We start from the raw sequence: 53,762 nt of genomic DNA, 5'->3' as shown, positions 1-53,762 counted from the left end.
AATATTGGAGGCAAAGCATAGAAAGGCAACCGAAGATCTGCTCGAAGAGTCTCCTCATATAGAGCAACTTGACCCTTCCGAGCATTCAAAACACGACCTTTCCGACTCGGAACTTCAAACCAAAAAGCAGAATGAATGAAATACTGAGATTGAAACCTTCTAAGATCGACCTTAATAATGGTCAACTTCTCACTCACGGGTCAAAGAAGTCCCCGAATCTCCGCACGGGTCTACCCGACCCATGCGATTTAGAGCCTTAGCACCCAGACAAGGAGGCGACCTTAATAGTGGTCCGAGGATTTGCCTCGGACCCGATTCGGGGAGGAGTTTGCTTCGAATCCCGATCGCCTCGACGATTTTCACCCCCACCCTCTCTACCAAAAGACATTTTGAAGTAAAAGAAAATCGAAAAGAATGAATGAAAGAAAGTGACTGAAACTATGAAAATTAGAGGCAAAGAAACCAATCGAAAAAGGAGTTTCGGATGGAGAAAGCCCCCCGAAGAACGAAAAAACTTGCCGGAATCGACGAAAGAGATAGAACGCATGGCGACAGGAAAAAACATCTGACAGACTGAAAGCTGGAGCATTGGAAACAACTGACAGCCTAAAGAATGAAAAGGGAGAGGATAGGCCTATATATACTACCCGTCAATGGTCCAAATCGGACCCTCGTGCCATCGAATGTCACCCATGTGTCTCAGATCAGGGCTGCTCCATCAGGCGACTCTTCAACGCACCACTACTCTGATTCACCCATGCAGGCCGATCCGCATGAAATATCGTCAGGCCAATCGATATCAGACATTTGGCAATTTCTGATTAGCTGACCTGTAGCGCCGGTTTCCGACTTTTGAAGCCGAAATAATGATCTGCCTTGAGCCGCCCATTCATCATAAATATGTCGGGATTTGCGAAGTGCTGAATCTTTTCAAATAATTAAGGTGCAATTTACGAAGCAACTCATCACATCGACATCGGAATTCATGAAATGATGCAACGATTCAACTTCGTAAAAATGAAGCGATGCAGCGGTCCATCTGAAAACCCCAACAGCTTGGATTCGTCACCTCAGATAAGTACCAAAGACTATTTTCGAAAACTACTACTTCCTTCGTCTGAGACAAATGTCCCGAGCTTGGAAGTAGAGGGTAAGTGTTACGAGGTCATACCACCACCTCGGACATTATCCTCGATTTTCATCCTCAGACAGTAGGAATAATTATATTTATCGGACTTTACGAAAAATCCTTGGGAACTGCACGACATTCAATCCATCTTCATTGAACTAGACCTCGAACATCCTTATCAGATAATGCCTGAGGATGCAGCCGACCACATTGGACTCTACTTACATTATCCTCGACAATAAGCCTAGGACTACATTGTGCCACATCTAACCACATTGTCGGACTCAAGCCGACAATTTCCAAAGATCTAGGGACACTGAACCATTATAAGGAGAATGTGGGCCGGCCCCACGTCCCTTAAATGTCGAACGATTAAGGCGGCACTCCCGACGGTTACAACCAAATGTGGTGCACAATTTAATGCCATTAATCATCATTATCCATGACACATCGTGGACTATGATTCCCTGAGATGATCACCAGCAATTGAGATAACGTATCTCTCCTCCCCTCTATAAAAGGGGATCACAAAGAATCCTTTGGTAAGTTTTGCTTAAGCTAAAGAGCTTCTACTTGCTATTTTTCTCTCTTCCTATTCCCAAACTCCGACTGACTTAAGCATCGGAGGATCCTCCATCGCAGAATCTTTAGTGATTGAACTTTTTATAGATTCCAAGAAGCACCCAAATTCTTCTCGAATCACCGCCGACCACCTTCGTCCTTGTATCGCCGCCGACCAAGCTACCCCACCTCGGTTTGGAGCATTGCAGCAACACCTTTCAATCTGTTTGACAAAGAGATCATTAAAAATCCTTTCTTTTACAATTTATCACAACCCCACTCAAATCTGTTATATGAGAGCACAGTTCATCATTTCTAACCTTTTCTTGCTCTTGGAGAAAATGAAGTCACCAACAACCCTCATATATATGAAAACTTTCTTCTCAATAAGCTAAACCATGACCTTTTATATAAATCCTTGTCATCTATGTCATTTATAATTATAATACTCTATATCTTTTCGAGAGGGTGAACCTTGGCACAATGGTAAGGCTACTGCATTATGACTTGAAAGTCATGGGTTCAAAACACAAAAAAAACCTTTCCTCATGGGGGGTGAGATTGCGTATATCCAACACTCCCCAGACCTTGCAAATGGCTAGAGCGTTGTGTACTGGGCTGCTGTTTTTTACTCCACATCTATATTAAGAGAAGAGTTCTCTCTCTCTCTGTCTCTCTCTCAACCATAATTGGCATTCTTATTACAATAATGCATGATCACAGCTTCTCACCTTTTTACATCACTAACATGCACTGCACATGCCCTCGCCAATATACATCATTTAAGAAACCACAACTTATGTTCCAGAAACAGGTTTGAAAATAAACATGAAATGACCTTCATTAAAATTTGTGTTCGAATTCTTGAATTACCTAGATTGTGAATGTGCACTTATTTTCATTTATTAGGCCCTTAATCTTAAGTTATAGTGCTATTTTATTTTTCACAGCAGAAAATAGAAGATCTAATATTAACTATAAAGGAATTAGATAAGTTATTAGATTAGTTAATTATGTAGCAACTTAATTTATATTGTCATATCATCAGCTTAAATAAGTTGTTGGTCCTTTACAATGGTTGACCAGTGAGAGTGAAGGAACAAGAAAGAGAAAAGACGGAAGCATGTGCATCTTCTGACCTAGGCATCTATAAGCTCCTCTTCACCTGCCCAATTGCCTTCTTTCCTAGCAAAACTAGGGCTGGTCATTGAGGATGCAGTTTTGTTCTGTTTTTGCTTTGTTCTCCTTTCTCCATTTTTGTTTTGTTAACGTACACTTATTAATGGAGCCTTGCTCCTTGACTGGCACTTGCACTTTAAAGATCCCAAGAATTTAGGGCTTTCTTCTGCTCTCTGATCCTTCAGTGCTTCATCTTCAGCTCTCCTTAAATTTCTTTTGTTCAATTCTCCACATAGTTATCTCCTTTCTTCTCTTTCACATCTCCCATTTACTCCTTTTTTGCAGTTATCGCTGTCTATACAAGAGGAAATTTGGATCAGACCTGATCTGAAATCAATTATGCAATTAAAATTTCTTCTACATCCTCAGAACTAAAAAGCTGCATTAGTTGGTATCAGAACATTTGATCCTGAAGCAAATGCACTTTTCTTGATGACAATCAACCATGTTGTGATTTTTTTTTTAGGGTGATATCAACTTGAAAAGGCATGAAAAAGATACAAGGCATGGAATGACAACTGGGCAACCTGAAGAACAGAAATGCAAATGGTGGAGATAAGCAAGTCTTAATGGGATCTAAAGGTGATTCTCTCATGCATCAAGGATCTGAAAAAGAGTCAAACAGATGTTCCATCTTCCTCCTGATGAAGAAGATAGCCACCTCATGCAAAACACATACACAACAACCTACCCAACAACGTGCAAGCAATGCATATGGATGCATGCATGTATGCATGAATGTATGCACATGTCTTCATGCTAAGTATTTCCCATGTTGAAGTGTTAAAATTAGGACATTTTGACACTTGACAGAAGCGCAGAAGATTGTTTTCTGGATCTCTTCCCCCATTATCAAATAAAAATTATCCACAAGTCACATGATATAGATTATATGGCTGGAATTTTCATCATACATTAGGAAATAACTGCTACTACAATGATTGACTTGAATATATGCTCTTTTGCATAGGAGTTTTATATCTGAAAATTCTAGTTAACATGACAATGCACAGTACTAAATATTGCTCCCCCTCATGCTCACATAATCAATAAGTAGCAAAGAAACTAACCAAAAATTAAAAACCTAAAGATCTCTCTTCATGCTTTGACAGATATGTCGATCAAGCTAGGTTGCCATTTCCACATACAATGTATGAGACGATTAACATAAAAGTGGTTGTCTATGGCAACAGAAGCAATGGTGTAAAATACAGCAAATCTAAAATATCCACAATGCAACAGAACTCCATCTTTTTTAGTTAGAACAGAAATGTGTTGCAGTAATATACATTATATGAAATGTTAACACAATATAAAATAAAATGATGGGATTATTTAACATGAATTGTAATATTAAAAGAAAAAACTTCTGGGGACCTTGAACTGATCTAAACTGTTCTTTAACTATATATGGATTCATGAAGACATTGTGCAATGACTTTGAAACGTCCTACTCTAGCTAAATTGCTTGCATGACAATCTAGTTGGCATACTGATATCATCCAGTTACCTGGCCTGCATTGGTTCCTCATCTTGAAGAAAGCTAACACTCACATTGACTGTTTCTTAAGTGACCATACTATCAAACTTCTCTGACCTGACAGAAAACTTCGTAGTAGAAATATACAGATCTCAATGCTGGCTTTTTGTAGCCACTCCATTCTTCAATATTTTACCTCACATCTGAGATCTCTTTCCATGCTCTTCTATCCATATATTTTGTTTTCCCGATGAATAATGATCCTTATTTTTTTTAAGCCAAGAACTCAAGTCCCAGTGCTGCTGCCAGCAAGTGTCCTAGCCAGCACATGAAATTCTTTTGTGCTGGTGTGGACACATGCTGCACCCTGGCAAAACGAGGCAAAAATTAAAAAAGGCTTTTTTCTCAGCACCAATACATGTCCAGTCATACTGAACCAGCGCAAGTCCGTACGGACTGGCACATTTTAATAGCTTGTGATCCACAACGTATTGTGGCGCACATGCATGCCCAATGCAGGCACCAGCGCAACATAACACGGAACTGTTGGTAAAAACTGGTACTTGAAGCCTTGGTTTTAACTCAGCAAACATTGAATTTATAATTTGCCTCACTTGAGCATATTGATATTGATTATTGTTTAGACATGTAGTTTGGGAATAATAAAAAAGGTCCTTTCCTTGACAATAAGTTAAAGCACAACCAAGAGATACATTATTTTTGCCTTAACTTTCAAACTTCATGTAATTTCATCCAATTTTGTATTTTCAAAAATTCTAAATATCAAAGTAAAATACAGGGAAAAAGAAAACTAATGAAAAGAATATATTGACAACTGATTTCTATACACAATTTAGAACTGGATAGCAACTTCTCATACCACCTCACGGTGACTCAAAAAGTTATAGGAATACTTATAAAGTATTAACCAGTATCAAAGGAAATCACCTCTTGATCGGACCATAAGCACGGCATCCCATAACAAGCAGATCTGCATTCAAGTTGGAAGTCACCTCGCAGATCATCTCCTTCGGATCACCCACCACCACATGGGTTTTCACATTCACCTTTTTTTAACAAAATATCCCAATTCCAATCAACATTAAATGTGAAATATGGATAATGGAAGGCGAACGGATTATCATACAAATAAATCAGCAATATCTCACATTTTTCTCGGCACATATCTTCAGGGCATGTTCCATAATCGCCTCGGTAATCCTTCTCTGATGCGCCTCAATTGCCGCTGCGAAGGCCGGCACCTCCACATGACCTAATACCAAAGAAAATCAAATCAAGAACAATCCAAACGAAACAAAACAGGGGGGAGAAATCGGAAGCAGGATGGGGCTAGAAGGGATGGGGATTTCGGACTGGGGCCACCGAAGGGGATAGATCCGGGGTTGAGGCCGGCGGCGATGGAAGGCGGGGACTGGACGTGGAGAACGACAAAACTACCAGGCTCGTCCTGGGCCTCGCCGGTGGCGGCGGCGGCATCGCCGCCTGCGGAGCGGAGGCAGAGGTTCTGGAGGGCCCAGCGGAGGGCGTTCATGCTCTCCTCGCTGCCGTCGACGGCGACGACCACGCAGCCGAGGTTGCCGGTTGCCATGGCGAAAGCCGGGGAAGAAAGGAGACGGATGGGAGTATTGGCGATTGGAGATCGGAAGAAGCCTCGAGCCCTCGCACCATTCCTATATGTATCTCAATCATTGTAGTGTCGTTTTGTGACGCATTTATTACCGTGGATGCGCATTCATTCCCTGTGCCCTGTCGCGTGGGGTGCGGGTTGTATCTTTCGTGCGAAAGAATGATTCACCATTATTTTGGGATATTCACCGTTGGATCGCGCAATAGCCGCTCGACCATCTGTGCGGGCGGATGAAAAATTAGTTCGGAGTACTTTGCGATCTGCGTGATGTATGATCCGACGGTATGTATCTCATAAATGATCAATCACTCTTTTGTGGGAAAGATACAACCCGAACCCGTCTGGTTCCATTCACGCTATGCGTTGGAGCCTGATGGGTAGGAAGTTTGAATCGTCCACGCAATCTAGGGACGGCGACAGTAGGTTTTGGTCAATGCTTAGCTTGAGCTCAGGAAGGCGACTAATATGCTGAATAGCCCAAGTGTTTTGGTTGTGATAGGCTCGACGATGCAATTGGACATCTGTCTATTTTTTTATGATATTTAGATCTGTTATTGTGACTTCACTACAGTATCTATTAAATATATTTTTTTTAGAGATGAATAATACCATTGATTGAATCGTCTCTCGTACAGCTGAACATATTGATAACTAAATCGCATATCAGAATCAAATTTACCCACAAGTCTTGCAAAACTTTTTTTTTTGATATTTTGGGATGTACTCATTTTAAATAGATGTAAGTATCCATTTGTATCAAAAAAATTATTTTGAAAAAATAAATATTCTTTTTTTAAATTGATTTTGCAGCCAATTGAAAATAGTAAGTTTGGATCATCCCTGGTATTTCAATCTAAGATAAGGTTTGGATAATGCCATAACGGTGTTATTCTATTGCTAATGAGCCAAACAAAATCATTAATAATTGTTATAAAATATATAAAAAAAATTTCTTTATCTCAAAAGTTACTATACTAAATTTTTATATCAAAATAATTATTTAAGAATAGTGAGCAACAATAAAAAGAAATGTGGCACTGTTTTTAAATCATTGTTCATTTCATAAAAGAATAAATTTTCAGTCTTCACAATCTCTTTAGAAAGAAAAATTAATAAAAATATTTTTTTAAAAATATGTTATTATAAAGACAGTACAAATGATAGAGATTGTTATTAACAAAATATTATATTGATAGATATCTCGAGATTTATTAGTTTGCTTCTTCTATTATAATAGGGATCAAGATTTTTTATATTCTCCTTTTTGAGGGTACAAATCCAAGATCATCTAACATATCAATTGAGATGAAAATCTACAGCAGACTCACATGTGAGACTACAAATGGTAATTTATTCCGTCCTATCAGCTATCTAATCCGATCGATCTTAATGGAGTGAATTTTATCTGACTTATTTAGAATCAGTGGTAAGGATGTGTTTTGATTCCAAAACTCATAGTGGATCACTTCACTAATCCTTTCCCCTTCCTTTGTCTTAGTCGCTCTGCTCACTCATCCCATCTCTTGTTTTTTTTATTTTATTTCAAAACTCAATTGCAATGTAACATCCACTCTTCTTCCCAAGATCTTGAGTTGATACCCTAATCACATCGGCTGCTTATCCCCTCCCTTCCCTACAAAATCCTAGCCGCTTCCCGCTCTCCTTCTCCCCAAGAACAGGTTATCCTAGTGGAGTTCTTTTGAGCCTCAATCCCTCATTTCTATTGTCATCATACTTAATCCCAATGCACATGATCTCTCACTCAAGTATGGATCGTCCTCATCATTCTTTTGATGGAAACAATGTTTACTTAAATTTCTTTTTATGTATTTAATTTATATACAAAAATAGATTTTCACAGCTTTACGTGATCCGATCCTATTCAGTATGGCCCATCTAACTCTATCAATCTTATCCAACCCTAAGGTGCAGTTGGGGCAAGTATAGTATTGATGCCAAAATTCTGCTCGATTATGATAATCTAGAGAGCACTGGTAAATTTATGGAGAGACATTGATTTGCACATAAAAAGAAAAAAAAAGCTCGTCGAATTGGCTCTGATTAACCCTTCATTGCTTTAAGTTTGGAAGGACTTTGGAATAACAATAGTTATGAAAAAAATATAAAAAAAGATTAAAGTAGAATATTATCGTATTACGGTAAGTTTGATTATTGTTTGCTTCTTCTTGACCTTCTTAGGTTAGTTGTTTCACCTCAATTTTTTCAAATTAATTTTTTCACCTCGGCTTTTTTAGGTCGGTCGTTTCATCTCAATTTTTCTTACCTCGGCCTAACGAGGCCAATTATTTCATCTTGATCTTTTTATCTTGGCTTTATCATGTCAGCTTTTTTCACCTCGATCTTCTTAAGTTATTCATTTCTCCTCGATCTTTTTAGGTCGGTCTTCTCACTTGATTTTTTTAAGGTTGGCTATAGGAGCTCAATTTTGGACTTCTCACTTTGGTCTTTGACTTAGAAGCTCGATCTCGGCTTTTGTACCTCAATCTCGATCTTTTTATCTTAACATTGGCTTTCACTTCGACCTCGATCATCTTTTTAGCCTTGGCATTTATTTCTACTTTAGCCTCATGTTTCACTTTGATCTCGGTTATCACCTTAGCCTCAGATTTCATTTCAGTCTTAATTTTTATTTTGGCTTCAGCTTTCACCTCAGCCTGGATAGCTCATAGAATTATTGATTTGTAAGAAATAAGAGCAAAATAATGGATAAGTGCTTGGAAACCCCTCTTTGAGATATGCTATTTCCTCTCTTCAAGAGTCTGTCCTTTTAGGATCCTATAACTTTGTTTATATAGATGAGAGAACATAGGTCCATTATTATAGAGGTGAAAATTAAAAATTAAAATATAACTCGAGCCATAACCTCCTTATTTATGAATTATAATTATCTTTTTATTTTTGAATTTCTCTTAATCATAAGTTGGCATTCAAACTCTTTCAAAATTACTTACTGCATATCCATTCATAACAGAAAGATTGATTTTTTGCCGTATGTGCAGGTGTATGCTCCTTCGTAGCATAGAGCATGGGTGACATCTACGTGAGCCACGCCCACCTGGTCACCATCACCGTTGATCAATGTTCGGATCCGAGCCCCTCCATGGTCCCAAAAGGTACAGACGACTTAACGTTACCGCACTCGTTCGACGAGTCAGGTCACCTATACGTGCGCTTTCCACATGCCTCTTTATCTAACGGAACGGCGGTGGTGGCCCATGGGCTTCGGTTCACATGTTCCGCAGGATCAAACTACGCTGACGCTGTCATCAATCCAACCCCTAAGAATAGCTGACTTCCTACAAAGCCACTCTCATCGGACCCTCCGTATCTATTCCGCGCTGCTCCCTTTCGGTGTCTTCGCCTCTTAACGTGTTTCCACCATCCGAAGAGGGTGCATGATTAACGGGCGCATCACTTCGCCACACGTCAGCCAGTGCGAGTACTTATCCTTCTCAAACTCCGTACAGAGATATGTATGCGGACGATCATCATAGAAATTTTTATAGTTAGACTTTGCCGCGAAAGAAGCACACGTGGCGTATAGATGGGAAGCCGCCAGGCGAAGGTCTCAACCGTTGATGTCACCCGGTCTTAATGAACACAAAACAAAACACATAACGGACGGCGGCTGTGATTGGTTTTCCATGGTCATGGTTGGAGCCGTTGGGGCAACGGAACCTGCGAGGCATGACCTCCGATACGGATAAAATTTTTATGCTGGAACCGGTAATGAAAAAAATTACGATCGAACTATCGTCATCAATCACATCTTCAAAATATATTGATATATATTAAAATATTAATTAAATAAAAATAAATAAATTTTAATAAATTATATGATATTTATTAAAATTATTTATATATTTTTAAAATTTATCAATTTTTATTTTTTTAAAATTTATTTAATTCGTAAAAATAATTTTTTTAAAAATAATTTTTAAAAAAATAATTTTTTAAAAAATTACTTTCAAATAGTAAGATTTTGATATATTTGGTTGAATATGAAAAGATGATTTATTATAAAGTAGCTTATATTTGGATGGAACCTATTTTTTTGTGAAAACTGTGCAAAATACCTATTATATCTTTAGTAGATATAAAATTATATATTTTTATTCATAAATTTTATATAAATATAAATATTATATTTATATTAATATAAATATAATATTAATATATTATAATATAACATTAGATTATAATAATTTATTATATTAATATAATATTAATATATTAATATTATATTAATATAATATAAATATTGTAATATAATAAACTTATTAATATAAACATACTATAATATTATATTAATATAAATATTATATTAATATTAATAAAAATATTATATTAATATAAAGAGTAAAATAATACTAAAATATAATAAATATTAATATTATATTTGTATAAATATTAATATAATATTAATATAATATTATATTATTATTCAGTATTTCATCCTAATCATCTATTGATATTTTATTAAATTTTAAAAATAAATTTTAAAAAAATATTAAAAAAAATACCATCACTTTCCATGTAGCTGAAAGTAGCAAAATCCATATTCTTTATAATTTTTTATTTCTCATAAAATATAAAAAATAATTTTTCATAAAAAATATTTTTTTTATTTTTTTAAAATTTTAATTAAATAAAAAAATTCTTTATTTTTTAAAAAATATCATTTTCCCTCTCCACTTTCTGTCAACCAAACGGGTTCTTAGTATTTTAACATGTGCGATGATGATCTGACCATAATGTTTTTGGTCGGTCCGACGAAGTTTTATCCTACCAAGCTCCGCACACTCCGATGTGGAAACGCAAAAGGCTTATGCCATGTGGCACGGGACAATTGGAAAGATGTGGCGGGTGCAGTTTGATTTACCAACCACTTCATAACGCGTGGCAAGGAAAAAGAAACGTTACCGCTACCTTCCGTTTTTGCTCAAAAATTCCTTCCCTCACGTCTCGCTCGGCCGTATGCCGGCCCCAGTTCCACTGCCTTTGCGGAACTCCCAAACCACCCACCTGCTTGCCTAAAATGAGCCCCCAGTCTCTCGTTATGTTTGTCTTATTTTTAGTAGAGGATAATAAAGGAGTTCTTAAGGAGCAAGATGTCTGATTTCAACCCTTTTTGTCCTCCGTAACTTCGGAGACCAGCGTTGCACTCGCTTATTATGCTTCCAGTCTTCTTTTCCCGGCTACTCTATTCTCTCGTATCTTCGGCAATATCGGCACCGCCCAATCGTCTACCGGCACCGGGGCGGAGGGTTCACCACCGTGGGGATATGTTGGACACGATCGTGGGCCATTGGATGCGAAGCCGACGGCGGCGGATCTATGAGGAGTAGGCCGGCGGGTCGGAGGGCGGGGATCGGCAGCTGTGGGCCGGCGGGGGGCGCCGGATAAATGCTCTGCACGGGGGATCTAGGGCTCTCCGTGGCGGCGCTGGTGCTCTTCCTCGTCGTCGGGCCGCTGCTGGCCCTGGTGGCGGGCCAGAGATGGCGGCTCGCGGCAGCGCGGCGGGAGGAGGTCCGGCGCCTGGTGCTCCTCGCGGCGGAGGAGGCTGAGAGGGAGGAGGTGGACGCCGCGCTCGCCTACGTGGTGGAATCAGCCACCGTGGCGGCCACTGAAGGGGCGCGGGGGAGGCCGGAATGTGCGGTTTGCTTCAGCCCCACGAGGACGAGGTGCTCCCGATGCAAGGCCGTCAGATACTGGTCTGTGAGCAAAAAATCTTATAATTTCTCTTGTTTCTTATTTGATCGACTCGAATTCTCAACTAAAACCATCTTGATCCTATTGTGGTTTTGTTGATAACCTATATTGGTATCCATCTTGAATGAAGATACAGTTGAGCTCTGTTTAAGTCAACTTCAATCGAGCACGGTAGAATCAAGCTTGGTTCAAACTTGATCAATGGTTGAATGGATGTCAGCTGCACCAAAGGTCAGCCGTTCAATCAATACTCTACTCAACTAAGCCTTAATCTCAAACTAGCTGGGTCAGTTACATAAATCCTATTCCTCCATTCTGCTTGATTTAGGACCATCCTTTCTCAGATATGTTGAGATATCAAAACCTTTCTTTCTACTTCATCCCATGCGATTTTCGATCTACCTCTTCCTCTTTTTCATTCTACATATATCAAATTATACCTTCTTATTGGGGTATATGCCTCAGCTTACATTGTACATATCCAGACCATTTGTCATCATTCTCTTAATTTGTCCTCAATTAGTGCTATCTCCACCTTCTTAGGAATGACTTCATTTCCTATTCTATCTTTTTTTCTATGACCATACGTCCATAACAACATTCTTATTTCGGCCATACTTATTCTTGTGCGCATGTTGTTTTCTAACTGATCAACATTCTTTATGGTAAAGCTAACATCCTCTTAAATCTTCCCTTCCTTATGAATAATCCATCCTCGAAAATGACCATTTTTGGAAACTTCATGATCCTTAATTTTCTCTCCACCTTCTCTATTACTAATTTTACTATAACTAAATTCCATGTATGATATCTTGCATTTGCTTAATCTAAAACCCTTCAATTTAATGCATTCAATTTCAACTTATGATTAACCCCGATTTTATTTTCACCCATTAAGATTGTATCATTTGCAAGTAGCATGCACTCAAGAATATCATCTTGAATATGCCTAGTAAGCCATAACTAGTCCAAAAATGTAAGGACTTGGTTTAGATCCTCGGTGTAAATCTATTGTGATTGCCAACTCATTAGTATTACCATCTCATACCGGTAATCACTCCATTGTACATGTCCTTAATCACATTTAATATGTCCGTCAGCTACTGAATCAATCCATTAGTTAATTATATGCTATGTAGTATATATTATAATTAGTTTACTGATTTTCCAGCCTTATGGAACCGGAATTTTGGGGTTTGGTTCATTTCAAGCCTATGAATTGGGTCAAGCTTTTCTTAATAACATAAAACTTAGCTTGATTTCAGTTTATTTTGAACAGAGTTCAAGGCAACATTGAACTGCTAAGTCCTACCAATTAACATAGATGTTAGAATTTGAGGAGTCTTTGATGCCAAAATCTTGCTAGGACCATGATGTAAGTGATACACATTCCTTATTAGGTTTAGCAATGATTTTTGTACCAAATAATAGAGAAATGCAACATGATAAGAAAAGAAAATAATTGTGTTAAGTGGATTCTATAGTCAAGGAGATGGGCTGGCTTGGGAGCTGTTGGCATGCCAAAGAAAGATGATTAGAAAAGGATGAATGTTTAATATTATCACATATATATGCCATTGGAAAATGATAATTTTTGTAAATTTTTGAATTAAAAGCTAATGCCAAACTGGGAATTAAAAATGTTCAACATTCAAAATTCCCTTGTTATGATATGTCATGATACACTTTCTGCCTTTCTGCCTGTGTGATATAACTAAATGTGTTCTACAGATCGCCTCTGTGCTACGTATTATCTTATTGTGAAGCTCAAAGTTCAACCTTTCTTCTGTTCATTGTTGCAGTTCTGGCAAATGTCAAATTATTCACTGGAGACAAGGCCACAAGGAAGAATGCCATCCTCCACATGTTGATGATAAGTACAATGACCAAACAAACATTTTAGATCTGAAAGGAGTGCTGGGTGAACAATCCAATGTGTCTGACATCAGTTTGGAATTTGAAGAACAGCCATATGACAAAGCAGTTGAGGCTTATCTGGAGAGATCATCATCTGAATCCAACTGCTCTACTAACATTATTACTGAAGACAAGCCTGAGGACAAGCTCGCCATGGATGCATCTGGAAATGAAAGCACTTCCAATTCTTGTGCCTCGTCAGCACCTAGCTGCTCGACATTTTCTGGCATCATAGAAGCTTCTGATGATGGTTCTACTAGTGAGGAACAACCTCTGTGTCATGGTGCTAATCTAAGTGAATCTTCATCTCATGATATTTCTCCTAGCAGCCTCAGAATAACAGTTGATATGACTAGTATGAATTTTACCAAAATACCTTCTGAACCTGCCAGTGCAACATTTTGTATAACTAGTGTTCCTTACTTGAGTAAATTAAAGCAGAAGGTCTCCACAAGCAAAACTGAAACTGGGGAATGTGAGTCTACTGCTCATTCTGGCATAGCTGTGCATTCTATCGGCACTATTGAAGGTCAAGATACCACTTTTGATATGAATGTAGAACATGGTGCTGGGAAAGATAATTTCCATGCATGTCAGGAGAATGAATGTGCTGAGCTAAATGTTGAATCTTCTTCAGAGCTGTCTCACAAGTTCTCTGTGAAGAATTGTCCCTTTAGTACAAGTTCTAGAAATGAAGATTCTTTGTGTGGAGCTGCTTCATCAGAAGGTACAGCTAAATTTGAGTGTAAGGATATGCAGACTGTGGGCACTGAAAATTCAAGCTGTATTGCCAGCAGGAGGAGCAAAGATGTGTTGTTGCAGAAATCTGCAAGGTCAACATCATTTACATCTGCTTCTTCTGCAGTTCGATTATGTTCTGATGGTGGTGGCCACCCCATTGTAACTCATACATCCTTGAAGGTTCATAATGCACCATCAATTCCTATTAGATCATCTGAGAGTACAGTTTCTATGCCAAATGGCCTGACAACATCTGTGAAGAGAGTTGTTAAGCAGTTTACATCTCCAAAAGTTTCAAGACATTACCCATCAGCATCGGTAAATATATCCTGAAAATAAAACTTGTAGGGTATTAGTTCACATGCTGTATGCCTGTACATACATTTATCAGGTTCAATTGCTTATTCTGGAGTTATGAGATTTTATTGAATGCTTATTTTATTTGATCAGATGCTTTTCCCATATGATCTCTTCATCAAGCTTTACAACTGTGACAAAGTGGAACTGCGCCCTTGTGGTCTTACTAACTGTGGCAACAGGTAAAGGTTATTGCTGCTGTACATAAATTTTTTGAGAATGAACATTTGCTTGTACTGATGCAGATCAGGTCTGGTCTTCTAATGTTCTTACTAGTCTTATATTCCATTTAATTTGAAACTAATCTCATCTAGTCAGCAATACTTATTTGCATACTAATTGGGGTTTTAGTGACTACCTAATTAATCGGTTATTGTTCATAGTCTAATGAATGTAATTTGTTTTGTTATTGCTAGGTTATCCCTTTTCTTTTACCCTCATGTTTTGTCCAACTTGGTTAAACCTAAGGCTTCATGGTTTTGCCTAGAAAGTGGAAGAAAAGAAAGTTTGCTTGGGAAGAATCTTCTCCCCTATTGTTTGGTTGTAAAAAATAAATAAACAAATAAATAAATTCAGGAAGAGAATATCAAAGAGAAAGTATAGGACCAAAATTTTCTCTAACAAGCTTAAAGTTTTCTTCAACAGGTAGTGATTTTGAGAGAAAATTAAATGTAGACAGATGGTTTAAGATAATCATATCTTGACCACTTTCTCAACAACTTTGCAATTTTCTGAGTTCAACCAAACATAAAAAAGATACCTGATTTCCTTTCTTCTTATCTCTTCTCCTTTTCTGTTCTTCTCTCTTACTAAGTTATCTTTCTTGCACATTCTTAATAACCAATAGAGCCTAAAGCTTGTATGCCATCAACTTGTATTCAAATATATTATGTTGTTCTCTTGCATCACTCATTGCACGATTCTTGCATGTCAAAAAATGGTATCTATAAGTAGATGGAGTGATTCTCTTAGGACTCGTTTGGTTGATGGGAAGTGGAGGGGGGGAAGAGGCAGTTCCTAGGAAGTGGAGAGGGGATCTCTTGCTTGGTTGGAGTTTTAAGAGAAGAGAAAGTGAAAAAAGCTCTTTCCATGGGAAGTCATTTCCCACATTTCATGAAAAGTGAAAATCCATGGGCGAGGTGGGTTTTGGCACTTCCCATGGGATGGAAAGTGATAATATTTTTTTCTTTCTCAAAATATCCTTTTATGATCCACGGCTAAGATTTTGCAAAATATCAATGAATAGTTAGGGTGAAATACTGAATAGTGATATAATATTATATTAATATTATCTTAATATTTATATGAATATAATATTAATATTAAATTATAATATTTATTATATTTTAATATTTATACTAATATAATATTTTTATTAATATTAATATAATGTTTATATTAATATATCAATATTTATATTAATTTAATATTATATTTATATCTATATTAATAAATTTATTATATTAAAATATTAATATTATATTAATATAATATTAATATATATTAGTATTATATTAACACAATAAATTATTATGGTCTAATGTTATATTATAATATATTAATATTAATATTATATGTATATTTATATAACTATAATATTAATATTTATATAAAGTTTAGGAGTAAAAATGTATGGTCTTATATCTACTAAGGGTATAATAGGTATTTTATACAGTTCCTCCAGAGAAATAGAGGCTCAATCAAACATAAACTACTCTGCAATAAGTCACTTTTCCATGGTCAATCAAATATGCCAAAATTCTATTTCCGAAATTATTTTCTGAGAAGAAAAGTTTTTCCTACGAACCAAACAAGTCCTTAGTATCATAAGGATCTAACAAATTCCCTTAGAATGACAAGGTGAACTACCTTGTCTATGGTTGTCTTGACATATGTTTCTCTGTTTAAATCATTTTACCTTGGTAGCTTCATTTCCTGTCCAAAACTGTAAATATGCACCATGATTCTTATCAATAGTTGATAATGCATCTCCAGGATTCCTTTCATTGTTTTTCATTATAGGTTATAAGCCATGACATTGTGATGTGATTCACTGAAGATAAATGTTCTTTTTGGTTTAGAAGGCCCTATTTTTGTAATGTTTGTTCATTTCACTGCAGCTGTTATGCAAATGCTGTTCTCCAGTGCTTGGCATTTACTCGTCCACTTACTGCGTATCTTCTTGAGGGACTTCATTCCAAAACATGTACTCTTTTCTTCCCAGGATTTTTTCTTTGCTATTCTATTTTTAGTTTTAATATTAAAATGGCTTTTTTTTTTTTTTTCAATTCGTTCTTAGGCTCAAAGACAGAGGGGTGCTTTACCTGTGAACTTGAAAAACTTTTAATGATGGCGAAGCAAGGGAAATCTCCTTTGTCCCCTGCTGGAATTCTCTCTCATTTAAGCAACATTGGTAGTAGTTTCGGTCATGGAAGAGAAGAAGATGCCCATGAGTTTTTAAGGTGAAAATGCCACTATTTTTTCCCTTTAAAATTGAATACCATGTTTCACATTGTATGGTTTAGTATCAAACTTCATAATAATTATTTAACATGATAATGAGTCAAATGCTATATGAATATGGGCAGTGTAGGGTAATGTATTTGTTAACTGTTTAATAGATGCACAGGAAAAGTAACCGGTAGAGCAATCAATGAATGGTCAAGTTGACAGAGGACTTGCTTGGTTGGATATGGGAACTCTTATTTATTTATTTACTTATATGCATGAATATGTGTCATTTGGGGTGGGGGGAGGTGTGGGTTGGTAGGTGGCAGTTAAGAAATTATTTAGTTAGTTCTTGCTAAACTTGAATTCTGTCTCTTTCCCCTTTTAAGATAATCTTAGAAAGGGGTGAAAGGGAGCTAGAAGGGGATTAAGGCTCTAATGAGATGACAAATTGTCTGCAACATAAGATGGCAGGAGGGATTTGGGTGGCAAAAGTGTGAGACATGTAACATCACTTACAGATATTATTTTGTTGCTTGGAAGGCTGGTTGATGTGAATGCAAACAAAAGTGACCAACAATTGGGGGAAGTGATTATATATAGATTTATAGGTGGACATTGGATTGGGAAGATAACCAGATTTTTTTCATCTTAGAGAAGTGATTTTAAGTATTTTGGTTACGTTGTTCATTGAAGTACCCTCCTTGCTGGAATCTATTAATTCTTTGTCATACATGTCCCAACCATTTGATTTATGTAATGGTAGAAGATACTTCTCATCTTTGTTCTGATCTAGAAGTTTTGCTGGTAGCTTTCCATCCTATTGAGAGGTTTATTAATTATATTTCATTGATCTGTTATTCTATTATTAAAATATATTTAGTCAAGGAATCTTTTGTGTCTGTGTCAAACATTATCATCCAAGCAGAGATCTCCACCGAGATATTGGTTTGTATCAATACCGTGCACTTACCGATACGATATAATTGATATCTCGGCTCAAATTGTGTCAGCCAATATAATCTGATTTAACCTGAAATATCGGCCAATATGATATCGACATATTTCCTGAAATTTTCTAATCAATCATTTCCCATTTTAATCTAGTTATTTAGTTGGGGTATTCAAATGGATCCAGATTTACTCTATTTTTCAGGAGTTTACTATTATATCCCTGAAATATCAGCGAAGATCCTGGAATATCTTGGACCTTCCTTTTTATGCCCCGGTTTTGAACTTGGCTAAGAAATCCAAGATCTTGGACTCAGCCACCTATTGAGATGGCCAATTTCTTCTATTTTTTTTCCCGAAAAAATTTTTAACGGTGTCTTGAATGGCTCTGTGCCTTTTCTTTTTCCCCTCCATTTGTCTAATCTTTGATAAGTGCCTTTTTTAGTTATGCTTTGGCCTCTGATGGATGGCTACCTATGAAATAGGAGGTTCTCAAAACAAACTTCAGAACACATACTAAAAGCAAATGAATTCTGGCTGGTGGTAGCTTTGTATCTATTGAAACTGACACCCTTGTTCTTCATGTGTCTGCCTTTGTCAAGGACTGCTAAGATGACAAATGTCTATGAAATTTAGAAAATCTTACAATTAGATTTGACTCTATTGCTAAGACCAGCTCCTGAAATTGTGTATAGTTATGAGTTATGACCCATGCTTTACAAAGAGTTCGCCTTTTCTTTTACTTTTTTTTTTTTGCCATGAAAATAACAAAAAAGGTTGTTAAACCCCCCCCCCCTCCCGGCTAAGAAAAAGTTGTGCCATAGAACATATGGAAAATGGTGTGAGTTAGCTTGTCTGCACTGCACAATTATTTTCCACAATTATTGCTTCAATTTATTTGGTTGGGAACATGTAATTTAGTGATAATATGATTTTTGTGTGTTATTAAGGCATTCGGGAGCATTAATTTTAGTAATATCTTTTGCAGGTATGCTATTGAAGCAATGCAATCTGCTTGCATTAAGGAAGCTGGGAAAAATGTTACTGGCCGATTAGTTGAAGATACCACGCTTATACAACTAATTTTCGGTGGTTACCTTCGATCAAAGGTAATTCTGTCCCTAGATTTTCTTATTTTATGTTGTTATGGTTGTTCGATTGTGAATGCCTTATAATAGTTCTGTTGCTAGTGAGCCAACTGGTGAAATGATGATGACTAGTAAATGCAGATAAAGTGCATGAGATGTCAAGGAAAATCCGAGCGTTGTGAACGAATGATGGATCTTACTGTCGGGATACATGGGGACATTGGTACCCTTGAAGACGCACTTTCTCGTTTTACTTCTACTGAGATTTTGGATGGGGAGAACAAATACCAGTGTGACAGGTTGTTTAGTTTTATTCCTCAGAGCTCTCATCTTCGATCATCTTTTATGTTTTCTGTTCATTAGTTTGGATATGTGGTGTCTTTCACCACCCTCTATATAATTTTCTCATTCATGCAAATCAGATTCCTCCAGGACTGACAGATGCAGCTTCTTCCATCTGATCCTATATCCTCACCTTGCCTGAATACGCATTTGATTTCTATGTCAAGTGCTAGCTTGTCTCTTGGATAGTATATGAAATCTCATAGCTACCAAGACCAAGTTTGATTTTGTCTCATCACTCAAAGAATGAGCTCACATAGATGTAAATCAGACTCCTAAGCAGTTCACAAATTAGTTTCTTTCCATCTGATCCTATGTCCTTTCTCTGCCTGACTACGCATTTGATTTCTTTGTTGAACACCAGCTTGTCTCTCGGATAGTATCTGAAATCTCACAGCTAGCAAGACCAAGTTTGATTTTGACTCATTATTTAGAGAATGAGCTGTCTGACATAGAGCATTACTGAATTTGTTCCTTTATGGTGAATACTGCATTCCTTGTCTGCAGCTTTGACACTCTGTTGTAGTTACTTCTGAAAGTATTTCTATTGACTAAACAGAATCAGCTGCTTCACTTGTGTTCTCAATGGACCTTTATGTACAATTCATTGTGCATGTTTTAGCATTCTCTTCCCTGGCGATAATGGGGGTCTGATAGATAAAATTTTGTTTCCCTAAGGTATGTAATCTTTATTTACATTCTTTTGTTATATTGCATGTTTTCTTTGTCAGGTGTAAATCATATGAGCGAGCCAAGAAAAAGCTGACAATTTTGGAGGCTCCTAACATCCTCACTATTGCATTCAAACGTTTTCAGGTATTTTTTAAAAGGTTAAATTATTTATTTATCGATTTTATCTTGTAGCTCAGTTAAAGGTTATCTTTTCTGTATTTTTTGAATGAGTGTAATTGTAATGCAAATTTGTCTCAAATTTCCCGTCCATGCTTTCCTGCGCTATGCAGTCTGATAAATTTGGCAAGCTCAACAAATCTATCCGGTTCCCAGAGTACCTTGATCTAGCTCGTTATATGAGTGGAACAGATGACAAATTCCCTGTTTATAGGCTGTATGCAGTGGTCGTTCATCTGGATATCATGAATGCTTCCTTTTCTGGTCACTATGTGTGTTACGTGAAGGATACGCAGGGAAAATGGTATAAGATTGATGACAGCATGGTATGCTACATATTCTATAACCATTCTTTCTGAAGAATTTATTACAAAAGTTATTCTGATATTTTGTAGAGATTGCATATGATTGATTATAGGTGAAGCTCCTTCTCAGGCAAACTATACATTCATTAGTTTGGTCATCGATTTTACTGTCTGCTCCTTTCTAGTTTGTTTTGTTAAATATGTTTACTTAAAATGATAAAATTGGTAAATTAGTAGGCGAATGGTTCCATCAATAAAGACTTCATCATCTCTCACCATTTGTTGTGAGGCTATTCGCAAATGAAGTCGTGCCTATCATGTAGTATGATAGCAGGGTTCATTTACTGCTCTAATATTTCAATTGCAGTTAATGTTCCAATCATCGATCAAGCTTTGTGACTTTATAAGAGGGAAAAAAAAAAAAAAAGAAGAAGAGTCTCAAGCTATGTGATTGGATTTATATCATTTGTTGTTCATGTATCTACACAAAAAACAAAGTTCCTGAATACTTGTTTATATTATGTTTAGGTAAAACCTGTGGAGCTTGAAAGAGTCTTATCAAAGGGCGCATACATGCTTCTTTATGCCAGGTAAAGTACATGAAGGGAGCACCACTTGTCGCTCATTCCAGTTTCCTATTCTAAATATAGCAAATTCACGCCTTAATCAGGTGCTCACCGCGTGCTCCAAGTTCAGTGAGGAAAGCATCGTCGTATGAGCAAGTACAGATCAAAAAGATTGGGGGCAAGGAAGCAAAGGCAAAATCCAGTTCTATGTTCTCACAACATGGTTCATCAATTGCACACCGGCGGAGCCCATTTTACTCACAGCTATTGATGGATGATGCTGCCAATTTTCAACCATATGATCTTTTTGATGAAAGAATCCGTCCTCCAAATATGGATTCATCCAGTGATAGTTCTTCCCTTTTCAGCTGCTCATCAGAATGTTCTGGGGGCTCCGAGAGCACGAGGGACTCAACCAGTACTGATGAGTACTCTGGATACATATTAGGAGAGCCGGACCGGATTGGTTGGAATGGTCCTTTAAGATTCTTTGAAGACTCAGATGGCTTAAATCACTCTCCTTTGACAAGCAGCGACTCCACATCAAATCCCAGTTCTTCAGGATGGGAAGCAGGTTGGCTGGAAGTTGAGAGAATTAGGGATAGGAAACCTCAGGGCAAAAGAGAGGGGTTTTTAGAGGGCAATCTTGACCCAATTAAGCAGTGTAGAAACTTAACAGAAGAATGTAGGACTCCAAACACTAACCGAGCTAAGCCTGATGTGGTGAAGCCCAATGTGTTATTTAGAAGACACTCTGGGGAAAGCACAGCCCAGACATTTTATTGATAGGTTTGGGCTGTATAAAAATAAGATAGGCTCTAATCTTATCTTGTTCAGGTGGAAGAAAATGGGGAAAAAATAAAGGTTTTTCTTCACTATTTTGTTACATTATCTCACTCTTGTATCTTATAACCTAGAAAGGTAACGTCCCCATTTCTTTGGGCTTCAGCCCTGGGGTTGGACGAACCAAGCTGCTCGCGGCCAGCTCGGTTTTGGCTCTCTAAGAGCTCATTTGAGCTTGGATTAAGGAGGCAACAAGCCGGACTCGAACACGTTTCAGAGCTACACTCGTTTTTGGACCGTGAAGAAATTTTGGTAAGCGGGAAAGCAACGGCACCGCTTCCCGCTCTACTGAAGTTGATTACATGAAAAAGAGAGGTGAATTCTAATTTGGTGCTTGTCAAATTATTTTATTTGAAATCGAACGAGAACAATAATTTACTTGCATCCTGTGAACAACGTCAAATCTTGCAGTCGCGTGCTCGTGACCAACGTGTCCCACACAAGCTGGATTGATGAAGGCCAAGTGGTGCACTTGTCCTCATCAAACAAAGACCTACAACGTTACACTCACCGCACCCCCTCCCCAACCCCCCACCCCCATAAAAAAAAAAAAGAAAAAAAAAGAGGAAAAAGAAAAAACGCCAAGTGGTGCACTTGTCCTCATCGAACAAAGACCTACAACGTTACACTCACCGCACCCGCTCCCCACACCCCCACCCCATAAAAAAAAAGAAAAAAAAAAGAGGAAAAAAAAAAAACGTCCGAGTGGGGGGCTTCTTTTTTATGTCTTGATCGACTTGTTGCAGTTAGGGCTGAACATGATGATCTGATGTAGATCGATTTTATGTTCAAATTTAAATCAAATCAATCTTAAATAATTAGATATTTTTAAAAATTAAATCAAATTAATAGAAGATTGAAACAAACTAAATCAATATGATTTAAATGATCTGATTTAATTTGATTTATCTATATATATATATATTGTGATTTATGAAGATTTATTTTTTTTTCATATAATAGTACCATCAAAAAAATTTATTAAGTAAAATAATTTAAATTGATATAAGATATTATCATTCAATAAAATAAAATTCTTAAACAAACACCATTGGATTAAGATAAACATGCTCAACACATTACAATAAAAATAAACAATCTAGTAAGTCACTTATGATTTAAAGTTAATCAACACAAAATCAAATTGATAAACAACACCATAAATTCAGAATAATTTTTTAATACATTAATACTCTAACATAAACAATACTTTAATCAAAACGACATCGTTTTATTAAAACCGGTCTGGTTCGATTTGAAAATAATTTTATTTACTAATAAATTTGAATCAATCTAAATCTATTTTTTATATATCAAAAATTAAATAAATAAAATTAAATAAAATTTTAAATCAGATCAATTCTGTAGTTTGATTCAATTCCACCGATTTGATTGGTTCAGATTTAATTTTTGCCCAATCTTAATTGCAGTGGATTCCTCAGATGCAAGAGAAGGAATCTACCGTTACTTTTTGCTCTTACCTTCGAAGTTATGGAACATTAGTGGGTGGTTGAACGGTAAACACTGGGAATGTCAAGCTCCATATAACTGATAGTTTCATTTAAACCAACCAACTCAAATAAAAGGGTTCTACGCTCGGTATATTCTCCTCCGGTTCTTTCCAGCGTCAAGAGAGTTCCCAAAAAGCATTTCATGACGTACTTTTGGAAGAAAATTACAAAGGAATTTGTTTGCTCGTACTCGCCTTTCGCGGTATTAATAGGCATTTTGCAGCCCCATGCAATTGCATTGCGTAGAAACCCTTTGTAATATAGATTGAAACTGAAACTTAATCAAAAAAAAAAAAGCATGACAAGGGACACCGCCTCTCGAGGCAAAATCTACTAGCATCCACTGAATGGTAGAGGGAGACATTTGGCCCCACGTGTATCTCCCATATTAAACCATTTTTTCTTTTGACAAACATACAAATCAAGATATTAACTTCTTTATGACAACTGACACTTTTTTAGTTCTTCATTATGACTAATATGGTGTTGGTTGATAGATATTAGCTGCAAGGTTATCTTCTTTTTAACTACCATGGTAGAAATGTCACCTTCCAGATTCAAATCCTGAGTTTGCCCGAGGGAGAAAGGAGCAAATCAATGACACTTTAGCTATAAGCTGGTCAACTTTGTATGCTAATCATACTTTTGTGCTTGGCAACAAGCACATGTTTGGATATTAAGATGAGACATCCCTAGCATGATCATGTTGGAGTAGATCCATCTAGTTGGACTAGTGAAACTTATTTGTGCTGATAATTTAAGTTATTCAGTTATTCCATGTTAAGAATTTATAGGCTCCAAAATTCATTGATATGAACATGCACATATGTGTGGGGAAAAAGAGATTAAAAATCCGAAACAGAATTTACTTGCATTAAACCTTTGAAGGTGAAAAAGACTGAGAGAAAAAAAGCAACTCTGTTAACACATTTCAAAAGTGTCTGCCATTATTCTCTCATCATCCAAACAAAATTCCATTCATAAAACGCCCAGTATCCCGCCATGTGGCCATCTCTCTTAGTGAAGATTATCTGGTAGCATAAATACACAAACACACACATACACACACATATATGCATGTGTGAGACACTAACAATATATATGATGCAAGAATTTATCAATTTATGTGTTTTCAATCAATCTTCATATGAAAAACTATATATATTTCAGAAAAAGAATAACTAAATGCCAGATCATTACCATCATTGTTTGGTTGCACCATTGTCTCAACTCATGTCTTCCATTTCACCGGTATAATTTTTAGTCGAACCAAATTGACCACTGAGTTGATGGACCATGAAGCAACACGTATAGGAGCATGTGTATTGCACATTTTTTTGCTTTGTCCAACTCTTATGTAGTTGGATTGGTCCACTAGCTGAGCGGTGGACTTGGTCCAATGAATAGAGTAATTTTTTGTGCACTACCTGCGATGTAAAAAATCCGATGGAAAGTACACTGTTTCTTTCGATTGGACTACGTAGCCACTGTTTCTCGATGCACATTTAATGTCTGCAGGTTGGTGTTTTCGTTTAAAAATTTTGTATGACGAAAATACTCTTGTCCAAAATTATGGCATCCCTTCATAAAAAATCCTTTATGACTTTCTGATATATTGTATGACTTTCTGTGAATGACTTTTTATGAATATATATGACTTCTTGTAAATATATATGACTTCTTGTAACCTTTTATGAATATATATGATTTTCTGTGAACATATATGACTTTCTGTGAAGTAACAGGAAGTCATATATGTTCATAGCAAGTCATATATATTCACAGAAAGTTATATGACCGAAAGTCATATACATTCACACGAAGTCATGTGATAAGAAGTTATATATATTCACAAAAAGTCATACAAGATATCAGGAAGTCATGAAGTACATTTTTGTTATACAAAATTTTTAAACGACAATACTAATCTGCGGATATTAAATATGCGTCGGGAAGCGATAGCTACATGGTCCAATCGTAGACGATGTACAAAGAATTTCTCCCAAAGAATAACTACTGTTTCATAGTTTGCATGGCTCATTGTGGGATAGTGAGATGGAGGACCCCAGGTGATCCTATAGTGGTCTGAATGCCATATTGGGTCCATTTGGAATTTGCCCATGCTCTATCCATCCCATAGTCCACCCCACAACACCCACTTGCTAGAAAACGCCAAGTTTAACCCTGCTGCACGCGGACTCCACCGTAAAGTCGTGGGAATCCAAGTCTCTAATGTGAACATAGAAGATGGAATAGATTGGGAGTGGTTGGTAGGGCTTATCACTCAGAAAGGGTAGGTCGGTACCTAACTTTGTGTTGCTCCTGAAATGGGTCTATAAGACTGTAACAAAGCAAAATGAGGTGGGAAGGGGGAGGCACAAGTTTGCCCTCCACAAGCAAGCAGTCCATTGGAAATGTTGGTGGCATTGTAATCATTTCGTCCCACTAATTAATATACGTGCTTATCTTTATTGTCAAGATTTTTGATGGCACTCAAATTGTGTGCTCACACTTGTCTTCATATGTGTGTTAGCGAGATAACGATGAACTGAAGTTTGAAAAAAATAATTGTACGGCCCAAATAAAATAAGTATAGCGCCATGGATATTTTTTTCCCTTCCACTGCGCTCACTTTATTTATTGCATTATGCTCCACTTGCTTCGCTCGCTCTACTCCAGAAAAAGACCCCCTTTTGTCTCTCTAAAGCTTGTAAACTCAAGATATTCTGAACATGCTTAATAAAATCAGTAGTCTTAATGCTCTACAAAATGCTTAGGAGGCTTTCACTCACTTGTCTTAAATATAAAAAAAAAAAAAATTGACGGGCTTACTTAAGTGAAGAAGATTTCATGTAGCATTCATGTTTTTAGACATTAAAAAGGTGCATGGATAAAAATAAGTATTTCAGAAAATAAGATAGTATTTTTGAGTCACATTATAAAATTATGCAGAAATTTTAATTTTGCAATTTGGCATACATCATGCCGGCAGAGAAAATGATATCTGAACCAAAATATTCATTCAAATAGATAAATCTTGTTGCTTATAGAATGCACTCATAGTTTACAGAAGAATTTTATTTTTTCAATTATCTTAGTATTTGAATATGCACTAGTCTTGTTATTCTTATTTGCTAAGATGATATTCCACACCATATTTGTTAAAATAGTAGGTATGAATCAATAAAATCCCCTTAGGAGAATAAAAGTAAGTACTTTCATTTTTAAGAGAATAACCTTCTTTTTTTTTTGGGGGGGGGGCGGGGGGGAGGGGGGTGCAACTGCTAAGAAACAGAAAAATATGAGAATTAAATAAGTGAGGAATAACTAAAAAAATCTTACATAAGAAGTGCCAAAGGCATCAAAATTTAAAATTTGGACAAGACTTAAGTGAAACATAGAAGTCAAGTGAAAATTGAAATTCGAATATTGAGTGACAAGCCAGTCAGCATCGTATTGTCTTCTCTAAAGATACACACTGCTTCAAAAAAATTAACAGAATCAACAAGTTGGTCTGCATCATGAAGTAGAGGAATCATCCATTTTTGACGGAAATGGTGATTAATTTAGGAGAGAGCCATTTTAGAATCGCTTTGTAAAATAATACAAGGAATAAGCCTCTTTTAAAATGTCCCTCCACAATTACATCTCTTTGATGATAAGCATTCATGTTTTAGAAAAACAGAGGATAGCACCTGCTTTTTGGTGATTAAAAATATAGTCCTATTATTCCACTAGTGGCCAATTTCATTGGCCACCATTTGTTTAATGATGATTAATAAAGAATAAATCATCTATCTATGTAGTTTTTGTGATAACATTATAACTAAAGCATAACTATTGTTAAACATGACTCATTACTTAAATAACATGGACTTTCAACTATAAATAAATCAAGTGCTACATGTTTTTCGGTGGAAAAAGAGTTTGTCACCAAATTGGGTTGAAAGCAGGGACTTTTTTTTCTACCAAATTGGGTTGAAAGAAGGGGCTATTATATCAAAATTTCTGAAAATTTACTAAAGAGTGCTTATTGCTAGAGAAGATTGGCAGGTTTTAAAGCCAATATTTGTGGAGATAAATTTTTTTCTACTTGGAAAAATCTTGGATTATGAAATCCAAAAAAAATTGAAAGGAGGAGTCAAATGTATGGGTGGAATCCAACCCTTAGAATTCACATTATATGATATATGATTTGAAGGCTTGTTGTATCGGCGGCCTGAATGTGGTGGCCTAAAGTAGGATCTGAAAGGGATATCTGGTCCACCGGTCCGCAGTGATGCTGGGGTAACATACTCACCCATTGGATTCATCCATATGATGGGGAGAAGGATGTCTGTTGCCCAAAATTCATCTCCAAATCGAACATTCTCCAACAGGATCCGGGACTTTATGATCATGCTTAGAGGGATAGCCACGTCGAGACGACCCACCCTCCCTCCAAAAAAACCTCATTTTGCACCAAAAAAATAAAGTTCTTTCTTTCTCAAAAATCTTGCTATTCTTATATGGTTGTTCTCTTGCGATGCCCATTCCTCTAGATTTGTTATTTTCTTTATAAGCTTTACACCTTGATAATGTCATGTTGTTTGTACTCAAAATTTTCATTCGTTAATCAACTATAATAAATGTTTGATAATGATATATTGACTAAGATGTAGTCAAATTCTTATGCTTGATATTTGGACAATGTTCCGCCACTCGTCATTCACGCAAGATATCCTGGATAAGTAGTTTATTGAAAGAGTCAACCAACTAGGAGAGCGACCTTGGACCAATAAGTTAATTACATGAGAAACCATAGGTAACTATTAAAAAAGGAGTTATAGGGATAATAAACTACCATCGAAAACGAAATTATTACTGAAAATAGCTTCCTCATAAAAGACAGCAAAAGAGAAAAACTTTATTTGAAAACTCCGAACCTTGACAACAACTAAAATGTTTTGTATATTAGTTTTTACATGGAATTAATGGGCTCTCTTAACCCTCTATCTTAAATTTAGATTCCTTATATAAAGTGGAGGTCCACCCTACTCTAGAATTTTTATTGATTCTCAATCATATATACCAGATGCGTCAAGATTCTATCAATTCAAATTGTATGAAGTTGATTTGTTTCTTTCTTTCAATCTAGTTTGTCTCTTTGGTGATTCCACTACTTATTATTTTATTTTGATCATTCAGCACAAATTGAAATCTTTAATCAATTAGAGGCCAAACAAGGCACCTTCTTCTCTCATTAGCCTCTTTGTAGATGACAATCGCCCATCAGAGAAGAAAATATGCAAACATGTATGTATTCCAACTTGCCATTTTCCATGAATAGAATTGTTAGCATACATTTTCCTTTGCTGAGATGGAAACCATCCAAATTATGTTTGCACTGGTTCTAAAGATCAACAAGTAGCGGAACATATGACTTTGAAATATTCTATCATCGCTGGTGCTACAAATACACAAAACCATCCATTAACTATGCATTCAAGCCCTGCTTGAAACAAGTTAATTCATGCTATTATTTGACCATCTAGGATAAGCTCAACCATTGTCAACTTTTCTCCAGCTTCATTTCTCTGGCTTACGTAACAGATAATGATATATTCAAGTTCAGTTAGTTTGCAGAAGTCCGTAGGAATGCTTACTTTTTTTCGTCCCAGTAAAATCTAGAAAGCTTAAAGACAATCGTTACATCATACGACTTTCAAGTAGAGCCCATATTTATACGCCAAGCTTGCTCAAAACTAGATTCAAAGCTTGATAGCCATTGCATCATGATAGAGATAGAAGTGGACGAAAAAATATTCGTTGCAATGATGATACTACGTTAAATTTATGACAAATCAATGAAAATTTTTATATTTCATTGGTTCTAATGTATTTCATCAATTTTTATGGATAATATCCTATGCTATTCTTCTTATATTTTACTTATTTTTGATTATTGATTGATTTATTACAGTGGTGACGGGTGCCACCATTGCAATGAAAATTTACTTGGTGTGAACAACTACAACCCTAGTTTACCCCAAAAAAAAAAAAAAAAAAACAACTTAGAAGCCATCCGAATAAGTGACACGTGCGAACATCCACAACCCAGCGATAAACTTCCAAGCCTCGAGGTCCAGCCATCTCGCCTCTTACCCAAACCAAACACGCCATCCTCCGACACCCGGCCGAAACCCAGACAAAAACGGCACGCTCCCTCCCCACCCCATGTTGACCGTTAGACGACTTACGACCATCCATGCATGACGATCATACGGCTCACGACACGACGGTCCACCGAACTCCCACTCTGTACCACCTCCCCCCCCCAAGAAGACTGGAACCCACATCTCCATCCGTTTCCACGAAGGAGCGTGGTACCAATCTCGAGGAGCTCGGAAGCATCGAGACGCGCACGAGCTCCCCCTCTCCTTTTCTTGGCGTCCAAGGGTGCGGGCGGTTGCCAGCCAGCTTACGAGATAGAGCTGAGAGAGAGATAGGCAGCGAAAAAGGACAGGGCAAAGCGAGCCCATCCGCGGTCGCTTTCGCCCTCCTCCCGGTCGGCCTAAAACAACCCCCAATTCCCATCTCCCCCCCCCCCCCCCTTTCAAAGGCCACTAAAAAGAAAGGCGGTGAAGCTGGAAAAAAAAAAAAATCACCAGCCACCAACCTCTTCCTCTTCTCCTGCTTCCCAATATCTTTCTCCAATCCTCTCTTCTGCCTCTAATCTCACTATCTCTTCTCCTCTCTTTACTTAATATCTATAATATATATATATATTTTATATATATCCAAATCATCTCCAGCCCAACATCTGGATTCTGGACCCACTCTCCCTCGATCAAAACCTCCCACTCTTTCGTTACTAGCTTGCTTGCTTGCTTTCAAAGTTCAACAACAAACAAACTTTCTGTTCTTTTTATTATATAATATTTTAAAGCCCAGTCGCATCCGTAATAGCAAATCCAAGGTCGCTCGGATCTCATTCTTCTGTTTTTTATTTATTTCTTCTAAAATCCATAGCCTTGGATACCTGTTCTGGGATGAAAGATATGTATGAAGATAAGAAAGGTATAATTTCGAGTTTCCAGCAGCAGAATCAGAGCCAGCAGCTGCAGCAGCAGAAGAGGGAATGTGTTTCCGATGAGATCGACAGCAAGAGCAGCGGGGAATCCAAGAGACAGAAAATGGAGGACAACAGGGAGAAGGCTCTGGTGGTCGCCGGCGGCGGCGGCGGTGGAGATGGGGCGAGCATCGAGGTGGTGAAGCGGCCGCGGGGCCGGCCGCCGGGGTCCAAGAACAAGCCGAAGCCGCCGGTGGTCATCACCCGCGAGGCGGAGCCGTCGGCGGCGATGCGGCCGCACGTGCTCGAGATCCCCGGCGGTCACGACGTGGTGGACTCGCTCGCCCGGTTCGCCCAGCGCCGGAACCTCGGGATCTGCGTGCTCGCGGGCACCGGCGCCGTCGCCAACGTCGTCCTCCGCCAGCCCTCCGTCCCCGCGCCGCCGTCGCACGGGGCGGTGCCGCCGGCAGGGGCGACCATCGGGTTCCATGGCCGGTTCGAGATCCTGTCCATCTCCGCCACATTCCTCCCGCCGGCGATGGCGGCGCTGTCCCCCGCATCCGCGGCCGCGAGCCTGTCCATCTCGCTCGCGGGGCCGCAGGGGCAGATCATCGGGGGGACGGTGGCGGGCCCGCTGGTGGCCGCGGGGACGGTGGTGGTGGTGGCGGCGGCGTTTTCCAACCCGACCTTCCACCGGCTGCCGGTTGAGGACGACGTTTCGATCTCGGTCTCCGTCTCTGGCGGAGGCGGCGGCGGCGGCGGCGGCGGCGGCGGCGAAGTGGAGGAGCACGAGCGGCACGTGCATCAAGAGCACCGCCACCAGCGGCGCCCCCACGCTCCCCCGGCGGCGTCCCACGCGGTTGTTCCGACGGCGGAGTCGTGCGGGATGTCCCTCTACAGCTCCCACCTCGCTTCGGACGTCATTTGGGCTCCCTCCGCCCGCCCACCGCCTCCACCGCCTTACTAATTTCTACCACCTCCATCTCCATCTCTCTCATCTTTTTCTTTTTAATGTAAAATTTTCTTTTCTTTGTTTCTAAATCTTAAACTCTCTTAGATAAGATCGTAGTGTAATGGTCTTAGCTTCTTGTTTGGGTTTGTCGTAGTTACACTGTAGGCATTGTGCTAGAACTTGAAACAAAGACTTCAGCTTTAAATCGTCTAATGTTTTTTGGTTGGTTGCATGGATGCTGTTGGTATTTTCGGAGACAATGTGGTGTTCTTCTCATCATTTTTCTGCCTTCGGAGTTGAAGATTACATGGGAGGAAGAGAGAGAGTGTGTAGAAAAAGAAAGGTTTGGGGTGGAGGAGATGAACGGCTAGGGTTTGCGCTTCAGAGTGGGGTGGCAGAGAAGTACAGCAGGGAGATACCCACGCGGTCTCCTACTCACTCTCTCTCCGGTCTCCATCGCTCTATCTCTTCTGTGACAATCGTACGCATACCTCTTGTTATCTTGGGCAGAGGTGAAAAGAGGCAGAGAAGCTCACTTTTGATTTGAAGAGAGGGGGTTTGTGGGTTGGGTGGGGGTTTGGAAGAAGGGGTTCCAGGGATTTGGTCTTTGCTCTGTGTCTTGGAAGTGACGCACAAAGAGCAACACACTGCAGAAACTCACTTTCTTGGCTATCGATCTGATCGTATCCTCTGAGGAAAGGAAAAGCTTTGAGTGAAATGGCATTCTCTCTCTTCCTTTCCTCCTGCCTTTAATGAGATCCTGGGTGTGGGTGGTGCAATGGAATTAATGGGTTGGAGGGAGTTTCTTTTGGAGCTTTTATGCCTGCCAGCGGCAGCGGCATGACTGGCTTTTCTTCCTGCTTTGGTTTCCAATATTTAATTTGAACTTATCATATGTCGCATTTTTTATTTTTAGTTTCTGGATTTGCTTTTTTTTTTTTTAACTTCATCTTGTTTGATGTGGAGGCTTGGGATCCTGGTTTGTATCTCCTTTACCCGGACATCAGGGGGAATGGAAATTATGGGATATTACGTTTGATCCAAGGACCAGAGAATAATAGAATGTTGCCCTTCTTTGGTTTCTTTTTCTACGGAGGTCTTTGGAGTTGCTCTGGGAGTTCTGTAGTGATAGAATAGTGTCTTTTGTGGTGATCCATGCTTTTATGTTTTGGATTTCAGGAAGGGGTCTGACTAACCCCCCATCCCAGGCGCACAAAAGGTAAAAAAAAAAAAAAAAGAAAAAAGAAAAAAGGGAACAGATCAGGCAAGTTATTGTTGGAAAAAAAATCAAATCAGCACAGTAATTACAGAAATCCACCAAAACTTTATAATTATTAACTCAAAAAGTTTAACATGAAATCAAATCATGCTTCCTTCGAGAGCTCAAGGCAATCCCTCATAGCTCTTATCATTACACCGTCTTGATTATGATAAACTTCATATTTAAGGGTAAAACCATCTAAATTAAAATTTATACCTCCACCAGCACTCATAATTTGTATGTCCATGAGAAGTTCCAATTATATATAATTTCCAAAAACCATAAAGGGTCCAGACCAAGAAGTTTAAAAAAAAAAAAAAAATCATTTATTGGCTTTTGTTGACTGAATAGTAGCTCAAATTTCAGATGGTAAGTGCTGAAGTAATGATAAAGTTGTTCCATTGTAAACTTCATGTCTTTTCCCAGAGCAAGTACTTTGAATCCTGCCCCCTTGTCCAAGGGGCAATTACTTATGTCATTCAAGATAGCATTCTTTGTGAAGAATAAAACCATAGGTTTATTTGTATTTTTTCCACCACTATAAGTTATAATGTCTTTATGGAGCATTACAACCATCCTATCAATGAAGTGGCAATGCTACAACCATAGTTATAACTAATTGTCATGTTCATGTGTGATCCATCAAAAAAAAAAAAAAAGAAGAATTGTAAAAAGAAAGGAACAGTGAGGAAAAGTAATTCCTGCAACCCTATCCATCCTCTGTTAGGCATATGTCTATTTCAAGAATGTTGCTCTTCTTTGGTTTCTTTTTCTTTCGAAGTCTTTGGAGTTGCTCTGGGAGTTCTGTAGTGATAGAATAATGTCTTTTATGGTGATGCATGCTTTCATGTTTTGGATTTCAGGAAGGGGTCCGACTAACCCCCCACCACCGGCGAGCAAAAAAAAAAAAAAAAGAGGAAAAAAGAAAAAAGAATGGGTCCCATTGTAAGGTATGCAGTCCATCACTCATGAAGAGCTAATGTAAAATAGCAGTGCAGCTGTAGGGTATTTTTTTTTCTTAAATATTTTTCTTCAAAACTATGTGCAGCATCATTAACAAATCGTGTATGCATTAATCCGGATTTCTTATGATCTCCCCGACAAAAAAGAGATCAGGCAAGTTATTCTTGGAAAAAAAAAAAAAAATCAAATCAGCACAGTAATTGCAAAAATCCACTAAAACTTTATAATTATTAACTCAAAAATTTTAACATGAAATCACGCTTCCTTCGAGGGCTCAAGTCAATTCCTCATAGTTCTTATCGTCACGCCGACTTAATTATGATAAGCTTCATATTTATGGGCAAAACTATCTAAAACTTTATACCTCCACCAGCACCCATAACTTGTATGTCCATGAGATGTTCCAATTATATATAATTTCCAGAAACCACAAGGGGTCTAGACCAAGAAGCTTTAAAAAAAAAAAAAAAACTTTTATTAGTTTTTGTTGACTGAATAGTAGCTCAAATTTCAGATGGTGAGTGTTGAAGCAACGATAAAGTTATTCCATTGTGAACTTCATATCTTTTTCCCAAGCAAGAACTTCAAATCCTACCCTCTTGTCCAAGGGGCAGTTACTTATATCATTCAAGGTAGCACTCTTTGTGAATAACAAAACCATAGCTTTATTTGTATTTTTTTTCACCACTATAAGTTATGATGTCTTTATGGAGCATTACAACCATCCTATCAATGAAGTGGTAATGCTACAACCATAGTTATAACTAATATTGTCATGTTCATGTGTAACCATCAAAAAAAAAAAAGAGAAGAATTGCAAAAAGAAAGGAACAGTGAGGAAAAGTATTTCATGCAACCCTATCCATCCTCTGTTAGGCATATGTCTATTTCAAGATATGCTTTCTGAAAGGTAGCTGTGCCATTCTATCCAAAACTGTATCGAAGAATCTAAGAAACCAAAAATCCACGAATCCTTGGTCCTTTTTCTGTTTACTTGCATTACCAACCAATGTTTCTTTTACAAAAAATACTTGTGGCTGAAGAAGTCACTCTGTGTATCTGGAAATACCAGTCTATTATCGAGTCTCTGTTGAAATAATACCCGGGAAGACTTTTACTCCATGAAGAGTCAAAAAGCCTCTGCTAACTAGATCAATATAGGGTCAAAATCAAAAGACATTACAAATGCTAACTATGAGATTTTTTTTTCTTTATCAATTAAATTAAATGTGAAAAGAGACATTCATATGGGGGGAAAGATGATGACAATAACTGCTGAATTGGTTGGAATAAAGCACCAGAACAAAGTCTAATTCGATAGAAGTTCTCCACATAATTGAAGAAAATTGGCTGATGGAAGCAAAATACTTATAGGTCTCTTTTCAGAATTTTTCCGATACAAGAGAACACAGAGAGGGTAAAAAAAACATAACCTTACTCTTTTGGTTCACCTGATTCCACTATTGACTTTGGGTTTGGTATGCACCTTAGCAGTTATTTCTAAGGTACGAGAAAAAAATCCATGTGGGACATGGGAAAGATTTTTTTACCGGCTGGAAATTGGGATTATTTTTTTCTAAAGGTATCTTTAAGCTTTTAGATGAAATGTGATAAGATATATATTTTTTTATTAAAGGCATAACAAATATTTTATATAATTTTTCATGAAATATGTCAGTTTTTCATGACCAACCGAATATATAAAAACTATTTTTCCAGACATCATATACTCATACACCATGTTTTCAGAAAAAATATTCTACAAGGTCCGCTAGTTGAGAGGAAAAAAAAAAAAAAGCTAGTTTACCTATAATTTTGTGAACTCTAAGGTTGAGGACTGACTCATGGATATTTTTTTGAATGTTAGGGACAAACATAAAACAAAAAGCTACATATTGAAGTAACCAACTCCTTTAACATCTCCTAGCAGTCCTGGTGGAACTCATAATGCCCTCTGCTTGAATGTGTGGACACTATTAGGAGAAAGAAGACCAGGTAAAATACTTTAGATATCCAATCAAAATTCAAAAGATTATATAGCTTAGGAACCACAAGCAACAAAGGAACCATACACTTCCAAAACGGCCAAACGCTTGTTCATTTCTTCCTTCTTTGGCTCTTTTGCATTTGAGATAAAGGCAAAAGTGAACCATAAAGACATGATTTCAAAACATCAAGCTTTCAAATAGGAAGATTCAGCTCATTTATATTTTGGGATTTCTAACGCAGAAGGGTAAGCATGTGAACTTTTCTGTCAACCGATTCTCTCAATAATTTCCACCAATTGTTGGAAGTTCCCAGCTTGAAATTGGAAAAGATTTCTCTTTCCTTTTTCGTGGATCACCTTTGGCTCAGAGATATTGAGGGGGCCCCTATCAGAGAGAGGAGTAGGAGTCGTCGTCCTATAGGAGCAATGTGAGTTGAACACTGGCCCAACGCTTTACTGAATATTGCCATTAGTTCTGACTCAGTCTTGGATAAAGATCCAATACCAAATTTTAAAGGGCAAGAGGCCCCCCAGCCATTGAACTGGTCATATGAGCAACCAGTACGCGTTGGAAAATTGGACCACATGGCACAAACCTACAGGGATAGGGGTTGTATCTTTCGCGTGAAAGAAGGATTCACCTTCCTTCTTGCAAATCCATCGATGGATCACACAATCATCGCTTTGAGATCCATGCAGTCTAATGAATGAGCGAGTCCAAGTGCTTTGAGAGCTGTGTAGGGCGTGATCCAATAGACAATGTCGCATAAAAAGATCAATCAATCTCTTTCTGGAAAGATATGACCCAAACCCAACCCATAGACTATTGTCAGCTGACAGTCCAAATTGGTGCACATTTCCTCTCGCACATTCAATGTTAATAGCCAGCCACATACACTGGATTCGGTAGTGGGTATACGAATTTGGATCATGTTGCCATAAATTTGGATTTGGTCTTGACTTCACACTCACCTACTGTCCTTGTATTGCATCACCTCAACAGTTGGTTGCTGCTAATTGGCAAACAAGGTTTTCAGTGTGATTTCTTAGTGCGATATCGATGGAATTCTTATCTTGAGAAAAAGGGATACCTTGAATTGTGGTAGACTTCCTTTTCAACACATCTTGGAGGATCATAAACATTCAAAAGAACATGAACCATAGCATCCATTTGTTAGTGTCCATCGGTCAATGTATTTAATTATTGCTCAATGTGAGTCAAAAGAATTAGGAAGGGATGATAGATAGGAGTTGATGTAATGAGACACAACATCTTTAGTTCCTAATGCATTTTGGATATTACTGGAATCCTTCTCTAGGCAATAATGGTGTTACAGCGTTTTTTTCTGGTGATGTTCTGCATTTCTGGCGACTTGCAGTTCCAAAAGCTTGGACAGAGGGCACAACTTGAAGATTAAAATGCCATGTCTATTTGTCTTCTCTGGTGCCCGGTAGGTATGGATGTTCTTGGCCCTTTCTGGGCTATTTATGGTGCCAGACTTAATTGCTGATCTGCTGCAGAGGACCAAAACGTTGTGGACAACAATGTCGAGAGTAACTATCTGGGCATCTGTCATTGAAATTTGAAAGAAAGAAACAAGAAAGATAACAATGAAGAGAATAATTTGCTACCAAAATTTAGGACGTGCAGCATCATAGAGCTGCTTTACACAAAGATACATAATTGCGTGCAGTGAAGAATATTGCAACTGCGGAAAGATGTCTCAATATTAAAGCACAAGATATGCCGACATGTGATCTACTAAAATTTAAAGGATGAGGGCAGTGTCTGGCTAAAAGTTTCATTTTCTCTGCTTGGTGTCATCTTGTGCACACGTGGCAAAGTAAAAAATATAAGAAAAAAATATAGAGATACTTCTTAAGTTTTGACGAGAAACACTTTGATCCTAAATTTTCAAAAAGTTTTATGAGATACCAATTACCCTGACATTGATGACCACCACTAAGGTGGGGCAAACCAATATCTGCTTGCTCTATGCCAAATAGTCATTTAAGAAGTGAACAATTTATGAAGTATACTGTAACAACCAAGTGCCTCCTCAAAAGATAAATTAGAAGATATTATTTAGATTTTTTAATTATATATAAATATTTCAAATTTTTTCAGCGAATCATCGATATGAGACTAAATATATGTCCGTATAGGATCTGTCTAGATGATTGGGCCCAATTCTTTGAGATTTGTGGTTCAACTTAAAAAAAAATAGAATTATAGGATGGACAAGCTCTACTTTATAACCATCCTTGATCACTTTTTAGGTGGGTTGGCCCCAACCCTATGGAGAGAAAAAAATGACCTCAACTGATAATTTTTTTCTTTCCATGGGTTTCGAGCCTGCCCACTTAAAAAATGATCATGGATAGTTATAAAATAGATCTGGTCTAGCCTATAATTTTGTATATTTTTTGTGGTTGGATCATAAATCTCATGGGTTGCGTTTGGTAGTTGGCAATCTATCCAGATTACTAATAATTTAATGTGGTAATCTAGATTGCTGCATTTAGTATACTTTTTAGACGGTAATCCAGATTACCTTGGCATTCCAGATTGTCTCATAAGAGACAATCTGGATTGTCTTGAGAAGGAATGGCTATCCAGATTACCACTTCTTTGACAATGTTGCAATAAAAATTTTAGATAAATTATTTTTCAAAAAAATCACACAAAATTCATTGCCTAGCCCTCTCCCTCCTCCCGTGCACCCCTAGCTCGTGGCTCTTCTATCTTCATTTGGCTACCCGCGGCTCCTCCGTCCTTCTTCTTCACCACCCCCCATGGCTCCTCCATGCCCGTCCCCACCACCCCCATGGCTCCACACGAGCCTGTCCCCTCCCCACCGCCCAGTGCCCACAGTTTCCCACACCCCTTAGCCCGCCACTTCTTCGCGCCACTACCACATATATATATCACTCTCATAACTTCTCATCAGGAAGAAAGAAGAACATTGAGACAAAATTATTTAGGATATTTTATAAATTTAATTTTATATTACGAGTAATTTGATTGTTATATCAAACATATCGATCAAGATTTTTAGTAATTTTACTGCAACATTACCTGTGTATATCAAATACAGTAATCAACATTACTGATAATTTAATAGTGATAATCTATCCTGTAGATAATTTATATTATCTTCCAATATTGCCTGACGATGCGTCAAATACAACCATAGAATTTTTGGTCTAACCATCTAAACAGATCTTTAGTTTAAATATTGTAGTTTATAGTTTAAAAACATGAGTTGTATGACCCATGTAGAAGAAATATATGTATTGTATAATATATGTAGATAATTTTAAATACTTATATTATATAATAAGTAATTAAAAATAATCCGACCAAAAAATCAGCTCATCTTATAAAATAAAAATGCAAACATTTATTTTCAAACTCTGAAAATGTGAAATACCATTTATGCAAAATATCGTTGCACTGGTTCTTTCCTGTGAAAGTGGTACTCCTAAGAACATTATTGTTATTCTTACAGTTAATTTCAGTTATGAGACTAGTTTTATATTTACAGCATAAAACAGATCCCAAATCCTGCCATGAAGTATATTTAAGCTCTCTCTCTCCCCCTCTCTCCATGCGTGTGGACACGGGTCCCCGCTTTCCCATCTGGCAGCGGCATGGGTTTGGATGGGTACGAGACATGACGTCGGCGCCAAATCCATCAACGGAGTGGCCGAATCTAATCCCCATCACTTTGTTCCCACCTTTCCTGCGGTCTCCCTTCGCTTAATTCGCAAATTGTCGGCAACGCGGAACATGGCGACTTCACCCACCTCTTTCACTCTCTCTCAGAGGAACGAACATGTATCCGAAGTTTATTGAAGAAGAGAGAGAGGGACCCACGGCTCTTGTCTGTTCTGGTGCTATTGGTCATTTTATTATCTATGATATTATCACAAGAATTGGTGGAAGTGGAACTACGTACTGTGAATATAATGATACTAGTATTTGAAGTGCAGTGCTGGGGGTGTTAAAACTAGTTGCGTATAGGAATTCCCTGAAGTTGAGGTATATGACAATTGTTGGTCTTAGATAGAGAATTCTCAATTTTCTTTTTCAGCCTACCAGGTAAACCTTGCCAAAAACTTCATGATTAAAACTTTGTTCCTCGTATATATATATATATATATATACAAATTAGATGGCCAAGGTAGTTTTAATGTGTTAGGAACCAAAGGTTGGGCATCTATGAGGGCATGCCCAAGCCCACAAACTCTCAAAAACTCTCCCAACCGTCTCTGTGATAGAAGGAGAGGATCAAATAGGAAAGATAATCAAAATAATCTCCTCTCCTCTCTTCTATCTTCCTCTGTCATCCAGGAATCCAAAAGACTCTTGGGTTGTAAGAAAGAGTTTTCATTTTAATTATGAATTGATTTTCAACAGCAAATTTGTGCTATAACATGGAAGATACTGAAGAATAAAGCAAGAAGCTGAAAGCACATAATCCGAGCCAACACAAAAAAAAAAGACCTTGGAATCATTGTTTATAGGCTTTAGAAAGATATGTCATCGATTTTGCTTCTGGTTAGAGACTTCATTTCTATCATGAAGGAAGTAAGATGCTGCTGAAAGCAAGATTAGAAAAATCTTAAGCTTTTTTTTTTTTTTTTTTTGTTCGGTAAAAATCTTAAGCCCTTTGTTGACGGTCATGAGGTCTAAATCGAGCATGACCCAATCCAGTCCATTGGGCTTTTACATTGTCTGGTGGATCAGATAAACATCAACCTGATTTAGAATTAGGTTAAAGTCGAAGGTTTGGATATCTATATCAATTTTGGTTTGCTTTCCTCTTAAACCCCTATACCCAAATCATGTCGACGTAGCTTAATTTATCTAACCTAACTTATCCCAATTGAGCGTAAATTAGTTACTTGAATAAACTTATGTTATCATTGCATTAAAGAAATAATATGTCGGGCTCGGTTTGGTTGGCATGATTGGATTCCAAGTCTTCTTGGCATAGATACTTCTAAAAGCAAGATGGGCACAAATTAGCTTTAAGAGATTATACGACACACCTTGGCCCAAAATCACATCTAAAAGAATTTAGGGGTTAGATGTATTTGGGAGAGGACTAAACCCTATTAATATCTAAACATATTACCTATGAATTTTCTACCGAAATCAGAAATATATAAATTAACTTGATTAAAATTAATAACTTGACTTGTATCACTAATTTTCAACAATAAAACTTGTCCAAAATATTATATCCAAAGCTCAACATAGAGTGCATGCATCACAAGTGGTTTGTTTTCCACATCTAGTTTCAAAAACAATCCTTCTAAAAGTAAACATAGCTGCTCCATTTTTGGGACAAAATTGAAGCAGCACCAACCCAATACTTAACAAACATCTTTTCAGGTTCCACTGTTTTGTGCTCGTCCCTCAGGGTCTGCTCGATCTTGGGGAGATCTATGGTTCAAACCCAGGTAGCATGTCTCTCTCAACATGTTCAAAAAATAAAACCTTGGCAATAAGTGGGCTATGATCCGATTTGCAACATTACTCATTGACTAGCCCACCTGACATGCCTCATTGTTTAGAAAACTTATAATGAAATTTTAAGATTTTATAAATAAAAGGACAGCATAAACTGGAAGGCACGTTGAAAGAGGTCAGACTCTCAAATAAATTGGACAGCATAAACTAGAAATGGTTTTCAGCAAAAACATTTCCAACAAAACAATGTTACAGATTTCTATTAGATAGAGGGGTGAGACCTCAATTCAGCAAAATAATGTGGAGAATAAAAATTCAGCAGAAAGTTAAGTATTTTCTTTACCTCAGTATTCTCGACAAAATCCTCACAAAAACAAACCTAGTCAAATGAGGAAGAATAATAGCTGCTCTTTATGCAACTCTAGCTTAGAGATAACCGATCCCTTGTTTCTTCAATGTTCTTTCTCAAGAAAAGTTTGGGCACTACTTCAGGAAAAGCTTCATTACAGAGAGCTCCCACAAACCTAAGATTTGTTATAGAATAACGAACGATCAGAGGATCTGCTGGACAACAGCCTTTAAATACTTCTAGCAACGGGACTATGGTGTATATGGAAGTAACAAAACAAAAGGTACTTTAACTATCATGCATACCTTCCGCAAATGGTAGCCCTGCAAACAGCCAGACTATTTTGCTCATGGACGGAGCATATTAGTGTAGAGATTTCGGAGCTCATTCAGGAAATCAAAGGCTCCTTGGCAGGGTATCTTAACAGGGTACACTGAAAATGGCAGCAGCGCTATACAGACTTCATTCCATCATACTTCAATTATTGGTTATTCAACATAAGATCAATCAACAAATATACTACTGGAAATAATCTCTGATTTACTTGAGAGGGTCGATACAGGGAAACAATAGAACACATCAAAACTCACGGTAAGTTAGTAGAATACAAAAATTGTTTCCCACAAATGAGAAACAAGAGTTATTAGAAGGTTGACAATCCACCACCGGACTGCAGTAAGCTCTTAAGAAATAGTATCCTTCTTATCTCATGACTGGACAAAATTGCTTCAAGAAAATGGAAGGGAAGTATATTACCACTATCTGCATGCAAGAGAAGTAGTCATCGACAAAGTTCAGATATTTAGAAACCACTATCTATATTTCATATAATTAATATATATATAAATATGCTATCTAACTACTGTATGCTCTTATCTTATCTAATACAAAACTATATGGGTTAGGTTTTCCCTAACTCTTTCCATCAAAAAAAGAAAAACAGATTCTATAAATAAAAGGATAGAGAACCTCAGTTTTTACCACTATATCTGAAGCAGCCCATCAAGCTAGCATTAGCAGAATTGAATTTAAATATTAGGAGGAAAGCCAAGATTGGGTTTTGTAGGGTGGCTGCATTCTCATCCTCCCATAGTGGAAATGGGAATGAAATTGGGATGCCCTCCAATAAATAGCTTGAGCAGGAATTACTTGTTTTCATTCTAATTCCAAAGCTCAACAACTCTCTAGCATTCATATCTCGCATTCCCAATGTCTCTAGTTCGTAACTAAAATTAGAATCAAAACAATGGATTGGATATTTTTGAAAAATCAATTATGTAGAAAGAAATTTTTTAAAAATAATTATTTAAAATAATTTTGATAAATCTAATATATATATATATATATAAACAGAGGCCTCTCAATGGAGAAGTCTCCGTTTGACACGTGGGCATTTAGAAGCAAGGGGAGAGAGCCATGTGGATCGCCCAAGCTTCCCTATTCGGTCGCTTTTTCAAGTCTTCCATCCGATTGTGACTCTTGAGGATGGAGAACCAGGAGGGAGAAGGGGAGCAGGACTTGGAGGAGTGCTTCCGCATGCTGATGGCGGCCGGAGCGAAGATGGGGTGGGTGGAGAGGGCCAGCGGATTGTGACTCTTGAGGACGGAGAACCAGGAGGGGGAAGGGGAGCAGGGCTTGGAGGAGTGCATCCGCATGCTGACGGCGGTCGGAGCAGAGGTGGGGTGGGTGGAGAGGGCCAGCAGGGGGGCGTTGAGAACCATGCCGAAGCAGACGTGGGAACCACAAGAAGGCCCTTCGGTTGATGCGGGAACTTCCCTCTTCATCTGCTTTCGAGGATGAAAAATGATTTTCAGACGGATTTGGTGCGGAGATAAAAGAGAAATTGAGAAGGGGCTTGCGAAGGCTGCAACCGTAGCATGGCCAATGGTGCTTCTGGTGGGGGCGCACGGCGTTATGGGTGGGACGACGAGGTGGGAAAGGATTTTACCTTTAATTTTTTTTATCTTCCCTTTGCTTTCGTTGATTTTTCTTCTATTTTCTTCTGATTTTTTTTTGTGTTTTTCCATCCTCGGGAGCCTCAATCGGGTGGGAGGCCTTGAGGTCGAGCAGCTCAATGCAGTGCCCAAGGTGGAGGAGGTCGACGGCCTAAGGGCTAAGGAGCTCGGACGTCCACAGAAGAAGAGAAGAAGAAGAGGGAAGGAAGAAAAAGAATAAAAAAAAGAAAAGAGAAAAAAAAAGAAGAAAAAGATAAAAAAATATTCTTAAAAAAAAATAATAGTAAAAATCCTTTATTATTGTGAACTTTATTGTTGAGGCTTCTTGATTTTTTTTTATTTGAACTTATCTAGACTTGATAGTTAAATAAAGATCCAAGAGCAATAATTGAGATTTAAAAGATAGTTATCTAATATATAATTAATTATAAATTATTTTTTAAATAATATTGATTAATTATAAATTTTTAATTATTTTTTATATTCAAAGAATATATACTGATCATCTGGCATTTCGTAGATTAGATACATCAATCTTAGGGAGAGGATCAAAGTAGTAAAAGAAGAGATGGAAAAAAAAATTTAAAATTTAGATTTTTAATTTAAAAACTTTTTTTATAGTTTAGATCTCTAAAATTTTAATATTAATTTTTTTTTAATTTTTAAAATTTAAATCTCTAACAACTCATTAATTAAAAGTATACTCACCAAGATTCTGATCGGTATCTTACAAAACTATCATTTATCATTATATTATTATATTTTTGCTCTATCTCGAGCTCGAAAATGCTACGGCTATTGATGGTAGTAGTGGCCGACGGTCGATATTGTCAATTTTACTATTGAAAGAGTTGGGGGGTGTGCGAGGAGAAGATTGAAAGAGAAGGAGAATGAGAGATAGAAAGATTTAAAAAATAATTAAAAATAAAAATAATAAAAAATTATAAATTTATGAAGAAATTTCATAGAATCAAGGTTGTTGATTATCAAAAGATTTATCTAAGAAAAAATAATCATATGCTTTGGATTGCACGAGGTTCTAAGCTAGTAAGATTTAAATACTGAGAGAAGAGTTGGATTGAGTTTTAAAAGATTGATTGTTTTTTAAATGGGAATGGAGCTTGTTGGGGTAAACCGACCGACCTCGACTTTGATCTCCATGACTTTGACTATGCATTGATTGAACAAACAGCATCGATTCTTCATTGATCGACCGAACTAATTGTATCGATCTACTGTCGGCTGATCAATTAAGATCGATCGACCGACTGATATTCGACTACCTACTACCGATCAACGACAGACGACTTGACCGTCGGCATAACAGAACTAATAGCCGACGGTCGCTCATAGATTCTACCGACATATGGTCGGCTAGTCAACTCAGATATACCGTAACCGTCACGAACGATTATCGGCTGTATATCATGGTGTGATCAGTGAAAATTAACGATTTACTATACGATTATGGTCCGATGATTTAGCATCACAAAATACGAGATCACGTCCGACGATTACGAAAACCTCATCTATAAAAAGAGGTAAGAGAAACAGGACCGATAAGCCAACTCTGGGCCAAAACTTTGCTATTGCTTACATTCAACTCTTGTTCACCAACTTTTCTCTCTGACTTAGACATTGGAGGGTCCCTGCCGAACACAAATCCAGTCTGCGTGGATGCTGTTTTGCAGGTGTTCGTTCTCGATGATAGACGACGGAGAGTTGGCCGCAATAGATTGACACGCTAGGTAGGGGGCAGCAATTGTATTCACTATGACGAAAATCAGGGCCCAGCATTCTATTGCAACCAGGTTAGTGAGACACTATTCCCGTCGGAAAGAGGTTCCTCCCCCTCCTCCAGTAGCAGAGCCTAGTTTTTCACGTCCTGTAATCACCATGGATGTCCAGATCGCTGCACTCATGCAACAGATAAATATCCTTACAGAGGCAGTCAAAAGCCTCCAACAACAAAAATCCAGCAGCAGCAGCCATCGGTAGAGCAATCGGTGGCATAATCGGTGCCGTCCAGACACAGCCACCGTCATCCACGGTGATCACCATATCCTTCTCCGGAGCGACCATCTCGACTTTTTCGTCGAGATGAACAACGACATTCTCGACACTCTTGACATGCCACTCATCATTCCCAACGTTCCCCCTCTCCTTCCCATCTCAAGAGTATTAAGAAGGGGAAACGACCGCGAACACCCTCCGTGTCTCCTTCAAACTCGTCGGGTGGTTCTACCCCCAGAGTTTTTCAATGACGATTCGATGATTATGAACGTAAATTTTAGAAGATCAATCGCCAACTCACTCAGCTTCAAGTAGAAGGTCGGAAGTCCTCCAACGACTACGACTTCCACACCGCTCAGCTGCTTTCTCGTCACGTCTTGGACCAACCAATCCCATCTCGATTCAAGATACCTCAGGTGGAGCCATACGATGGATCTACTGATCCGATCGACCACCTTGAGAGCTACAAGGCTCTCATGATGATTCAAGGGGCGACCGATGCCTTCTTATGCATCGACTTCTCGACAACTCTTTGAAAAGCTGCTCGAGCCTGGTACTCTGGGCTTCAGTCGGAAAGTATATATTCTTTCGAACAGCTAGAACATTCTTTCGTGGCTCACTTCAGTACCAGTCGAAGGCCGCCATGAACTTTTGATAGTCTCTTCTCAATTAAGCAAGGAGAGACTGAAACACTTCGAGATTTCATGGCTCGTTTTAATGTGGCCACGCTTGAGGTCAAAGATCTTAATGAAATATGACTATCTCGATCATGAAAAGAGGTCTGAGGGGATCTCGATTCATATATTCTTTGGATAAAACTCTCTCTCGAACTTATGTCGAACTTCTGGAGTGTGCATACAAATATATGCGTGCAGACAAAGGAGCTTCTGACCGGCGTCAGACAGAAAGCAAAAGTCAGAAGAAGAAGAAACAGAAGAAGGAAGGAGCTCCGACCGAATCAAGTCGGCCACCGTCCAATAAGCGAGCTTCACCCCAACGACAGAGTCTAAGGCCGGGTTACGACAGGTATGACTCCTATACTCCTCTTTTCGCTCCTCATACGTAGATCCTTATGGAGATCGAAGGAGCAGAATATCTATAATACCCCCCATCGATGAAAGCGTTACCGAGGAACCACGATCAGAGAAAGTATTGTCGGTTCCATCATGATCACGGTCATGATACCAAATAATGCATCCAGCTCAGGGATGAGATAGAAGCCTTGATTCGATGAGACTAACTTAAAAAATATCGGAGAGATCTGCCGACTCAACCTCCTGCTGATCGACGACCTCAACTGCAAACTTAGAAAGCTGTAAATAATCAATTGACTGTAGGAGTGATCAATATGATCTCCGAACGACTGGACGTGGGAGTAACTTCCGAAGAGGAGTCGACAAAGTGACGACGACTCGACAATGTAATAAATATTTTGAAAGATGTTTAAAAAATTCAGACTCTCCATAATGATGCTGTTGTTATTTCAACAACAATAGCGAATTATAATGTAAAAAGAATCCTTATAGATAATGAAAGTTTAACTGATGTTTTGTTTTATTCGACTTTCTCTCGAATGCGACTGCCAACTGACCGACTCAGAAGAATCTTGACGCCACTGGTCGGCTTTATAGGAGATACTGTCACAGTAGAGGAAGAAATTTCTCCCCCTTTAACCGCTGGGACCGAACCACAATAGAGCACTATTTTCATAACGTTCACGATGGTTCGAGTACCTTCGGCTTATAATGCCATACTCGGATGACCTGGGCTTAACGCTCTGAGAGCAGTGGTTTCGACATTCTATTTTTTAGTCCGATTTTCGATAAGATATGGAGTCAGAGAGATACGTGGAGATCAACAACTCATCCGACGTTGCTTCCTTGTCTCCACCCAAAATAATAAATCTAAAGACTCTTTGCTTGTTGATAAATTAGACCAAAGAGAAAATCAGAAAATGGGTGAACCAGCTGAATAACTGGTTTTCATCCCGTTAAAAGAAGAAGATCCCAAAAAAATGGTTCGAATTGGATCACAATTATCCGACTCAGAGCGGCAACAACTAATAAAATTGCTCAGAGCCAACGCCGATATTTTTGCTTGGTCGGCCACCGACATGTCCAGGATTCCTTCAGAAATAATAACTTACCGACTTAACATCAATCCAAATGTTAACCCGATGAGACAGAAGAAGCAATATTTTGCTCCTGAAAGATAAAAGGTTATTGATGAAGAAGTCGATAAACTCCTGGCAGCAGGCTTCATCAGGGAAGCGACATATCCTGACTGGCTTGCCAATATGGTAATGGTAAGAAAAGCCAATGAAAAGTGGAGGATCTGCATCGACTATACCAATCTGAATGTAGCTTGTCCGAAGGATAGCTTTTCATTGTCGAAGATTGACCAATTGATTGATGCGACTTCTGACCACTGACTTCTGAGTTTCATGGATGCCTTCGCTGGATATAATCAAATCCGTATGACACCAGAAGATGAAGAGCACACGACTTTTGTGACCGACAAAGGCATATACTGCTATAAAGTAATGCCTTTCAGTCTGAAAAATACCGGCGCTACCTATCAACGGCTCGTCAACAAGATCTTTAAGACACAGATCAGACAGAACATGAAAGTATATGTGGACGACATGCTGGTAAAGAGTCTCCAAACTTCAGATCATGTTCGGGATCTAGGGAAAGCTTTCGACACACTCCGACGGCATCAAATGAAATTAAACCTGACTAAGTATGCATTTGGGGTAACCTCCAAGAAATTTCTTAAATTTTTTGTTTCACAATGAGGAATCGAGACTAATCCCGAAAAAATCAAAGCCATTATCAACATAAAGCATCCGAGTTCAAAGAAAGAGATACAGCAACTCAATGGAAGAATTGCCACGCTCAGCCGATTTATTTCTAGGTCGGCTGAGAGATGCTTGCCATTCTTCAAAATTTTACGGCAGACAAAGAATTTCTCATTGTTGGATGAATGCCGATAATCTTTCGAAGACCTGAAACAATATTTGGCTTCTCCACCTTTGCTCACAAAATCAAGGGTCGGAGAGACATTATATCTCTACTTGGCAACTTCAGCGGAAGCAGTTAGTTCGGTGCTCGTCCAAGAGGATGAGAGTCGAATCCATCGATCAATCTACTATACCAGCAAAGTACTTCACAATGCCGAAGTCCGATACTTAAGGATGGAGAAAATGATCTATGCCCTAATCATATCGACACAACGACTTCATCCGTACTTCCAAGCCTATCCGATTGTAGTTCTGACAGATCAGCCGCTGAAGATAATCTTATATCATCCTGACATGTCGGTCAGATGGCAAAGTAGGCAGTGAAGCTTGGTGAGTTCGACATTCAATATCGCCCATGACCGTCTATGAAGGCGCAAGTCCTAATCGATTTTATCGCTGAATGTACTATATTCGACAATAAGCCAGAAGATACAGATGACAACACAATAAAAGAGGCTACGACTCTCAAATCTGACTTAAAGTCGACCTGAGTGCTGCACATTGATGGAGCATCTAATGCACAAGGTTGTGGAGCTGGCCTCATACTCATGAATTTCAAAGGGATAGTCACCGAGTATGCCCTTCAGTTCAACTTTAAAATCTTAAATAATCAAGCCGAATATGAAGCACTTTTGGTCGGCTTGAAGATAGCCAAGGAGCTTGAGATTTACAGTTTGAAGGTTTTCACCGACTCACAACTGATCGCTGGACAAGTCAAGGATAAATTTGAGGCCCGTGACCCCATTATGATGAAGTACCTTCAGAAGGTGAAATATTTTACGGCAAGCTTGAAATATTTCGAGATCTTTCACATTCTTAGAACCGAAAATGCTTGAGCCAACGTACTTTCACGACTGGCTACTACTGCTTTCAACTCGCTGGGTCAGATATTTGTTGAATACCTCGAGCAGTCGAGTATTGATAAAGTCGAGGAAGTATTGCAGCTCACTATCGAACCAAACTGGATGGATCCGATCGTTCAATATCTGACTGATGGGACCCTTTTTGCGGACTCCTTAGAGGCTAAACGACTTCGATGAACGGTCTCTCAATATATAATAATAAATGATTATCTTTATAAAAGGTCATTCTCTCTCCCCTTACTGAAGTATTTAGGACCTACAGATGCCGACTATGCACTTAGAGAAGTGCATGAAGGGATTTACGAAAATCACTTGGGGGCAAGTCTCTAGCTTATAAATTATGCGACAAGGATATTATTGGCCAACCATGAAAAAAAGATGTAGCTGAACTCGTCCGAAGGTGCGAACCATATCAAAAATATGCAAAAATATAACATCAACCGGCTAGTCAACTGACGTCGATTGTAGCACCATGGCCCTTTGTACAATGGGGGATTGACATACTTGATCCTTTTCCTCCGACATCTGGTTAGAGAAAATTCATAGTGATCGCCATTGACTATTTTATCAAATAGATAGAAGCCGAACCTCTGGCGCAAATCACTGAAAGCAAGATGAAAAATTTCATTTAGAAATTCATCATTTACAGATTCGATTTGCCACGTACCATCATCATTGCAATGGTCGATAATTTGACAACCAAAATTTTAGAGAATTTTGTGCGAAGTTTCATATTACGTACAAACTCACGTCGGTCGGCCATCCACAGTCAAATAGCGAGATGAAAATAACCAATCGGACAATCCTACATGGGCTAAAAACTCGACTGAATGAAGCCAAAGATCTCTGGGTAGAAGAATTATATCCGATTTTATGAACATATCGAACGACTCCCCACATACCAACAGGAGAATCTCCCTTCAACTTAGCTTATGGGACAGAAGCAATGATACCGCTTGAGATTGGAATGCCATCACCAAGAGTCGAGCAATATAGTGAGTCGAGCAACTTCAAACGTCAGAGAGCCGACTTAGATCTCCTTCCAGAACTTCGACAGCAAGCTCAAGTTCGGATGGCTGCATATCGGTAAAGGATAGCCCAATATTACAACGCAAGAGTCAAGCCAAAGGTCTTTCGATCAAGAGATTTGGTCTTAAGAAAAGCAGAAGTCTCAAAACCTTTGGATCAGAAAAAATTATCTCCGAACTGGGAAGGACCTTACAAAATATCCAAAACTCTTAGATCGGGTGCATATTGGCTAGAAACTCTCGAAGGATCGGCGATTTTTCGAACATGGAATGCCGACAATCTGAAGATGTATTATCAATAAAATCGTCGATATGTACATTATTTAAAATACAATCAGAATTTCAGAATCGCAAGTCTTTGACAAGTTTTATCAACTACTGGCTATATGTCGGCTTCTATTGCCAAAGCCGAGCAATCTACTGTACATTGACATGAAGTTTATCTTAGCCTCCACTATAAAAATTGAATAATCAACTACTTCGGTGACGATTGTATTTCAGTTCTCATGCAAAAATCGACATACCGACTACAATCTCAACCGACATCGACTACACAGGCTTTCACCGCAAAAGCCGAATCACCGATTATACTTCGGTTCTCAATGTTGGCTCTCCATTGTAAAAGCTGACTATCGCTGAAAGACTAATATGCCAACTTAGTCCCAACTAAGCGAAACGAAAAATACCAAAACGATCAAGGTCGGATTGAAATTATACCGACTAGGTTACGATCAGTCGAGGGATATTCGGCTTGCTATCGATTATCAGATAATTTAACGTACAAGCCCAACCAAATATCAGAGATGGGATATTCAACCTACAATCGTTATCCTAATTTCTATTAAATATGTCAAAACGACTATGCGACTGATGGACATTCTATAAGTCCTACCGAATGATCGGGTCACTGATTAATGTTTGGTGGTTATTCTACATTGCAAGCATTGCGAACAAGTAAAACAAGAGCCTAAACTTAAAAGGAGAATACTTTTAATTCACTGTCAAAAAAGGAGTTACAAAATTAGACCGAAGTCTGACTACAAGTATCAGATTACAGAAATAAAAAAAAAAAAGAATACACCGACTAAGCTTCGTCATCATTTCTGTTCTTTTGCTCGGGTGTACCATCATCGACTTAAATGATTTCAGGTTTAGTCGGTGCTTCTTCTTTAGTCGGAGCAGCTTCTTCTTCAGCAATTCCATCTTCCGATCTTGGAGGGATGATGCTACTCAAGTCGAGGCTCGGATATAATTTTTCGACCACATCTCGGCCGTCTTCATACCTGATGCAGTACGAAGTGAAGCCACTTTCGAGGATCTCTTTCTTGAATTCTTCTGAACCTCAAAAATTCTCGACTGCCCGACCCAGTGCTTCTCTTGCTGACTTCGCTTCCGTCTTGGCCAAATCAGCATCGCCTCGACCAGAGGACAATTCTTCTTCGGCCAATGCCAACTTTTTCAGGTTGGTCCGATGACGTCCACATTCGGCTTCGAGTTCTTTGATGCATCCGTCTCGCTCTTATCGAAGCCGATGGATAGAACGCTTCTTGCTCTTGACTTGTGACTCAAGAGCCAAAATAGCTCTGTGAGCCGACTTAAGTTCGACCCCCGAGGATGCCAAGTTGTCAGTTAGTTGGAAAACCTTCTCCTAAAGTTTGGCTTCCTACTCCGCTGCCGACTTAAGTTGTTCAAGTGCAGCCACTTTTTCAGTATCGGCGGCTACCACCTTATTCTTCCACGCACTACGAATGTCGGTGAACTTCGTGTAGCCGACCTCCAAGTCAAACATGTCGTGGATCAACTGCAGATAGAGAATAAGTCGGATTAAAAAAAAGAAAAAGAAAAAGAAAGAAAGTTTATCAAAGAGACTTACCTCGATGATTGTCGGATAAAAGGATAAAAACATCTCGACCACCGATCGTTTCCTCCGACGCTCCTGATCAGCCGGAAGAAGAGCACCTGGCATAGTCGCTTGGCCAGTACAGAATTAACCAGCACCGATTCATCGACGGGCACTTGGAGGTCGAAGTGCACTGCATGGCCCTCCGATACTGCATCATCCACCGATGCCACCAGAGCTTTCCCTCGGTCTGTTGTTGATGGCCCCATGTTTGAAAGTGAGGGGAAGCTTGAGCTTGACTGCACTCCAACTGAAGGAGCAACTGACGCAGCCGTAGATTGTTCGGGCTCTCTTGCCTCTACCCGAACCTCCTCAGGTGGTGGGACTACCGATGTTGTTTTGATAGTTTCCCTCGCTGTCCTTTCCTCGGACGATGCAACAGGGAGCATTGTCGGAGCTGACAGTGCCAAGACTGGTTCGGGAACCGATGCTGATGGGGCATCGGGTTCCACGACCGATGTTGAAATGCCGACTGGAGCTGGTGCTTGATGCTTCTTCAGCGGTCGCGAAGGCCCAGCCTCAGATGCTGCCTTCTTCTTGGCAGCATGCTTACGAATGTTGGCATTTGACACTCGCACCCTCTGCTGCATCGCTGCAATTACAATGGAAGTCAGTACAATTCAGTAAGTAAAAAGAAAGTCAGAAATAATCGATCAACTATACTATACCTAGATGAAGAATCGAACTAAGGCCGGCATCATAAAGGGCCTGTTCGGTTACAAGCTCTTTCTGTTTCGGGACTGACATGTCTTTCAGCCAGTGAAAGTCCTCTTGATCGTCGACCTCTACTCAGCTGTTGTCATTGGGACCGGTTCGTGGATCACCCCAATGAGAAAGAAAACCCCAAGGAAGAGAAGAAGAAGCAAAAAAAACTGATTCTTCCATCTATGAATGGACGATGGAAGATCGGTAATAAAGGAAAGACCTTTTCGGAAGTTGAAGAACCACCACCCTCAGACCTTCGGATGAGGTCGAAGGATGAAGAAAGCTCGAAAAAGAGAAGGGCAGGGCATGGTCGGCAACATCCGATACAATAAAGCAAAGCTAATTATCAGTCGGATCGAGTTCGATGCCAGCTGAGCCGGGTAAAGTTCGTAATAATCCAAAATATTTTGGATAAATTTTGAAATCAAAAATCAAAAATCCATCCGAAGATCTTCGACGTAGAAGGCCACCTGGCCAGAAGGTGGGTTATTCACCTGACCATCGACCCCAAGAGCGAAAAGTTGAAACTGCTCCGGGATATAAAATTGCTTCCGGAGCTGTTCAACATTCGGTTTTGAAAGTG

General features: G+C 38.5%; 3 protein-coding genes across 4 annotated transcripts in view; 2 read left to right on the top strand and 1 right to left on the bottom strand.

Moving 5' to 3' along the window:
- LOC105058496 (universal stress protein PHOS34) overlaps window positions 1-6,047 on the bottom strand; it is an 11,873-nt gene extending 5,826 nt beyond the window's left edge. The window contains exons 1-4 of one of the 2 annotated variants that reach the window (XR_834126.4): window positions 5,724-6,047; window positions 5,519-5,622; window positions 5,298-5,416; window positions 2,830-3,164 (exon numbers count right to left, since the gene is read on the bottom strand). Coding sequence is in view for 1 of the 2 variants with exons in the window: in XM_010941447.3 (XP_010939749.1) it covers window positions 5,298-5,416; window positions 5,519-5,622; window positions 5,724-5,958 (458 nt within the window). In the remaining variant the exon portion in view is untranslated. The remainder of the gene's footprint in view (window positions 1-2,829; window positions 3,165-5,297; window positions 5,417-5,518; window positions 5,623-5,723) is intronic. The other variant, XM_010941447.3, reaches the window with a different exon arrangement.
- A 5,121-nt stretch (window positions 6,048-11,168) lies between these two features.
- LOC105058497 (ubiquitin carboxyl-terminal hydrolase 17) lies at window positions 11,169-22,182 on the top strand. Its single transcript, XM_010941448.4, has 11 exons — window positions 11,169-11,732; window positions 13,533-14,706; window positions 14,839-14,927; window positions 16,866-16,951; window positions 17,045-17,207; window positions 19,133-19,253; window positions 19,374-19,531; window positions 20,306-20,390; window positions 20,537-20,749; window positions 21,257-21,318; window positions 21,399-22,182. The coding sequence occupies exons 1-11, from the start codon at window positions 11,425-11,427 to the stop codon at window positions 22,078-22,080; spliced, it is 3,141 nt and encodes a 1,046-aa protein (XP_010939750.1). The 5' UTR covers window positions 11,169-11,424; the 3' UTR covers window positions 22,081-22,182.
- An 8,090-nt stretch (window positions 22,183-30,272) lies between these two features.
- Window positions 30,273-31,864, top strand: LOC105058498 (AT-hook motif nuclear-localized protein 17-like). Its single transcript, XM_073249495.1, has one exon. The coding sequence runs from the start codon at window positions 30,680-30,682 to the stop codon at window positions 31,664-31,666; it is 987 nt and encodes a 328-aa protein (XP_073105596.1). The 5' UTR covers window positions 30,273-30,679; the 3' UTR covers window positions 31,667-31,864.
- Window positions 31,865-53,762: the final 21,898 nt, after the last annotated feature.

Source organism: Elaeis guineensis, chromosome 15, assembly GCF_000442705.2.
Source record: "Elaeis guineensis isolate ETL-2024a chromosome 15, EG11, whole genome shotgun sequence".
In the NCBI taxonomy this organism is placed as follows: domain Eukaryota; kingdom Viridiplantae; phylum Streptophyta; class Magnoliopsida; order Arecales; family Arecaceae; genus Elaeis; species Elaeis guineensis.
The sequence above is the reverse complement of the archived record's forward strand: the minus strand, read 5'-3'. Positions and strand labels throughout refer to the sequence as shown.

Excerpts from the sequence above, each read along its gene's own strand:
- LOC105058497 (XM_010941448.4), top strand. The coding sequence starts at position 11,425 with ATGCTCTGCACGGGGGATCTAGGGCTCTCCGTGGCGGCGCTGGTGCTC. Across the intron at positions 11,733-13,532 it reads TGCAAGGCCGTCAGATACTG|TTCTGGCAAATGTCAAATTA; the intron begins GTCTGTGAGCAA and ends TCATTGTTGCAG. Across the intron at positions 14,928-16,865 it reads CTTACTAACTGTGGCAACAG|CTGTTATGCAAATGCTGTTC; the intron begins GTAAAGGTTATT and ends ATTTCACTGCAG.
- LOC105058498 (XM_073249495.1), top strand. The coding sequence starts at position 30,680 with ATGAAAGATATGTATGAAGATAAGAAAGGTATAATTTCGAGTTTCCAG.